Genomic DNA, 72,089 nt, shown 5'->3' with positions numbered 1-72,089 from the left:
GAAGGCGGGAGGGAGTTACCCTCCCGGCCGTATTTATTAAAATATGAAACAAAATTAAAACATTAAAATAACAGTTTCATATCATGTACAATTTTTCATTTATAACATTCCGATGCAGACACGTTTATTGGCTAACCTTAACAAATCTCTAATACAAAGGTTCTCCTAGCCGAGTCTAAACATCCTGCAAATGCATACTTTCTAAATAAAAATTGTACATCCTAACATTACGGGCCAACGGCAAGGTCGTAACCGGTGTCAGATCCCTACTACCAGAACTCCCCCCTCACGGTGTGAGGGGCGGGCGCACAGAGGACTGTACCTCTGTGCCAACTTCCAATTTCCCTTGTCTTAGCGGGGGCCCCTTATTTAACTCGACGCCATCTTAATGGTCGTCCGAGGACTCGTGTGAGGTGTCTAGAAGGTAGCGTGGACCCCCCTCCCACCCCACACTGTTCATCACATCCGCCGTCGCGGATATCCTGGCCCTGGGAAATTCCTAGGAGGGGCATCGAGCCGCCTCCTCCCCTGGGAGGGGCCTATGACCGCCTTCCCTTCGGCGACCCCATACTTAGTGGGTGCCGCCTCCCCGTGTGAGGGGCCAATGGCCGCCTCCCCCCGGGCGCTCCCATCCATAATGGGTGGCGCCCCTCCTCTAGGGACCTTGAAATTACTGCTCACCGATCATGACCTTACCGCCCGACCAAAAATAAATACGACGTTTTATGAACCTATTGAAGAAAGCGAATAAACTTAACATTCTAACATTTATTCAACACATCTTTCAATTAGACTGTGATACTCCGCTCCACTGGGGAAGAAAATGTTATGACGCAAATCATTTCATTGCAGTAAAACATTGACATCTTTAATAACCACTACAACCAGGAGAAAAGGACACTATCAAAGCAAATCAATTTTTATTGTACTACTAACGTTGCCATAAGGGGCTGGTGGGTGGGTCAAAATTGCTCCTTGTTCCATCGAGGGCTCACGTGCAACGAGAGGGTGCAGCTTCCAAGCACAGGAACAAGAGGATGCTTCTTTGGATTGTTGCTCCTTTTATTCCTCTTCGGGAGGGCGTGTACCCTCCTCTGGTACGCCTACGGGGCGTGGCCAACGGTGTAGGTGTCTAGGACAACCCTTCTTGGGCGGGAAAAGGCGCGCCCCGGCTATGCCGCTTCGGGCATACCAGTCGAGACACGCCCCCGCCCAAAATGGTTTCCCGGGGGGATCCGGGCCCCCTACCATACGTTCGGGGGGACCGAGTGGTCGCCCCTTTCCATATGGCGGGGATGCCTGTCACCCCCTCCCAACACAATCCCCAAGGATGGGAAGACGGACGCAGTTCTGAACTTTTGGAAGGCGGGAGGGAGTTACCCTCCCGGCCGTATTTATTAAAATATGAAACAAAATTAAAACATTAAAATAACAGTTTCATATCATGTACAATTTTTCATTTATAACATTCCGATGCAGACACGTTTATTGGCTAACCTTAACAAATCTCTAATACAAAGGTTCTCCTAGCCGAGTCTAAACATCCTGCAAATGCATACTTTCTAAATAAAAATTGTACATCCTAACATTACGGGCCAACGGCAAGGTCGTAACCGGTGTCAGATCCCTACTACCAGAACTCCCCCCTCACGGTGTGAGGGGCGGGCGCACAGAGGACTGTACCTCTGTGCCAACTTCCAATTTCCCTTGTCTTAGCGGGGGCCCCTTATTTAACTCGACTCCATCTTAATGGTCGTCCGAGGACTCGTGTGAGGTGTCTAGAAGGTAGCGTGGACCCCCCTCCCACCCCATACTGTTCATCACATCCGCCGTCGCGGATATCCTGGCCCCGGGAAATTCCTAGGAGGGGCATCGAGCCGCCTCCTCCCCTGGGAGGAGCCTATGACCGCCTTCCCTTCGGCGACCCCATACTTAGTGGGTGCCGCCTCCCCGTGTGAGGGGCCAATGGCCGCCTCCCCCCGGGCGCTCCCATCCATAATGGGTGGCGCCCCTCCTCTAGGGACCTTGAAATTACTGCTCACCGATCATGACCTTACCGCCACAGGCCAGATAGTTGACCGGCTATCCGGCCCCCCCACACTCCTACTAAAGGTCATGCTCACACAAACCCCTTAACCATGCTATGAAGTCTCCTATGAGTAAGACATTCCCCTCCCGGGACAAATGGACCCCATCTTCGAGATACATGTGATCCCCCCGAATACATCCATGCGGAATACTGTGCAACTGTGTCGAACGAAACAACCTACCAAGCTTGTTATTGACTTTCTTTACTGAATGATTCAAAGCTGATACAGAGAGGGCCCCCCGCCACACCTTCCTGGGAATCATGTGTGACCATGCTATCGTGCACCCCGGGATCCTTCTCGCCAACCAGCTAACAGTGGATAGAACCTGCTCGAGGAGTACTCGCCGACCGAGCGTCACCAAATCATTGCCTCCCAGGTGTACTATGATTATAGACGGCGGTGACCTTGTCCGCCCTAACAGTCCCTCGACAAAACATTGAAACTGGTCAATACAGAGCCCGCCCCTTCCGTGGAAGGTCACCCTGCACCCGTATTCCCCAGCTGCGTGAATCATGTCACCTGCTTTGAATACGTCCCCGGCACGCCTCACGTATGAGTGGCCCACGACCCACACCACTCTCTCCTCAGCCGTTGGTCTTTGACCGCTGATCCCCAGGTGTCGGGTCGACTGCACAGTCCGCCCCGCATTGCATGCTCGCAAAACTGTAAACCAAACAAAAGACAAGAAGCGTGAGTGCATGACATTTGGCTTCACAACATGTGCAACCGCACATACCTTTTATAACAGTTCGAGGACCATCGTCCCAATTGTTTTACCATTTCCACACTCTGACCCCTGGCTGTAGCCTCTGTAGCAGCCCCTATCCTAAAGGAATGGGTCCCAAAATCGCCCGGGTCCAAGCCCGCTGCCGCGATTGCCATTGTTAACACCCGCTGAAACTGAAACCTTGTCAGTGGGGTGGCGTCGGTGTGTCTCAGCAAGCTTCCCCCCCATGCTACCGCCCTTTGCGCTAAATATTCCTCAACGCATTGCACCGGGCACATGGGGGACCCTCGCATGCGCTGAACAACGATACTGTCCCCCATCGCACCCTGATCGGTCTTAGACCTGGCTATTGTGATTACCATTGAATCACCCTTAATCAGGATGTGTTCCCGACACAGACCTCCCCCCATATCCTTCTTATTTTTTGCTACTAGCTCGCTCACCCGCATAGCCCCATGGAATGCTAATGCGAAAGCGGCCCGGAATAGCACTGCCTCGGACTGGGAGGAACATGTCGCGGGGAGTACCGACATCAACAGGGACAACCTTTTTAACCCAATCGGGCGCCTTTCGTCTACTCTATGACCCTCGAGGCGTTGCCACCCACGCAGTGCCTTCTTCACCAAAAAGGACGATGTGGGGTCCTTGATGCCATGCGCCTGTGCCATGAATGCAATGGCGGCCCGGTGCCTATTGGCCGTTGCTGCTGATCGGCCTGCCTTGTGGAGTGCTACTAAAAACTTTAGGACATACTCCTCCTGTCCCCAATTATCCCCTCCTGCTGGACCCAAAAATGCACAATAGGAACGAAACGCTCCTTCGTACGCCTTCCTTGTCCTGGGTGCTAGGCTTGCTCCCACGAGGTCCTGTAATCCGGGGCACCGAGCAACCAGAGAGCTTCGGGGAATGGTGCCACCACTAGGTCCGCGGAGGGTAGATAACCCCTGAAGGCCTGCATGTGGGATCGAGAGAGTGCATCAGCCGCCTGGTTCAGCACACCCGGCACGTGCCTCGCCCTAAATTGAACGTTCAGTCTCATGCAAAGTAGTACAATTTCCTTCAGTAATCTTAGTATCCACTTGCAGCGTGCTGCCTGGTTATTCTTTCTGCTTTCTGCTTAATTCAGAGACTCTGTCCCTCACCACCCCTTGTTGTAAATATTTTTGTCCAGCCTGGTTATTTATGCATTCAACTACGGTCATGTTGTCGGACCAAAACACCACTGAGCAGTCACGAAACTCATCCGGCCATGCCTTCAGAGCCACAAAAATGGGGAACAACTCAAGAAACCCAATGTTACCTGTGAGCCCACTGATGTGCCACCACGTCGGCCATGTTTGCGCCGACCATCGATTACCAAAGATGGCGCCAAATCCAACGCTCCCTGCCGAATCGGTCCACAAACCCAGCTCGTCCGAGGATGCTGGTGGCTTGCTCCACACCACTCGACCGTTGAAATCCGCCAGAAATGCCAACCATATGCGCATATCCTGGCGAACCTCTGCAGACAGTCTTGTGCAGTGGTGTCCTTCTTCGAGACCGACCATGGCTTGTGCAATAGAGCGGGAAAAGGGGCGGGCCATTGGCATCACTCTAAGGGCAAAGTTAAGCTGGCCCACTGCTTGTTGCAACTGATGGAGAGTTACTTTTTCTTTGCTAATGCACAATTCTAGAGAGGTCCTGATTTCATTACTTTGTCCCTGGGCAAACGGAAGCATCCCTCCACTGAATCGAGCTCAATTCCAAGAAACTCGAGTGAAGTAGATGGCCCCACCGTCTTCCCTGGTGCCAACGGCACGCCGAACCGCCTCATGAGATTGCAAAATTCCAATAAAGCCTGTGCACATTCCGTGTCCCCGGCTGGCCCCAAGAACAAAAAATCATCTAGGTAATGCATAACCTGTGTATAGCCCGTAGCTCTGGTAAACGCCCATTGCAGAAAACAACTGAATTTTTCAAAATAAGCACAAGAGATGAAGCAACCCGTTGGCATACATCTATCCATGTAGTAGCGCCCTTGAAACACAAAACCTAACAGACGATGATCCTGAGGGTGTACCGGGAGCAACCGGAACGCTGATTCGATATCCGATTTAGCCATCAGCGCTCCGGGCCCCAGGCGATTCAACATGGCGACGGCCTCATCAAAGGATGCGTACCGCACCGAACAAACTCCTCATCGCATCGTTCACCGAAAGACCCCTAGGAGCCGACAAGTTGTGAATTAACCTAAACTCACCCGGGTCCTTCTTGGGGACTACTCCCAACGGTGAACAAACGAAATTAGTGACTGGCGGGTGCCTATATGGGCCAGCAACCCGGCCACGGGCAATCTCCTTTGCAATCTTAGTTTCCACCACCGCCGTATGCTGCTGAACCGACAGTTGGTTTTTACACAGTGATTCCCCCCGAAAATCTCCCACCGGGATGTGGAAACCATACGAGAAGCCGTCCCGCAACACCCCGGCGGAGACATGATCAGGGTATTCATTTAGCCAGGGGATCATTGCCAGGATATCTACGGGGGTAGGTAGCGATACCCCGTGGTCGACATTAGACCTGTTTGGCCCCTCCCCTACCCCCTGTATCACCATTTTTGGCTCTGCACAAAGTCTCGGGGTGTGAAGAGTGTCCGCACCCCGCACACTCATGCCTGAACTTACATGTCCCTTGTGGCCTCGTGCACTTGCCTCTGTTAAAGTTCCAACAAACCCCTTTTCTACCCCCGTTCCCACCACTCCTCGGTTGGTGGTCAACAGCGGGGCCTGTCCGAAAGGGCGCCGCCGATTGATGGCGGGAGGGCGCCGACCCATTCCCGCCAAGCGAAGACGACTTCGTCACGCCCGGCAGGAGCTGCTTCTGCCAAGATATGGAGTCGAGACAATCCCACGTCAGAGATGAATCGTGCTCCTTGGCCTTACGAAACTTACTATCATAACCCAACCATACCTCGCCCTCATATGTTTCATAGAAATCCATTATGCGTGTCTGATAGCAGGCTAATTTAGACAAAACCTCGGGCCTACCTTCCCCCATGATCGCAGTAAACATCGCAAATGCCCTGGCCCAATTTGAGATTGTCTCATCAACCCTGAAACCCGCCATTTTTGCACGCCACACACTCGGGTGCCATAAATCCTTCTGAGGTTTAACATACTCCACCTCGTGATGATCAGTCAGGAGAGAAAACATATTCACATACTTATCAGCCCAAATCAATTCCTTCGTGGCCAGCGGAATATGTTGGACCACCTTTTCCCTTCTTGAAGGTAACACCCCCTCCCTTGCCATTGGCAATGGCTGCTTACCCGAATCAAAAGCTGGTCCCGCTGTTTTCCCAACGCCAGCCGCCGGTCGTTCTGGAGGAACCTGTGGGGGGACAAGAGGGAGATTCGCCTTTGCGGCATCTCGTGATTGCCGCAACTGCTTCATTAGTAACCTGGCCTCCTCGGCCGTGTCTCCTGGCGCCGTAGTACCCTCGGTTCTTTTGCCGAGCCATGCGGCTAACTGGGCGGCCAACTCCGGAGGCATATCCTCCTCGTTAGTGGGCGTAACTACAACAGGGATCGGTTGGCCCGCGTCCGGTATCGGAACCGGGGCCTCCACCGGACTAACCGGGCTTGTCGGGGGTGACTCGGGAACCGGGGCCTCCCCCCCCCTGCCGCCCTATTCCTGGCCCTTTTACCTCTCCCAGCGGGGACTACTCCCGGCAATGCTGGTCCGATGACCTTCTTCGGTCTGCCCGTATTATTCATTGCCGCCATCTGTTTTTTCATGCTCGCCATATCCTTCATTAACATGCGAAGCATCTGTTCAGTCCCTGCCTTCTTTCCGGCCTTCTTGCCAGGCATCGTTGTCGGATATTCGGTCCTTGCTGCTCAACGAGGTCCTGGATCCAAAGGTTCGGAGTCGCTGAAAGAGAAGCACAAAAATTACAAGTTCTCAAAATTGCTCCTTGTTCCGTCGAGGGCTCACGTGCAACGAGAGGGTGCAGCTTCCAAGCACAGGAACAAGAGGATGCTTCTTTGGATTGTTGCTCCTTTTATTCCTCTTCGGGAGGGCGTGTACCCTCCTCTGGTACGCCTACGGGGCGTGGCCAACGGTGTAGGTGTCTAGGACAACCCTTCTTGGGCGGGAAAAGGCGCGCCCCGGCTACGCCGCTTCGGGCATACCAGCCGAGACACGCCCCCCGCCCAAAATGGTTTCCCGGGGGGATCCGGGCCCCCTACCATACGTTCGGGGGGACCGAGTGGTCGCCCCTTTCCATTCTCATAGTACTGGGCTGTGGCTAAAATCTGTGCTGACGTGGAAACAGCCCAAGCACTCTCTGAATCTTTCACTTTATTACATAGTTCAGGAAGCAGATTATGTACAAACTTGTCTACAAACAATCTTTGGCCACCCTTGGTAGCCATATCCTGACCACTATGATCGACGAAAGTCTCTTCAAATCTCGTGAAGAAGTAAGACACATTCTCATCTTTCTTCTGCTTGCATGCAGACAACTTGTCCCAATTCACACGCAATTCAGGCATTAAAGTCTTCATATACTTGATAATTCTACCAGGAAGTTCTGCTATTAAAGGCTCGGGTTTAGAGCCACCAACTTGTCTGGCATCAGCAGTAGCAATATTTGCCCATGTATCACCTAATTCCTGGTCATGATCTGCATGACGAATCTTACTCCATAAAGGCTGTGGAACAACATTTCCAAACAACATGTCTACATCCGCTAAATTCATGATACTTGAACTGGCAGTCTGTGATAACTCCTTATAATACCCTGCAGGATTTTTGCGAGGATCAGGTAATATCTGTTTGAGTGCTAAAACTTTAGATCTTTTCCATGGAACGTGTACCCATACACGCTGGAAATGCGGCGGAATTGCTGGATTCGCATTTGCATCACCTTCCCTCCAGACTGGAGGAACTTCTCTCATGGGGTACTGTCGCGCCTTTTTCCTACCTGGCATGTCATCCTCATACAATTACCTAGAATTGTTCCCCTTACTCCTGTAAGATAACAACATCTCTATGGCTCGTTCAACATCGGCACCTACAATCATGCCTTCATAGAACTTGAAACGCATACGGAATAATTCCTTCATGTTGCGTTCTGGATCATTTGTCTTCAAATCTTCGCAGAGATATACACACATCTCTTCGAATACATATCTCTGTGTGGGTGCTTCCCATTGACGGAAAACTTCCATCACAGACTCAACATCATATTTTACAGTATCAGTAACCCATTTACGTGCTAACTCATTCAGCACTTCTCTTTCGTGATAATCAGGCAGTCGACTTCGCAACTGTCTACGTTCTGCTCTTGGGGTCGTTTTAGGCGACCCAAAGAAAGGTGAGAAAAGACCAGTGACAGTGCTTGTCACTCTCTGTCGAACAGAAGGAGAAACAGGTGGAAAGGCAGAAACGTCAGAAAAACCAGGCTGGTGAAAAGCAGAGGTTGAGGCAATAGCAGAAGGAGTATCAGGAGACATAGTTGGAGCAGTAGGCAAAGTCGTAGGAAAAGCAGATGGAGTATATAGCAAAGACGGCGGCCCTTGAGAGGGCTGCGCCGGAGGAGTAGAGACCAGCTGAAGAGGAGCTGGTGCTTGTGTAAGAACTGGAGTTCGTGCACCGGGCGCGGTATAACAAAGCGTTGCGGGGGTGCAGTAGCATCTTGTGCATAGGGGGGTGGTGAACTCAGTAAGTGGGACATTAAAGGATCCTTCTCAGATGTCCCTTTTGATCCTTGTCCTTCACGTGGCAACATTGGGTAGCATTTATCTACTGCTAACTTCTTGCTTCTAAGCATCTGTTCACTCTCTTGCTCTTCCTCATTATCCCTGTATGCAACGGCAGCTTGTACCATTGACATACCTCTTTTATTTTTCTTTGCTAATTTCATTTCTTTCTGTTTGGCTTCCTTGCGCCATAGGCGAAAAGAGTCAAACATCGCCGGCCAGGCTTTCTTCTTGAACAGTTTGACCTCGAGATTATCTAAGATTTGTGCGTCAAAACTACCATATTGGGGCCATTTTAAAACACCATCTTTTCTGGTGTATTTTATCCATACTTCATTATATGTGATGGGGCCTACTCCGTGCTTTATATAGAGCTCATATGTTGGAGTTCCAATTGGAGGAACCGGACACGAATCCTCTAATCGGGAGTCCTTACTACAACCAAGACAAAACAAGTTTCCAAGTCTGCTAAAACCAGGAATCTTCGCTCACTAGTCTAGCATCAAACTTCAAAGGATTATCGAATACGATATTCTCGTGAATACACGAGTCCCTCGGCTTTGGCGCTTGCAAGTTCCAAATCAAAGCGTATCACAAGGATACCAAAACTAAGAACAAAACTAAGGACTGGGAGGCGCTCCACTTATACTTAACTGAAGTATTGATGATCGATGACGTCACTAGAAGACTCGTCTATCGTTTCGCTCTACCAAGTATCGATGGGTCCAAAACAGGGCGATAGTCAGGGCAGCAGTCCTTCGTAGCCGTCGGGACGCGGGGAACCTCGCAGCAAAGACCTTCGGAACCACGTCGACATACAGGGGTCGCTGAAGTGGCTGGCCGTCCTCTGGAATTTTCACACGAAGCTCCTCACGAACATCTGGCTTGGACCGACACCGCTTGATACCGTCCCGAGTTGGGCGCCAAACTGAGGTACCGGGTTTTTAGGAACCCGGTGGTGCCAGGGGAAAACACCCGAAGACCTTTTGAGTTCTTCCTGTTCTGGACCACAGAAACACAGAGTCTTCTAGGCGATGTCAAGGATCGAGTTTTATTGGCTGCAACCAAGTAACAAGCGTCCTAGAAGTACAACAGCACGGTGTGTATAGTCTCAGGAGACTGTTCGTTTTTACAGAACCAGCCTTGTCCTTTTATACAAAAATATTAGCTGCGGGCAAGAATTCTTTGCTTTACAGTATGGTCATATACATATTTCCAAAACAATGAAAAAGCGAAGTCATGATGGCAAACCCACATTTCGTATGTCCAGTTCATGATGGATTACCCAGCCAGGCCCAGAACTCCCATCAGATATCGACGAAACCCCAATAAATTTGGGCACCTCCTCATCGTAAAACTAGTCATAAACAAGAAACAGGGACAGGTGTGTGTATGATAGAGCATGGTTGGTATGCAGTGAATGGTTTATGACATGTTGTGCTTTGATGCTAATCTAGCTCGGCCAGTGGGTCGGGGACTGCCCTAACAGGTTTGGCTGGAGGCAGGAAGGCAGCTTGCCCAGGTCAGAGAGGAGTCAGGAAAGGTGGACGTGTCCTTTCAGCTCGAATTCGGCCTTGGTCAATTGACTATATGAGGGCAACCACAAGATGGATGCCGCTCACAAAATGGCGCTCGAGGGTTCAAGACATAAAGTGTGATTTAAGGGTGTTCTCGTCATTTAATCGTGACGCAAATGCACAGTTATAATGTCTAAATCATTACCGGTCTGCCGATCCCAAATTCGTCATGGTATGATGATATTTTGTGACACGAGTGTTGGGCTTCTCTATATTATAAAGCAGGGTCCAAAATTTTCAGAATCACAAATTCTTAAAGTCTCGTCTAGAGTGTGATCAGTTAAGGTTAACAGTTTCTGTCTAATGCTCTTCTCTTTGCATTGACAAACAAATTGGTCCCTAATAAGTTGGTCTGTGAAGTTTTCGAACTTACAAACAGATGCAAGACGTCTCAATGCGGAAATATATGTGTCAACATCTTTGCCTTCCGTCTGTTTCCTTTTTAAAAAAGTATGCCATAGAACAATAAGGCTGGGTTGTTTATCGAATCTCTTCCTTCGTTTCAACACAGTTTGGAAGAATTCATCTAAACCATCACTTTCTTCATGAGTTAGTTCAGGTAGGTGTTTGAAGATTGACCTACCTTCAAAACCCAATGAGTGAAGCAAGAAACATTTTTTCCTGTCAGCCGTGTATCTTGTTGCTCCACTAGCTCCTAAATAGGTTTCAAATGCATCGAACCACATCCAAAAAAGAGGGAGGAGGGTTTACTGATTGCATGGTGCACAAGTGGAGAAGTGTGGCTCACTGGTTGTACATCTCCGGTGCCGAACGAGGGGGTTGTTGCCATCGTCCCCCGGACAGCGGTGAGTGCGGCGCCATCTCACCCCTCCCCCCCCACTCCCCATCCTGGAGGCTGGAGCGTGACGAGCGGACTTGAGGCTGCGGTGCCCGCAGCGGGCGGAGGGAACGCACTCAGAGCGCTGCCCTGGATCGAGTGGAGGGGGCCGCGCAAGTGAACCGGCCAGCCGCCTGGGGAACCTGGGGAGCTACCATACCGGGCAGGCGGCGGACTTTGGAGCCGCGGTGGTGTCGGGACCGGAGCGGCCAAGGCCCCTGGTCATAGAGGGGCACAACAACACAACACCCGCAGGCAGCGGGAAGCTCGGAGCGCCCTACATACCGAGGGGGGCTATTTTGGCAGGATATCGCCCGCCAGGGCCACGGCGGAACAAACTGGCGCATGGACTGGAGCGGCGTGGCTGACCCGCGGCCGCATATTGGATCGGGCGCCCAGCTCATCTGGCACCGAGGGGCGCACGCCGCCTTATCCAGGGTGTCATTGCTGACCCGGACGGCAAGAATTCGAGAGGGACCCGGGGCCCTGATGGTGCTTTCCAGCTGTGAACTACCGGTAGTGACCGGAGCCTAAGAGGGTGCCCCAGGGTCACGAAAGACGCGAGGAGGGGGCTGGAACAATCGCTGCTGAGGTGTGTGACGCCCTGCTCTGCGTGGACGCGGTCTCCCCTGGCTGGTGACAACAGTTGCCGGGCCTGCGGCAGGAGCGCTGGGGGTGGCGGGGCTGTTGGCGGTGACCTAGGAGGGGCACCCACCACGGCCAAGATGGCCGCTTCTGGCGGGGTTTTGGAAGCACCCCAAGAACAAGATGGCGCACCCACCCTGGTCCCCGCTGGCGGTACTCGGTCACCACGGGAGGACTCCTCGCCGGAACGACGGTTGAATCGGCGTCTTGATGTTATCCTGGAGGCGATTACCGCGACGAAGGAAACGCTGCACCACGATATAGCGCAAGTGGCGACGGGGCTGGGCCTACTGAAAGCAGACCATGCCAAGCTCTCTGACCGAGTGAAGGAGCACGAACAATTACTACTGGACCTGAAACCTGCTGTAGTGACGGCGGAACACAAGCTGACTGATATTCTTGGGCGTCTGGCGACTCTGGAACGACGGGCGGAGGATGCGGAAAGTTGTAACAGGAGGAATAACGTGAGGGTGGTGGGCCTTCCGGAGAAGATTGAGAAGGGTGATGCAGTGGCATTCATGGAGGACTGGTTTAAAACAGTTGTGGCGCTGGAGGGGCTTTCTACTTTCTTCTCCCTGGAAAGAGCGCATAGGGTCCCGGCCAAGCCGCCCTTGGAGGGCCGACCGCCCCGACCAATGGTGGTAAAACTGCTGCATTACAAGGATCGCGACCTGTTGATACAAAGCACACGATCCCGGGGCCCTTTTCAAGTGGACAATAGCAATGTCACGATCTTTCCGGACTGTACGCAGGAAGTACAGAAAAACAGAGCGTCCTTTCTAGCGGTTAAAAAAGAACTGAGGAAAGAGGGGATTCAGTACTCCCTACTCTTCCCAGCTAAACTGAGGGTTATCCTCGACGATAGGACGCACTTCTTCCAGACTCCGGATGAAGCTTGGTCATGGCTGGAACTCTATCGTGCTGGAATGGACCGCACGCGCACGAGCGAAAGGGACAGGCAGAAACCGATCCGGGTCCGGAAGTCGCAGCGCATTCGCTCGCGGAACAAACTCCAGCGGGCCATGCGAGAAGCCAAGATGGCGGATGGTAAGAAAGGGGCAGTAACTGCGACGGCAAACATTACAGGTTCGCAGCTGGACAGAACGTCGGAGGGGTCGGCCTCGGAGGAGGAAGGAGGAAAATCCGGAGGCGAGGAATCGGAGACGGGGAGTACGAAAGGGCCAGTGGTCACCCCACAGACTTCAGATGGACTGTTAATGAGTAATGTTTTGGCAAATTCAGTCACTTGGGGGCACCTGCTGGGACAGACTCTCCAGACTTTTGGTACCATCAGGTATGGGGCTGTGCAGGCAACATGGGACTGAGGGCGCGGGGTGGGAGCTCTACCTGCTTTGGGTCGGTGCTCTATCACCCTCTTGTGGCCCTTAAGGCCTTCTGTGGTGACGACCACAGATTAGTGTAAGTGTGTGGTTTTGATGGTTTGGAACGGGGCTGAAGCTGGGTTATTAGGTCCTGTCCTGGGAAGTGGGGTTTGGGGTGTTTTGCGGGGGGGTTGGGAAGGGCGACACGACTGCTGCAATGCGGGGTACAACTGTTGGATGCTGATACTGTACAGAAATGTCTATTATGGGGTCGTTACCTAATGTGAAGTGTATTACATGGAATGTCCGCGGACTTCAAACGATGGTGAAACGCCATAAGGTGCATGCATACTTGGTGAGGCGGGGAGTGCAGATAGCAATGCTTCAAGAGACTCATTTGACTAAGAAAGAATGTGGAGCCTTACAGAAGAGGTGGCGGGGTCAGGTGTTTGGCACAACCTATTCAGCATTTGCCAGAGGGTCCCTAATATGGGTACGAGCGGGGACACCGTTCGGAGTCACGGCGCAGCGGGTGGATTCCGAGGGTAGATATGTAGCGGTTGAGGGGCGGCTTTATGGTAGGGAGGTGGTATTGTGCAGTGTGTATGCCCCCAACTCTGATCAGGCCCGCTTTTTTGACGGCTTAACGAGTTCGCTGGCCCATTTTCTGGCTGGCCCAGTCTTATTAGGGGGTGATTTTAACTCGATTACTGATGTGGCACTGGATAGGTCACACCCACCTTTAGTCGACTCCCCAGTGCGCAGGCTGGCAGCTCACAGGAAAGAATGGCAGGAAAAGTGGGGATTGCTTGATGTGTGGCGGGGGCAACATCCTGAGATGAGGGATTACTCCTACTTTTCTGCAATACACGAACTGCATGTTAGATTGGACGCGGTGCTGTGTAGTGGCACGCTGGTGACGATGGTGACTCGTACTGAATACCTGACCAGAACCATATCAGATCATAATCCCTTATTGGTGTCAGTGCAGTGGCAACAGGCCAGGTCGGCGGTCCCATCGTGGCGGCTGAGGCCTGAAACGCTAGAAGATCTGGTGTTCAGTGACACGGTTCAACAGGGCATTGACAGCTACTTTGCGGAGAACAAGGGCTCAGCCTCGTCACGAGCGATAGAGTGGGATGCGATGAAAGTGGTGGTGCGAGGCGTGTGCATGGGTAAATTCTCGAATGCGCGGACGACTGTCCTGAATGATCTGGAGAAAGCGGAAGTGGTGTTAAGGGACTTGGAACAACGGAGGCCGGAACAACCAGAATTGCAGGAGAGGTTGGTGGAGGCTAAAGAGATAGTGGCGACTGAGACTGAAAGGCTGAGGAGCTATGACTACAAGTTGTATAACATCAAGGCGCATGAGGAGCGTGATAAGGTGGGTGCACTCCTTGCCAAGCTTGCTGACCCAGAGCCTACGGGGAGCCCGATCATGAGCATAAGAACGGAGGGGGGGGAGGTAGTGTGCTCGCAGACGGCAGTGCTGGCGTGCTTTCAGTCCTATTACACTGGACTATATGAATGCCACCTGGAGGTGGAGGAAGCAGAGATAGGCAACCACTTGGCCTCGATCCCGCTACCGGTGATGGACAGTGAGGATGCTAAGGACCTGGGAGGTCCCATAACGCTGGCAGAGGTGAGAGTGGCAATTAAACAGATGGCTCGAAATAAAACCCCAGGCGTTGACGATTTACCGATCGAATTCTACGCCAAATTCGTTGACACCCTAGCACCGAAACTATTGGTGGTGTACTCGGAGGCCAAGCAATTGGGCTGCCTGCCTGAGTCGATGAGGGAGGCGCTAGTAGTACCACTGTTGAAGCCAGGCAGGGATGCACTGAGTGTGACGTCCTACCGACCTTTGTCGATGCTGACGGTGGATTATAAGATCCTGAGTCGTATTCTGGCCACCAGGTTGCTGCCGTACATGACCACGCTAGTGCATAGAGACCAAGCGGGGTTTATCCCGACTAGGAATACCTCCATGAATATTCGACGGCTGGTTCGAATTTTGGATGGTGCCGGGACTTCGGATCTTGACTCCGTGGTGTTGGCAGTCGATATCGAAAAAGCTTTCGATAGCCTCGAGTGGGAGTATCTAGATGGGGTGCTGCTGAAATTCGGACTCGGAGATGGATTTCGGAGGTGGACGAGGGTGCTTTACACGTCGGCTAGGGCAAGGGTGCGCCTGGGGCCACTGGTATCTTCGGCCTACCCTGTTTGTAGAGGGACGAGACAGGGCTGCTCATTGTCCCCCCTGCTGTTCGCATTGGCGATGGAGCCGCTGGCGGCGCAGGCGAGGTCAGGCACTATGTACAATGGGATTGCGCAAGGCCCGGAGTCGCATTATATATCGTTATATGCTGACGATTTGCTACTGTACTTAGCAGATCCCGAACGGTCCCTGGAGGGAGCAGTAGAGATGCTGGTAGGATTCGGTCGGTGGTCGGGCCTTAAGGTGAATTGGACTAAGACCTGTATATTCCCACTGCGGGTGGGCACGCCCTGTCCCCCGCTAGTGCGGGAGGTACGATGGGAGCCTTCGGGCTTCCCCTACCTAGGGGTGCGCATTTATCATACGGCGGCAGACCTCTTGGAGGGGAACATAGGGCGGTGCATTCGGGCACTGAGGGGCAGCGTGGCATTCTGGGCCTCTCTCCCTCTGTCGGTGTTGGGCCGAGTGGCACTGTTGAAGATGGTGGCGCTCCCACGGCTGCTCTACTATTTTCGGACTCTGCCGGTGTGGGTCCCACAGCGGGTCTTCAGGGACCTGAAGATGTTGGTGACCGGCTTCCTTTGGGGCCATGGCAGGCGGAGGGTGGCGCTGGAAACCCTAATGAGGCCTAAGATTGAAGGGGGGATGGCAGTCCCTGATTTTGAACTGTACTACCTGGCGGCGCAACTACAGATCCTAACGCAGAATGTGGCCAGAGAGTTCAGGGGTCCTGAGAGTGCCCGTGGTACGGGTATCCAAAGGTACATCCTATCTTATATTGTCATGCAACAGAAATTGGACTCGAGGGATCTCACGGTGGAGGAGAGGACGCTTAAGATGTGCTGGCAAAGGAGTCTGAAAAGAGCGAGGAAAATCCGGTCGTATGCCCCGGAGATACCGCTGGGGATGTTGACCGCGCTACCGCATGGGGGCGACTGGTCCAGGCTCCTGGAGTGGGAGAAGTTGGGGCTACAGATGGTGGGGGATTTATACCTTGATGGCGCGTTGGTCCCCTATCAAACCTTGCAGGAGCAATTTGGCTTGCCAGACGGTACCTTTCTATTGCACGTGGCAGTGGTGGCGGCGATGCAAAAGCATTGGGGAGTAGGGCTTGCGGAACCGGAAGTGACCATGGCGTGCCAATACGTGGTGATGGCTGCGGGCACTGTTAAGGTGGTAACATGCCTCCATACGAGGATGTTGACCGAGGGGCTAACGCCAATGCTGGCTTTGAAGTCGCGGTGGGAGGATAGTTTGGGCAAGCCCATACCGGACGCGGACTGGAGCCAGATCCTGAGGCGGACGTGGAAGGGTACGAGAAATGCGAGATTTCAGCAGGTGCATTTCTTTGTAATACACAGGGCGTACCTGACTCCGGAGAGGATAAAACGATACTTCCAGGTGCTTGACGCGGTGTGCCCACGATGCTTGGTGCCCGAGGCTGACTTGGATCACCTGTTGTGGGGGTGTCCGAAATTGGGGACATACTGGCTGGAGGTGGGGGACATTCTAAATGCGGTGACTGATAGGGAGGTGGACTTTGATATGGCGGCGTGTCTCCTGCACTGGTTCCCTCATACTAAAAAAACGAGAATCACAAGTAAATTTATTGATTTGGGACTCATGTTGGCACAAAGAGAGATAACCTGGCACTGGAAATCTAAGGAAGGCCCGTCGGTGAGGAGGTGGACGAATGAGCTGTTGAAATGGGCGGGCTGCGAAAGCATTATTAGGATGCGGCAGGCTGCTAGGCTTGGCAAGGAGAGCTGTTTGGAAATGGCAAGGGCTTGGGAGATGGTGGTGCAAGCATTGCGTGATTACCTGGTGGAGGGTGAGGAGGAGCTATAGTCCATGAGGATTCCATGTACTAGTAATGATTGCGAATGACTTCTGATGTGTGACGTGCCCCAGTGACAGTACGGATTTGGAATGCCCGCATTAGCAGCAGAAGTAGTAGTAGTAGTTGACGGGGGGAGGGGTGGGGCGTTTTGGGGGAGGTAGCTCAACCTAGCGGGATGGCTCTGACTTAATGGATAGACCGTGGGACTGACCCGGAGGCGGGGAATACCCGAGATGGAAGGTAGGCACGCTGGTTACAACACTGGGAGGATCCGGTCGGTGGAAGCCGGAGGGCTACAGAAGGCATTGTGTTGGCTGGGGTACGAGCGGTTAGCGTAAATCCCATGAGAATTCTGATTTCGCTGGGTGGTGCTTGGGGGGGGGGGGGGGGGGGGGGGGGTTAGGGGGGTAAAAGCAGATACTGAGAGGTGAAGCTGATCGGACACCGGGAAATGGAGTACACGGTGGCATCTTCCTGGAAGGACAGACCTGACTCGCCGCCCAGCCTCCGGGATGTGGGCTGAATGGCTGTGTACGATATGTATATCATTGTTAAGGTTGGGACGATGGGAGTGTACTGATTGGCAAGTACCGAAGTCTTGTTTCTAATTCTGCAATAAAAATACATTTAAAAAAAAAAAAAGTGTGGCTCACTGGTTAGAGGAGGCAGACCTGGAAGCAGAGGTCATTTCGGGACCAGGGTTCAATTCCCGGCTCGGCGGGGTCTTGAGTCCTAAAATGTCCATGGACTCGACAATTCTCCCTCCGGTGCCTACTCGATTCACGGGTTCACACTCTGCGACTCTGGGCAATAGCTTGCTTAATCTCCACAACGGCCCCTCGTGGCGGGATGCCTGGCTTTCACCTTGCGGATACCTTGCCGGGGTTATCTCACAGGGGAATACCAGGACAGCTTTTATAAATAGCAAAATGTATACATACCCAGTTCCTCGCACAGAACAACAACAAAAAAAGCCAAAAAGAATAGTGACACATGATTCCAGTTTGAGCAAAACTAATTGATGTATTCGGAAAGTGTGTGCATCACTGTGGAATTAAATGGATGCACATAGGAGTACGCATCACCGAGTGAAAAGCACCATGTGGTTTTCATTTTGAAAGCAAGAGGGCGTGCGCAAAGAAAGTAGGTCCAATACGAAAACGTAGAAAGGTGTGCGCATCACCGCGTGATTCACAACTTTACCAGACATGTTTCTATTAAGTGAAACGCAAGCTACAGAGTAGCTAATGGCAGTGGAACACACAGAATATGCATCAAAATGGCTGTTCCAGCGTGGAGAAGTCACTTGGTGTAGTGTGACCAACGTGAAGCATTGTGCGTCACTGAAGCGCAGATCCCAAGACCAAAGCAGACGCGATGATGGACGGGACGAACTCCGTGTGCATTCCAATGTTGCCAAGGGAAGCACAAGCAGTGAGTAGCCGTTATGGAATTATTTAAAAATAAATGATATTTAAAATAGTCCCCAAAGCAAACGTTAAGAGCATTCCAAGCGCAAAATAGTAGAAACACTACCAAACGGGGCTGAGCCTACAGCCCTGGGGCAAATGAAGTATGTGGAAGACAGTCAATGAAGGAACAGTGCATATGCCCTACCAGTTAGCTGAATCTGCTCGATGAAGACAGCTTATGGTTTGCGATGTAGCAAATCAAATAGGAAGATGACGCGTAGGGTCGAGTCTTCCTCTAGAGAATTCTTTACAGAAAAGCAGACTTGAAGAGTTGTGCTCCAGAGCGTTCTCCTCTTCAACATATAAATTTCCTCGGAGGAAGTACTGCACGCAGGATTCGTCAGATTGTTACCATGTAATTCATGAATCGTCGCCAAAATATTTGTAGTAATTGAGGCGGAGGCAAGGCTGATTCACAAGAGGTTTAATGAATTACGCGGTTGTGGAGCACAAGAGAAAAGCTCCACCAGGCTCAGCAGTTAAGGCCAACAGTGATACTAAATTCCAAGTGGTAGGCAACAGCAACTACCTAGCAACATCAACATTCTGATGCAGCAGAATGCATGTACTCAATAGTACAGGATGGTAAAGTATGACCGCACGTATGAGAATAACGCAGCCACTCCCAGTACCGAGGAAAAATCCACAAAAGCAAACAAAACCAAATAGATTTCTTTTTAAAGCACTCAGTCAGCTAGGACAGACCATGTATCAGGGATAGTACAGACAAGAAATTGAAAGTCGAGGTGCATCCTTTTTGGCTCTGCCTGTGAACTCGTAGTCACGTTATGGGTTTGGGGGTCCCACCTGTTCCTCGTGATTACTCAGTTAGTCTCATTATCCATTGCTCTTCACCAATTTCCCATAAACAGAAGCCCTATCAGTAATTAAAAACCCCTTAACCAGACTTAGTAATGACAATATTGAGCCAGAATTGCCCTTACACACAATTTTTTTCTTCAATACTTACTTTTACAAATTCAAGTAATTGCTAAGGGATTTAGATTTGCTTCAAATTTAGCAAATGTTTGTCGACTCCTGTTGTGTAGGGTGACCAGATTCTCAAAACAAAAAACGGGGACAGGTCATAGACATAGAAGTAGGACTAAGGTTTGCAGTAACCATCAACATAAAAGTAGGACTATTTGACAGCTGTCATAGACATAGAAAAAGGACTACAATGACAGCTCGTTCCACAGACTGAGATGAAGCATTACAGACGACAAATCAGAGGTCTTTTATCGGCAGTAACCATTAATTTCATTTAAACACACTTTGCCTCACCATTTGCTATAGTTGGTGACCACCCTTGCCTTGAAATTCCAAGCATGTTTTCTGATAAAATTGAATTGATTTTAAAACAAAAATGTTTTAAAGAAAGTAGTTAACCCCTCCTGTGCTCATGACGAGCTCAGCCCGTCATGAGCCACGCCGCTCCGGTGCTCATGACGAGCTCAGCTCGCCATGACCCCGCACGTTAAATGGAACACTCGCATGCTGGGCTGATTCCCCTGCTGTGCTGAGCGTTCCAATGGAACAGGCGTGGTCATGACGAGCTCAGCTCGTCATAAGCACCGGAGTGCCGTGGTTCATGATGAGCTGAGCTCGTCAGGAGCACCGAGGCGCTGTGCGTGCCCCCCCCCCAGCACAGTGGGGGAATCCTGCCAGCAGCAAAGGGGTTAAAGGAGTGGAGCTCTGGACATTCCTGTCAAGTACGATGAGACAGACCTATTGTAGATGACAAGTGCTTATCATTTTTAGAGTGGCCTCTGGGTGCACACAACGAGCCCTGATATTTGTTTTTAAGCTCAATGCTAGGGTACTTTTATCAGTTAACTTAAACAGGTAACTGTATTCTGCACTATCAAACAACTTCTCAACCTCTAAACAGAGAACTATCATAGAGAAGTTGGACTGTTCTCATACCCTTATTGGGGACTGCACTAACCTAGTATTATTGCTGTTGGTTCTGACCTTAATGTATCCGGATTGATAAGGTGAAATAAGACAGAGCTATACTGCGGCCAATCAGGACTCTAAGTTCGAAGTAAAAAGTTTGACATCACAATGAAGGAGAGCTTTTGACCTGTGTGAATCAAACTTACTGAAGCCCGACAAGGGTTTCTGTAAGAGAATCTAAAACTTCAGTCAAGTGAGGCTCTGAGTGGGAAAGCTGACTGCTGGTAAAAAGTCTTCTTAGGCAAGCCATCTGATTGCAGTCTATATATGTATGAGAAGCAGCCTGAAAAGACTCCCAATGTGATTGGTCCAGCAAATCAATCCTTTCAGTCCCATCTCTTACTTTCATCAAGTGGCTGCATGCCTGTTTCTTGCAGATATTGTTGGATAAATGCCTGCTATGCCCTGCTTCTAGTAATAGCTTTGCTGGGTTGCAAAGGCCCTACCAACTATGATTGCTGTTCTTTTTCTGCTCCACCCGTGGCAAAAGTGTACGTTAGTGGGTAGTACCACTGCATATGCCATCATCCTGATTATTAGGTCTCTTTCATGCGATTTTGGTGAAAAGTGACAGCAAAATGTCCACTCTTGTGCTAGTTTGAAGCCCATACGAAATTTAGAAATCTAAACATCTAAACTCTTGTCACCAAACAGCAACGAATGCCTTGGCACATATTGCAACACGTTAATTTATAGGACAGCAAACCTAACAGTGCTTCTTAGACGTACCTACAGTAGTTTTATTCATGTGACAAAGTTTTAAAATGCAGGCTTTACATTGCTTATAGTGGGGCAGGCGAGACACAAAGAGCAAGGAAATGGGTAAGAATATTTGAGCCCGTATACTGAAACCTAGCAACTCATTGATCAGGTTTCAGCCCATCTTACACCGAAACAAAGGTAAACCAATCCGATGTGCTACAAGGGCATATAAACGTAAGTCTGATCCTATTTAAAAAAAATACTATAAGAGAGAACTTACTCTGCTGGGGTTTATCGCTTTTAAATTTACTGGTCAAGCCACAATTGGGCCCTGACTGTGATGGCAGTTATGCTCGTGTGTCAGGCCTCGGACAAGGTGGTTTGCTGTGTGGAAAGGGATTAAAATACTCATGTTGCGGGCTGGCAGGGCAAGTCTCGTTGTATGGCTACAGATGATCCTGGCTCCAGGCTGAGGCATCTCTGATGTGGAGGCAGGGTCCCGTCGACGGTGCTGGTACGGCTGGGCTGGGGAAGCGTCACAAAGCTTCAGCTGGATTTTGTTTTGGTCGGAGACTGTCCGAACCTCGCTCGCTTTAAGGCAGAGCAGGGCCACACTGACTGGAGGTAAAATCAGGGTCATCCTGGTCACAGGTGGTTCTAACCAGCTGCAGTGCGATGACTGCCATGATGACGTAGGTGGCGCTGCGACGTGGACAAAGAGAAGAGAAATCCTGAGAGAAAATGTCTCTCTTCAAAGGATTTCCCTTCCTGCTACCGCGCACACCTCAGTGACGTCACAGTCACACGTAGTGCATGCAAACAGAGCATGCTCGCAACCGGGACAGTTAAAAACTGGGACATTTCTCTGTTTGTCCCCGACACTGTTCTAAAACAGGGACATTTGACTAACTTGGCGGATAGTGTCGGGACACGGGGACACTTCGCCAAAAACGGGGACCGTCCGGGTAAAACCGGGACGTCTGGTCACCCTACTGTTGTGGTGCCTTTTAATGGTATATTAAGAATGTGGCAATGCTGCATGGAACATGTATTTGTAATTTTAAAAGGCTCTAAAATTCACTATATTCATTAGTCCAGTGGCTCATTAATCGCAGTTCTCATTTAGAGCATACATGCCAACATTTCAGGAGAGCAAAGTGGGAGATTTAAAAAAAAAACGGGAGAATGGGGCTTTGAATTGGGTTAGTGTCATATATGGGCTTTGGAAGTGTGTTGCTGTAGGATCGGACATTTGAAACGTAAATGCACGTTTTTTTCTTACCTTTCAGAAGCCTAGAGCGCAATGGCAGGCAGAGAGGGTGATGCAAGTGTTGGGCACTGGCCTGGCAGGTTGTTGGCAGTGCATGCACCCCCACCCCCTTGTGGCAGCCTGGGCTGAAACAACCCCTCCCCCCCCTCCCCGCCGCCAAGTACTTCGCAGGTCTTTAACAGACGATTCCCTTGTTAATGCCGCTTTGGTGGTTTTTCACCCCTTCTAGAGCCCCTGCATCTCCACCCTTTGCTGGAAGAATTAGCACTTTACACAATACCAAGCCCTGCCAGCTGAAACCCCAGAGGAATCAGGTTTTTGCTTGTAGGAATCGGGAGGCGGGAGACTAGCCTTCAAATCGGTAGTCTCACGCCTGAATCAGGAGTGTTGGCATGTCTGATTTAGAGTCACTTTCAAACACCGTTCTTTGGACCTGGTACATAGTGTATTCCACGCTTTTCTTGAAATTACTGGAGAACTCTTGTAACCCCTGATATGTGGAACTTGGCATGGCTGAAGTAGCTGCTAACATCCTCCATTCCAGATACACAGTTTAACTGGGCGACCCCTCTGGGGTTTCCAGGTAAAGTCCCACACTGTGGGGCCAAGCACTGTCTGTAATGATGTTCCAGTCCCCACAAAGCACAGAGAGACTTAAAGGTTAACTCCAGTATTTATTAACCGTTTTACAAAACAATTCCTATTTCCCACAGAGCGCCGAGCGTATCACTGCCTGGGGCTCCGGTCGCTTCTCCTAAAAGTCCTCGCGCGCTTTTGCCCAGCCTCCTCTGCGCATGCGCGCGTCTCACGCACTAGCTACTGCGCAGCGCGCCATCGCGCTGTCTGCAGTAGACTAGAGCGCAACACCACATATCTCCCCCTTCTCAAACCAACAACAACAACAGCAGGGGTTCTACCTCAATAGTCACTCATATCATAGTCTTTGAAACGGGGAGGCAGAATGACTGCCCTCCCGGTGCGGGTGCGTCTTACCAGGTCGGCTTCTTCACTTTTGACCTCCTCAGGGAGGCTCCTAGTGTCCACCTGGTTACTGTCCTCCATGTCCCCCGCCGGGGCTCCGTTACTTTTTGATTCTTCCACTGTCTGCGCTCCTGCATTCTTTTCATTGTCCTTCGTCATCTGATGTTCCTCCTGAGTATCTGTTCTCATCTGTATGTCATCTTCTCCTCCGGGTTGTTGCTCCTCTACCTTGATCGCCGGCCATTGCATGATCCTGTTGACTCTTGCCATGCGGTCTTGGGACCACACTCTCCCATCGCTGAGTAAGGCCGCTCTACCAAACGCTTCGCACACTTGTAATGGTTTGCTGTACTTGCTTTCGCCCTTCTTCTGAAGAGTTGGTAGTTTGACTCTGACCCACTCCCCTTTTTCCAGCCGGACTTCCTTGGTGTTGCGTCGCTTGTTGTAGTGTGCAGCGTACACTTTTTGAGCTTTTTCCAAGTTGTGCTGCACCACGGCTGAAGACCATTTACTAGTCACAGTTTTCTCTCTCCACACTACATTGTCTCTAGTGAAGGGGAACCGGCCTCTCAAGATCTGAAAAGGGCTGTACCCTAGCGCCGTCGGAGTAATCCTGTAGGCCCATAACATGCTTTGGACTTCAGTTTCCCACTCTTTACCTTGCATTATTGCCGCTTGTATTTACCCCATCAGCACACGGTTGAACCGCTCCACTTGTCCATTACACGCTGGGTGATAGACTGCTGTGTGCTTGGACTTTATTCCATTTCTCTTCATGTACCTGATCCATTTTTCCGAGGTGAACTGTGGGCCATTGTCGCTCAATATAGTCTTAGGTATTCCTTCCCTCAAGAACAATGAAGTGAGGAATTTTAGCACCTTGTCTGTGTCCATGGATTCCTGCACATCTATCTCGGGCCATTTCGAGTATTTGTCAATGACCACACACAAGTATTTGCTTATGCCTCTGTCGTCGAGAACCGGTCCTAGGATATCCACTGCTATGTCTTCCCACGGGTTTTGGGGACGGTCAAATTCTCCCAGCGCAGGTCTCAAAGGTCTCAGTATTTTATCAGCACCTTGGCATTGGACACATTCTCTCACTTGCCTTTCTATCCGACTGTCCATGCCAGGCCACCAGTACATTTGTTTCACCCTGACTTTCGTCTTCACAATGCCAAGGTGTCCCTCGTGAAGTTGTTTCAATAGTGCCGGGATTATGGCTTCCGGCGGTACCACTCTTTCTCCTCGGTACAAGAATATTCCGGAATCGCTCAACGACAACTCTTCTCGAACCTCATAGTACTTCCTCAAGTCCGCCTTGAGTTTCCGCTTGTCTGGCCATCCGGAGGTGAGATATTGTTTGACTTCCACAATCTCACTATCATTCGCGTACGCCTCTGCCCATTCCTGTTTGCTTATCGTCGTCTCCCTGTCAACTATGTCCGCTACCATCTCTTCTGTATCTTGTGGGGTCACTGGGGCGTCTTCCATGGCGGAGGCTCTGCTTAGGTAGTCCGCTACCCTATTCTGTGTCCTTGGCAGGTACTCTACATCGTACGTGTAATCCAATAGCTTGAGCGTCATCTTAGCAATTTGCGGTGTAGCTGTGTCGTGGCCGCACGATGTCAGGACCTTGACAATGGTTTGTGATCAGTTTGTAGCTTGAACCTGGAGCCCCAGATAAATTGCCGGAACTTTCCCATTGCCCATGTCACCGCCAGCATCTCTTTTTCGATGACGCTGTATTTCTGTTCAGTGGGGGACAGAGCTCGAGATGCAAAGCTGATAGTCTCTACAGTGCCATTCTCTCTTACTTGAGCGAGTACCGCTCCCAATCCTTTGTCGCTGGCATCTGTAGTCAATATGGAACTTCCAGACGGATCATAGCCTTGTAAGGGTACTGCCTCGCTGATGTCTTTCTTCAATCCATCGAACTCGCTTTGTGCTTCTGCATCCCATTCAAACATTGTTTTGTCTCTGATGAGCTGGTGGAGTTTATGAGTCTTGGAGGCAAAGTGTCTTACAAATTTGCTGTAGTATTCGGCCATCCCAAGGAATGACCGAATTTCCTCCTTGTTGCACGGGGCCTTGGCTTCATTGATGGCTCTCACATTCTGTCGTTTGGGTGATATGCCTTGGCTCCCGATCTCGTGCCCTAGACAAGTGACTGATGACATCCCTATTTTGCATTTGCTCCACTCCGCTGTGAGGCCTTTTTCTTGCAGCACTGTGAGCACTCTGGACAGTTTGCTGTCATGATCTTTCTGGGTAGTTCCCATTATCAGGATGTCGTCCTGGAAATACTGGACTCCTGGCAGATCTTTGAACAGACGGTGCATTAATTTTTGGAATACGGCGGCCGCCGGGGCTAGTCCAAAGGGCATGCGGCGAAACTGATAGCACCCAAAGGGCGTGATGAACGAGGTGTACTTTCTGCTCGTTGGGTGCAAGTCGATCTGATGATACGCCGATGTAAGGTCAATGGTGGAAAACCATGACACTCCCTTTGTTCTCGCCAGCATTTCTTCAATTCTTGGCAGGGGAAACTTTTCCACAATTAGGCATTTGTTGAGTTCCCGAAGGTCCACGCATAGACGGACATTTCCATTGGGTTTCCTGGCCACGACTAAGGGGGCCAACCATTCAGAACTGTCGATCGGCTCGATGATCCCTTGTTGCTCTAGCCTTTGGAGCTCCATCTGTACTGCTTCTTTGATGGCGATGGGGATGTTTCTGACTTTGTGAGACACTGGGCGGGCACCTTCCTTGAGTAGTATCTTATGGACGAATTTTTCTAACTTCCCCACTGTGCCCCCGAATACTTTGGGGTAGGCTTGCTTTAGTTCATCTCGTTGGAGTGATTGGCTATCTTCTGTGAGGAGGATCTGCTCCTTGCCACCAGGATACAACTTAATTCCCAGGTCACCTGCATCTCTCCAGCCAAGTACAAAGGGCCCCCTCTCCGCCACGTATAGCTTGCAGGTGGCTGATCTACCTCTGAACTCGAACTTCAGTGCACGGAAACCTACTATGGGGATTGCGTTGTTAGTGTACGAGATGGGGCGGATGTCAGGCGGGTGTAGCATTGGCCCCAATACGGGTACAAAGTCCTCTTCCCACACGGATCACTGCACAATTGTCCACGGGGATCCTGAGTCGATGGCTATGTGCACCTTTACCCCTCCGATGAGCATGTCCGTGCGCAGCTTGTCTGAGCGTTTGCCTGTCACATCTAGCACTTGGTCATCCACACACAAGACCAGATCGTCATCCTCTTGGTCTTCTTCCGTTAAGTCTTCCGATGGGGTGGGCTCGATACACCTCACCATGGCCTTTTTCCCTTTCTTGCGGCACACTTTTTCAAAATGGCCGACCAGGCCACAGAACGAGCATCTGGCGCGAAACGCCGGGCACCGCTTGTCCTGGGCCGAGTGAGCCGTGCTTCCACACCTGTAGCATGAAAATCTGTGGTCCGGGGGCTGTCTTCCAGGTTCTGTTTGCTTCTCTGTCCACCTTGACTCTAGCTTCCGAGCGCTGGCGGGCCCTTTTTTCTTGTATGCCACTGAGGCCTCATCGATTTTGTTGACCATCTGTTTCTGCGCGCTTTCTCTTTTGGCTGCGTCTGCGCAACACTTGGATAGCTCCGCCTTTTTCACCATGGCTATGACATCCTTGAGCAAGGCTTCACCCTGAGCCCATAGTTTGTCCTGGACCGACTTGTTTGTCGTGTGCATGACTATTTGATCCTTGATGTACTCATCTTGAAGTTGTCCGTATTTGCATGTGATTGCAAGGCGGCGCAGGGCTGCGACGTAGTCATCTATCGACTCTCCTACCTCCTGTTTCCTTTGTTGGAAGTTGTACCGATCAATGGATACACATACTGCTGGACGATAGTGGTCGTCAAGATCTTCTAGAGCGTTCTTGAAAACATCCACTTCCGTGGCGAGCCGTTCTTTGGGTACAATGTTCGCAAACACACGCACGCCCTCCGGGCCCAGGTTGTGTAGTAATAGTCTTTTCTTCCGGGCACTAGGGTAAGGTTCACCGTTCTCGTCTTCCAAGGCTTCCACGTAGTTCTTAAAGTACTCCCTCCAGTCCTCCCACTTCATCATGGGTTCACCCGGTCTGGGCAGGAAGGGAATGGGGGCAGTCAGTGATGTAGCCTGGTTGGCCATTCTTAGCTCTACTCTGGGACCCCTTGCTTGGTTCCTCGGGCTGCCTGGGGTACTAGGGGATCCTTCCCCACCTGAGACTTCTCCTCTGCCCCTGGGACTGCCCGGTGCGCTGTTGGCCACTCCCTGCGTGGGGCTGGGGGGGGGGGGCTGTCCTGCCAGGGTCCTGGCACAGGCCCCTCTGCCCTCTGAGACCACACTGACCTTCACAGTAGCCCTGGGTATTGTTCATAGACTGTGGTCCGGTGCCACGCGTCTGCCCTGTGTCCTGGGTTTCAGCTGCTGCCACGCTCTGTGGATAAGAGCACCACCTCGATGATCAGGTCGTCTCTGACTTGCCCTTGGATCTGGTGCCCTGGACGCCGATCTCCTGTGCTGTGAAGTGGAGACAGTGGGGTGCTCCCAGTCCTCGTCGCCACTGTAATGATGTTCCAGTCCCCACAAAGCACAGAGAGACTTAAAGGTTAACTCCAGTATTTATTAACCGTTTTACAAAACAATTCCTATTTCCCACAGAGCGCCGAGCGTATCACTGCCTGGGGCTCCGGTCGCTTCTCCTAAAAGTCCTCGCGCGCTTTTGCCCAGCCTCCTCTGCGCATGCGCGCGTCTCACGCACTAGCTACTGCGCAGCGCGTCATCGCGCTGTCTGCAGTAGACTAGAGCGCAACACCACACTGTCCTGTCCATACACAACCAAACCTCTCCCTGTGTTCTTTTTCTCCCTTCCACTAAGACCTGCAACTGCAAAACCCACACACAACCCACATGAGAACCTGGCAGCTCTTCACATAGACACACCGAAGTCATGGAAATACCAGACAGTCAAAGTAAAGACCTGTCAGCTCATCTATATAAATATAAACGCTACTTTCAAGACCCTGCAGGCTCCGGCTGAAATAAACAGCAGCACTTGATGCTGAAGTGTATTTTCCATGCAGTGTCTCGTTCTGGTTAGATCTTTCCCCCTGAGAAACACAGAGGAGAGTGTGAGAGACGATGAAAAACTCGAGACGAAAAATATACTTTCAATTTTGTGTTTTTTTTTAAATTTGTTTGTTTATTTCAGTTTATTTTAAACTTCTCAGGTTTATGTCTCTCAGTTTAGTCCATTGTCTCTTTCAGTTACTCTGATCGGCAGGCTCGTGATTTCCTTTTCCGGGTCAGCGGGGGCAGAGACAGCACCAGCAGTGAATGCCGTCACTTCCGGCCTTTTCCTAGGCTCCAGCAGCTGTAGGGGCGGAAGGATCCTCGGCCTGTGCGGTGACCTTCGCCCTCTGACCCTGGACGTCACGCCCGGCCTCGGATTGTCATCTTCACCGTCCCAGGCCGAGGGGGAGAGGGCTCTGAGCAGGTGTCTGCGCAGGTAGAGTCTTCAATCCACCCCCGCTTCAGACAACCTGAACTCTGCACCCCCCCCCCCTTTCAAGGCATGACCCCCCGGGCTGCGGATCCTTCACCTCTGACCTCGCACCTCTCCCTCCTCTCCTGTGCAGCCTCTCCCCTACCACCTCTCCTGTGCAGCCTCTCCCCTACCACCTCTCCTGTGCAGCCTCTCCCCTTCCCTCCCCTCCTGTGCAGCCTCTCCCCCCTCCCACCTCTCCTGTGCAGCCTCACCCCCTCCCACCTCTCCTGTGCAGCCTCACCCCCTCCCACCTCTCCTGTGCAGCCTCTCCCCCCTCCCACCTCTCCTGTGCAGCCTCTCCCCTCCCACCTCTCATGTGCAGCCTCTCCCCTCTCCTGTGCAGCCTCTCCCCCTCCCACCTCTCCTGTGCAGCCTCTCCCCTTCCCTCCTCTCCTGTGCAGCCTCTCCCCTTCCCTCCTCTCCTGTGCAGCCTCTCCCGTGCCCACCTCTCCTGTGCAGCCTCTCCCATCTCTCCTCTCCTGTGCAGCCTCTCCCCCTCCCACCTCTCCTGTATAGCCTCTCCCCTCCCACCTCTTCTGTGCAGCCCCTCCCCTTCCCACCGCTCCCCTTCCCCCACTGTGCAGCCTCTCCCCTCCCTCCCCTCTCCTGTGCAGCCTCTCCTCTCCTCACCTCTCCTGTGCAGCCTCTCCTCTCCCCACCTCTCCTGTGCAGCCTCTCTCCTCCCCTGTGCAGCCTCTCTCCTCCCCTGTGCAGCCTCTCTCCTCCCCTGTGCAGCCTCTCTCCTCCCCTGTGCAGCCTCTCTCCTCCCCTGTGCAGCCTCTCTCCTCCCCTGTGCAGCCTCTCTCCTCCCCTGTGCAGCCTCTCTCCCTCCCTGTGCAGCCTCTCTCCCTCCCTGTGCAGCCTCTCTCCCTCCCTGTGCAGCCTCTCTCCTCCCCTGTGCAGCCTCTCTCCTCCCCTGTGCAGCCTCTCTCCTCCCCTGTGCAGCCTCTCCCCTCCCCTCCCCTCCTCCCCTGTGCAGCCTCTCTCCTCCCCTGTGCAGCCTCTCCCCTCCCCACCTTTCCTGTGCAGCCCCTCCCCTCCCACCTCTCCTGTGCAGCGTCTCCCCCTCCCACCTCTCATGTGCAGCGCCTCCCCCTCGCACCTCTCCTGTGCAGCGTCTCCCCCTCCCACCTCTCCCGTGCAGCGCCTCCCCCTCCCACCTCTCCTCTTCCTCTCCCCTCCCCCACCTCTCCTGTGCAGCCTCTCCCCTTCCCACCTCTCCTGTGCAGCCTCTCTCCTCCCCCACCTCTCCTGTGCAGCCTCTCCCCTTCCCACCTCTCCTGTGCAGCCTCTCCCCTCCCCCACCTCTCCTGTGCAGCCTCTCCCCTTCCCACCTCTCCTGTGCAGCCTCTCCCCTCCCCCACCTCTCCTGTGCAGCCTCGCCTCTTCACCTCTTGCCCTCCTCTTATTTCCACGTTGTACCTTAATCCACGTTACGTTGCAGTAGAACTGGTAGTAGTAGAACATTTGCTGGGTTTCCAGAAGGAATGTTGTTATTAGAGGTGGAGTCTGTTTTGCCGAGTGAAGGGTCTGGTTGAAATAACTGTACCAGGGCTGTGAGAATAAATCATCTTTGGAGTATTTCTCCGGACACTGCTCATTACTTTCCCTCTAACTATGGTGGTGCCAAAGCAGTGCTTTAAACTGTGCGGTACTGCGTACCGGCACTTTATTTTGAGAGGAGAGTACCTGCACATGTCAAAAATGACGTGAACTTTTAATTGAAAAGTGCCGGCACGTCTCCGAAAGTTTCAGGTACAGGCATTTGTATTTGTCCCATTTCAAGCACTGTGCCAAAGGGAGCTGAGACAGCCAGAGGCACCTGGCACTGACTGGGCCCAACTAATTGACAGCCAGCACGCCTGTATGAGTGAGTCTGTGTGCCACCCAGTAGTGTTGCAAGCACAATATGCCAACCTGTGACGTTAAGAAAACCACGAAACTGTAGAAATTAGTGATTCTGTGTGATGCATTTAAGTTACAGACAAATGAGGTATGCCAGGGTTCAAGGAAAGAGGAAGGTATGGGGTTCAAATGATCGGGGTTCTGACCCTGGCCCCCTCCAAGTTATAAAATCGTCCATCAGAAAGACACCCTTACTCTCTTCACCCTTTACCTGGATGTCCTGTGGCGAAGCTGTTGGAACAGTGAGGAGGGGATTGAGGCGAGGAAGGACAGTACAAAGGATGGGAGTTGCTAGAACACACTGGACAATGTATTCAGTTTGGGCCTCAGAAACAAGGGTTTGGAGGGAAGAGAGGGGACGAGCCAAGAAGCTATTACCTGTCGAGACTCCTAAATCATTGAGTAGAAATGAAACAGTACAAATGCAATCGCACTTTAGAAAACAGCGGACTACACTTCCAACTCAACCTCCTGCAACAACAAGCTGCAGTATTCAAGGAGGTTTTCAGGCTCATATTGCTTTTGAATGTGGCCCTCTTTAATGATTGATGTCTGGTAGCCCGAAACTGCTTTACCAGTGCAACATACTGGGCTTTGAGGGCTGCAGAGGAAATCTCAGATTGGCTGCAGAGGCACCTAACCTTGGATACTTTTACAAGAAGTGAGAGAGTTAAAACGTATACTGTGTGTGTTAAAATAGTTAAAATGATATTTTTTGACATGTCCTGTGATGTTGATTGAACGAGTGCATACTTGGCGACCAGTTTCACTATTTTTAACTGTTGCTTTAATTACTCAGTATTTTCTTATGATTCTCCATTGACAAAACTAAAAAAACCTTGGAAGCACGATCTAGTTCTGCACATTGAAAACACCTCTTATCGATCATTTTGATCTTTCCAATTATTGGCCTTAGTTGCTTCTTCCTCTGACCTCTACATTTTAATAGAAAGTATTTAACAAATAGCTTATGAATTATCTTGAAAACAGTTATCTCAGTGACTCTTTCCAGTTTAGAGTTTCCTTATGTATGCAGGGCCAGTTTTGATCAGAGAAATATAAATAAGAAACCGGAGGGCCTCATCCTCTACATATCAATAACATAAGACTGAACCTATAGACACAAGAAAGATGGCGTATTTGATCATCTAGAACGTACTACATGTTCTGTTAACACAAGTGTTCGGCTGAACAACACAATCTTTAAGGCTCAGGGTCCTACTCCCTCCATATCATTTTTGAAAATAATTTTCAGTTTATCTGCAAGTGTTCGGCTGAACAACACAATCTTTAAGGCTCAGGGTTCTACTCCCTCAGTATCGTCTTTGAAAACAATTTTCAGTGTATCTGCAAAGATCTCCAACAACTTTCAATGGGACACAAAAAGTAGATAAAGAATCTTGTTCCAGATTATACACCTACAGAATAAAAGTCGAGTGCTCTGACTGGAGAATCTGAAATCGAAAAAGCATTTAATAAAAGCTACATAGACGAATTATCAATTTAAATATTTTCAACATTTTCGTTACACACTGTTATGTCTTGTAATTTGTGAATGACGGGCACCTGAAGAAGGCCACCGGCCGAAACGCGCTTAGTGCTCTATTCCACCCCTTTGCCTACCTCAGTATTACATCGACCAAAATATTCCCTGTGTTTTTTCACATTTTTTCCCTTTCTCTGTATTTGTCATGTATTTATATGCACCTTTTTGTAGTATGCCAATGATTATATAAAAAAGGATCTTTTGTAATATGCCAATAATTGTTAAAAAGGATAAAAAACAGTATGTAAAAAACGATCTAATGGCTAGCAAAAGTAGCAGAGGCTGCTGAAATGAGATAAACCAGCATACCAACCGGTAAGACCTCAGACAAGCGAGTGTGACGCCACAGCCAGACAGAGAGGAAGACAACAAAAGTTGGTGGAGCCAAAGGTCTGTGGACTTGGCAACCGGGACTTGGGCTGCAGAGAAAGCTCTGGGAATTGTCTCCTGCTGTTTAATGACAGCGCTGTAGGTATTTAAATATCCCCCGTTAGTATTTCTACAGACGAAGAACACGTCTTTAGAAATGCATTTGGAAGCGCAGCAGCGTCACCATCAGCCGCACGTCAGAGGCTCCAGTGAAGTATTTACTGAATGCAGTGGAATCCTTTGTAGTGCGCGCTGATTGTAGAGGGAACCATGATAGCAATCTGAAACCGTGGCAGCTATGCCTCATCCCGCGACACACCCACACATGGCAGGCGACACAGTACTGTGTCCCGACACAGAGTTTGGAAAGCTCTGTGCTAGAGCCTCATATTTTTTAATATTAATGTGTCTACTTCCCGATTTAGTTAGGACCTTTTTGTTTTTAAATAATCTCATACACGGACAGCCCACAGATAATTTTGTCCTCTACTGACAACTCTTCTGTCATCTAAGCCGGCTTTCGGTCTTGGATCTTGTATTGTGCCATGAATAGAAACCAATCACTTGAAACTAAACTGTGACAAGACTGAGGTCCTGCTGTACGGTAAACACTTTTCTAGCTGGTCTCCAGCCTAGTCCCTGCTGATTTTTGGTCATGTCCCTCGTCCATGTTCTTGACTAGAAAACGCGGAGTTGTAAATCCTTCCTTGACCACTCAGGTTAATAAAGATACAGTATGCTGCTTCTCTATCCTTAGAATGCTGCAGGAAACGTTTATCTGGATACCAGTTTGGAAATCTGTTAACTATGGACCATCAACATGACATCTAGACTACTGCAGCATTACTGTGGAATGCCAGAATACCACATTAGCAAACTCCAATCGATTCAAAACTCTGCAGCAAGACTCATTCTGAAATTACTGTAATATTTCTCAACATTTGAAGGACCTCACTCTTTGTTCATCCTTGAACGATTTTTTCCTAGAGAAAATTGCAAAGATCAAACCCAACATCGCTTCAATATCTGCGACTCCCCCTTCCCCCGCTCCCCCCCACCTTCTTCCTTTCTTTGCCAGTTCCCCCACATCTCTCTGGATTCCTTCCTCGAGCTTCTCCAGAAAGTGAAGTCAGGTTCCCCGGCTGACTGTGTTCCAGCTCGCATTCTGAGAGAGCTCTTCACTCACTGCCCCGATCCCCCCCCCTTTCCCTTCTTAATGCTTCTATTTCCTCTGGCCTAGTACCGAAATCTTTCAAATCTGCCATAGTCTTCCCTATCCTAAAAAAGCCCGGCTTAGACCCCTCCCTTCCATCCAACTTCAGACCCATCTCCCTTCTTCCATACCTCGGGAAGATCTTAGAGAGCTATATCACTACATGCCTCTCCACCTTCATCGAGGAAAACCATCTTTTGGCCTCACACCAAGCGGGATTCCGCCCAGCCCACTCCACTGAGTCAGTGGTCCTGTCCGTTCTAGACGAACTTAAGAGCAAGGCTGATTCAAATCAACCTCAAGCCTTGGTGCTCCTCGATCTGTCCGCTGCGTTTGACACGGTTGACCACTCCATTCTTCTCGACCGTGTCAGCACAGCGGGCGTTTGGGGCCCTGCCCTCTCTTGGCTCACCTCTTTTCTTACAGAACGGACTCAGGCGGTCCATCTTTCTGGTTTTACTGCCCCCTCCCGCTTGGTCCCTTGCGGGGTCCCCCAAGGTTCCTCCTTGTCCCCCCTCCTCTTCAATCTTTACATTCACCCCCTCATTCTCTCTCTTCTTGACATGGGGTCTCCGTGTATAATTATGCGGACGACCTCCAGTTAGTATTTGATCTTTCCTCTCCTTTAGACTCCCTAGCTAAATTCCATTCTACCCTAGCTTTCATTTCTGAGTGGATGAACTACTACCAACTCAAACTTAATCTGGACAAGACGGAGCTGGCCCTGACTGGCCCTTCCAACTCCCCTTGGTCTGCTGCCTTTTGGCCCTCCACCTTTGGCCCCCTGCCCATACCAGCGGCATCTGCTAAGACCCTGGGCATTAAAGTCAGTCGGGACCTCTCCATGCATGCCCAGATCAGTTCAGTTGTGTCCTCTTGTTTCCTTTCGCTCCGGATCATTCGGAAAGTGTCTCTTTTTCTTTTCCTCTGATGCTCTTAAACTTATCATTTTATCAATGATTCTTTCTCGTCTCGATTACGGGAACAGCCTCTACGTGGGCATTCCAGCCTACGAACTACGCCACCTTCAGGCTATTCAGAATCAGGCCGCCCGTCTTATCCTTCACCTTCCCAAATCCCTCCACATCACTCCTGTTCTGAAATCCCTTCACTGGCTCCCCATCCGCCAGAGAGCCCTTTTCAAGATGGGTTGTCTGGCCTTCATGGCTCGTGCCCGCACTGCCCCGGCTTTCATGAATTCCCTCATCAGCCCCTACACTCCGAACCGTACCCTCCGCTCCTCCATTCAAGCCCTTCTCAGTGTTCCGCGTTTCCGCAGATCCAAGACTGGAGGCACTCGATTCTCTGTACTAGCCCCTTGTTTTTGGAATAGTCTCCCACTGTCCATCAGATCAATTCCAGTCTACCTACAATTCCGCAAGGCCCTTAAGACCTTCCTGTTTTCTCAAGTGTACTCCTGCTGATTTCCTCTCAGTAGAAATCCACTCCTCTCAGCCTTTCATTTCAGCGCCAGGAAGCCGCTTGGTCGCAGTGCGCTCTATCAAGAACTTTTAACTTCAACTTAACTTCAACTCACTATAAACAGTTTTTCTCTTATGAACATTCTGTGCTTTCCACACTAACTCTGAACACCTTAGCAAATGATTTAAACTTCACCAACCCAAGAGATCTCTCTGTTCTTCCAATCTCTTGCCGACTCTTGAACAATTGTTTGTTAATCAAAAAACATATTAAAACTTTGCTTTCTCAGCAGAGTCTATCACTTATGTTTCAGAAGCCCTCCCTTTTTAGCAATATCTTCTCTCCCATCAGGACACCTTTTCTGGGATATTTTTTTGCGCTCTATAAAAGTTTGACTTTGAAAGGCAGAACGTCTGCAAACAACGATTATTTACATTCATGCAATCAAAATGATGCATTCATTCTTTAAATGATGTCTTTATCACTCTTTCCTGAACAGTGCTTTTGAGTTTAATCGCAAAAATATGTCAGTTTATGGCATTTCATTCTCCTAAGATGACATTTTCTGGCATCTGCACCATAAATAGCAACACACTACATGCAAATACAAAATATACATTTTCACATGGTTGTCCTATTCTTTCTTAACTAGCTCTTGTCATTTTTTAAGAACCTTTTTGTACATTTTGGTGGTATAGTGGTGACACAATTTAGTACCTTTATACAATTAGTTCAGCATGGAGATACAGCAAGGGGTAGTATGTGTCGTATACCTACTGTACATACAATCACGACTGAGAGGTACAAAATCCATACACACGTATTAACATTAAAATACGAGTATCATTCAATTCTTGGCAATTCCAGGAGCAGCTTGGTCTTAAAATTAGTAATCTGTAAGAACCAGTTCATTACCATTCTGTATATGTCTCTCAGCATAATCTCCATGCATTTGTGACATCGACCCACATTCTTGTCAAGGAACCCAGGTGTTTTTTTTAACCTACTCACTCTGTCCTGGATTACTACAGGAAGAGTTTTTGTGATTCTGTTGACATTAGTTCTAACAGCCACAAAGACATTGGTTGAGATCTAGGTAATTTCATGGGGTGTGTGGTTGTAACTCTTTTGACTACTAACATATGTGTTAAAACAACCTCCTAATGTGATCAAAAGATATTCTGACTCTTCCCACTGTTAGTGAATAATAAAATTAACCCCTTCCATGCTCATGACGAGCTCAGCTCGTCATGCAGTACACTGCTCATGTGCTCATGACGAGCTGAGCTCGTCATAAACAAGGGGATTCAAGGGAGTTCAGCACCCAGGGAGAATTCCTGTAGCATTGAAGGTGTTAAGGGTTCTATCTCATTCATGATCTATGTTATTCCTTTGACTTGGAATGAAACTTCCCTCCAAAATATTTTGAAAGAATTGCAGGCTAATAAAATGAGTCATTGTACCACATCCAGTAGAAGCCCTCTAACATTTTTGCAAGGACTCAAATATTGTCTTCAGCTGTGTAGGTGTTGGGTATCTTCAGGTAGGGATCTTGCATTAATTGTCCTTGTATTGGGCATCTGCAAAGGCGGCCAGTGTTTTATAAAATTAGTATTAGTATGTTGTGTACAGATGGTTTAAAATTCAGTTACATGTTCAGGTTTTCTAATATTGAGTTTTTTTCTACTATCACCTTTTTTCTGAAGGGTAGATAATTTGTTTTTGCTGATACATTTGTTTAGTTTTTAATTCTGATGAGTATTGCATTGTAATATTTATATAGCGCTTGCTACTGCTATGTTGGGCGCTGAAGTGCTTGCCTAGGTGGGTAGCACACTTCACCATGTAAGGTGTGTGGTTGGTAGTTCGCTGTTTTTGTTTGTTTTGATCCTATGTGGGAAGTTATGTGTGTTGTGCGAGAGGACTACTAAGCTGCGGTTATTGTGAACTGGGATACAACGCTGAGAAGTGTGATAGATGAACAAGTGTGAGGGATGGGCACGCAGTTTGTGGTTTTCAGTAAGCGGGTAGCTTTGAGCATCTCTTCAGGCCTTTTTATGGTATTTGTTCTGTTTATTGCCACTTACGTGGATAATGCTCTAGGTTGCCCACTCTGAGATACTGAGATGGTGTGGAGCAGGCATAAGTTAAAGGGAGAAGTGGTGGAGAGCTCTTCTGGGATGGGCTTTGTTAATATCATTCCATATGACATTGTCATTGTTAGATGTCAAGAAGCAGTTGTAATGTGTAGCTAGTTAGGACCTGCAATGATGGACTAGATTGAAGTTCTTCCTGTGTTAGATCTATTCAGGTATTTATTGCCTGCTCAGTTGGTGATTGGTAGTTTGTTGTCGGGAACTGGTACAGTACTGGGTGTTGGGTGTCCGTCCCTAGCAGCTTCGTCTTATGTTAATGTAAGAGTATCAAGCAGTGAAAGAGAATCATTATGCAGCCTGTTGGAACTACAATTGACTGCCCTACCATGTTTGCAGATATCGAGAGATTGCCCACGGGCAGCTACTACGAGAAGGTCAAGGTGCCCCCAGACGCTGCTACTGCGGGGAGCCTTGCTGCGGGAGCATTGTTGACCTTTGTTGTCCCGATTACTTTGAACCTATGGCCGGGCTTGACTCCGCCCCCTTGCTGCTGAAACGACCGGCCGGGCTTTGCTCCGCCGGTCTCTGGAGAGACTACATCCCCCAGGATCCTTTGGGGCCCACGACATTACAGAGCGCGCCAGGAGGCGCATAAAGGCGCATCAGGGGCCGAGTCCTTGGTGCCCCCAGGCGCTGCTACTGCGGGAAGCCTTGCTGCGGGGGGCTTTGTTGACCTTTGTTGTCCCGGTTACTTTGAACCTACGGCCGGGCTTGACTCCGCCGCCTTGCTGCTGAAACGACCAGCCAGTCTTTGCTCCGCCGGTCTCTGGAGAGACTACGTCCCCCATGATCCTTTGGGGCCCACGACACTACAGAGCGCGCCAGGAGGCGCATAAAGGCGCGTCAGGTCCCGCGAGGACGCGCGCGGGAGAAGCCCGGTACAAGGGCGGGACCATCTAAGGCCATCATAGGCCAGAGGAGGCCGGGTCGGGGCACCCCCCTTGGTTCTGCACCAAGAAATGATGAATACTGCCTAACTTTTATAAGCAATCACGCTATGACTTGCAAGGGGGGCACTAGAACACTTTCCTCCCAGAGTGACTTCCTTAGGGGAACAATGGACTACTATATTAAGAACGCATTATTGCCCATTGCAAGCAATTTAGAGAGAATGGAACGATCCCCACCCATGGTTAGCTCTCTCAATATGGGTTCACCACCACAGACCGCTGTTACAGCCCCAGCCATATCATTACTGGAAGAATTAAACAGTTTGTGTAAATCCTCTTATGCCCCAATGGATGTGGAATTAGAAAAAGTGCAAATTATAGCTCCTATCTCCCCTATAGCAACGACTAGTCCTGGGCCTAGCTGTACATCCCAACTAACACAAATTCTACAGGGTACTCCCCTTATGTCACGACCAATAGCACATCCATTATCCGCAGTTTCCACCAAGGCGCTCTCTGTCAAAAGGAAGAGAGGTGGGGTCAAACAAATGGGTAGTCAGACCAAGCTACAAAAACTAAACCCAAATCCCTTGTTACCCAATACTCCTAGCACTGCTAAACAGAAAGCATCTACCCAGGCTTCTTTACTGGCCTCGCTTGAAAACATGATGACTAGCTTAGGGGACAGGCTCTTGGGTATTGAGGAAGCTATAAAGGCTAATACGCTAGTTATAAAAACTATGGGAGGATCCGTACAACCACAGTGCTCTGCCCCCACGAAAACATCTAATACCTTCACACAAACCGAGACCACCCGCAACCAATTAGTTGCACCACAAATGAGAACCTTAAATATTCCAAAAACCGCCATAACGCCACAGAGCTCTTACCCTAGAGCTGGGCCGAATAAAGAAACGTCATTTCAAAAAAGAATAGCGGCCAATCATGTCAACATACCACATAAAACCAACCACCTACATTTGCCACCTGAGGCTGCTCCTATCGTGTGCGTCCTCTCAGGAATACCAGAACTCCCTAAGGGGAAACAGGAAAGACAGCAGGACCTAAGAAACAAGGTAGTGTTCTGGTTAACCAAAAATAGACCTCTGCCCCCCCAATATAGATGGTACTATATTAAGCGTTAGAAGGGTGGGCTGACATTGTGGGTGATTTGGTACTTGTAAAATTTAGCAATAACCATGTCGTCCCATACCTCCAACCCTGGCAGCCACAAATAGGTGATGGCCCTATATCCATCTGGAGTCTAAGTCAATTCTACCCTAGATCATTATATGCCCCGTTGCAACTCAAAAAAACAGAGAGCAACTACTGGACGGCCAGAAGTGGTCCTGTACTGAGTGGCCACTTCACCCCTTTGTTTAATTAATTTGTTCCTTCTTTCTGTTGCTTATTGATTAGCTGATTAATTCTATTGATTTAATCTTTTTTTTAACAGATGTTAGTTTTTATGATATGAAATGTATTGATGTATTGGTGTGTATTTGTGCACTGTTGTCGCTTTTATGATTTTTAACATTGAATCGAATAAAGCTGATCAATGAAAAATGACTGTCCTGCTGCAGTGTAGGTGGATCAGTGAATTAAAATCAATTTTAATATTGTGGTGCTTACTAGTGTCCTTTAACCCCTTGCGTGCTGATGACAGAACGGTTCCGTCATCAGCATCGGTTGAGCTGTGCTGATGACGGAACCATTCCGTCATGACTCTGCCCGCGCAAGGCGGAGTCAGCACAGGCGGAAAATACGCCCCGCACGCAAGGGGTTAAAAGCCTGAATAACTGAGTGTTGTCTTAGAGTTTTCCAAGTGCCTATTCAATTAGTGAATAGTTTGGTTGTAGAGTACTGAAAGGCACAGAGTAATTTTTATGAGAAAACTGATCTGTTAAATTCTACAGGGCATCCACAATAGCAAGTTGACACATTTACCTTTGTAGTTGATTTCAGAGTTATTCTTAAACTTGATATTCAGAGTAGCTGGGTCTGCGAGAACAAGACATGGACCCTTTATAAATATCTAGCAGGTGATAGCGAGACCGAAGCTTTGAGTTAAAAGTAGTTTTGAGGAAATTGTTGTGAGCACTCGCCCAACAGTATTTGTCTCTGTTATAAATCATGATGCCAAGGAAACCAAAACCAGACAGTCTTCAAGCAATTTTGAATTTTTTCAAGGATATTAGAATATTGAAATGTGGGTCACTCCATTGAATACAATGGACTGTTCCGAGCTTCTATAGGCCTGTAAAAGCCCGCAAAGCAACATTCCAGTATTGTTTTACAAAGGCATCACGGAACCCGAGGGGATTTAAGCCCCATCTGGCTCAAAGAGGCCTTTCTTTTATTTGTTAGAACATTTTGCCCTCTATTGACAGAATGTTCTAATAACCATATAGCCCTTCGTAACTGGGCTATACTGTAGTGTAGTTCCTATTTTCCCAATAGGCCCTGCGCATTGGAATAACACAAACAGTAGTATCGACGTAGAAGTGCGGATCTTCCAGGCCCCTACTGACTATGCTAAACTTAATTGGGTTTGTTACCAACTAGCTCAGAGGTCACTGGAAACTTTCTTGACTGAATAGGAAGTGATCAGCTTCCCTGGCACAGACAAGAAGGGATTCAGTTTTCCAACAACCGTGCAACATGACAACTTTGCTCCTCAGATCAAGAGTCAATCTCTAGGGTCGTGTGAAACAATAGACAGTTATTTTACTCAGTCCGGTTGGTGCAGTTTACTTTCACAATATGTAGAGAACAGAGAGACGGGCGTTTGTCAATAAAGAGTTAACATTTATTGAACAGTCTTTCTTCTCGTACAAGAGAAATGAATTGCCACAATGCAAGACTTGTTATTATAAAAAGTACGTACAGTAAGATAAGTATTGCAAAGTAATACTGTAAAAGCATTGATATGGTTTCTTAGCCATACAATGGTTTAAAAGGAATAAAACATATATACATTCATATATACATTAGGCTAAAATACTCAACTGGTGCTTCTAACTACGCCTACCCCAGTGTACCTGACCTAAGCCTAATACTTGGGAGGGGAGTAAGTAAGTAGCTTTAAGTTAAGTTGGTTTTGCCAAGGTTTGCTTCAAGAATTCTCTCTCAAGGGTTTAGTCAACACCATACCTCTGGAATAGAATGATGGAGGTCTGGTATCTCCCTCAGGGCTCGATATCCCAGTCACCCGCAAGGGTAGACTAGAAACGCTGGAGCTGGATTTCTCGGCAGGAGAAAGGCAGCGTCTCGTCTTCAGCCCGTCGAGGAGGAGAAGGAGGGGGACAGCGTCCGCGGGCAGCTTGCACCTGCTGGGCTCTTGCAGGGGGACGGCTGTTCAGCTCCTAAGTTCACCACACCATTGTTCGCTAGTTAGCAGCGATAGCAGTAGCAATAGCAGCTATGATATCTTCAGCATAAAAGCAGCTTCAGGCGACGGGCAACAGGGGACTTGCTTAAGGCCACGTTGGTAGTATTTATACCTGAAAGGTGCCTTGTTTGACGTAAGTTTGCTGGACATAAGACGTCAATAAAAGATGTCACTAGGAAGTGATCGTCTGTCAGTGCTCATTAGAGTTCCATTACTAATCAAAACACAGCAAGCGGGGATTTCCAGGTTTGCTGAGTTTTTATCTTGTTGAAGAACTCGGAGTGTTAATCTAGGAATCTCAGATAGTGACTTCTGCTCTGTCATTGCACTAATTGGTTGCAAAGGAAGTGGCAGAGAAAGCTATTCTGGAATGTGGCTCTGTTCGTGTGAGGCCAGAGATGAGTTTCTGAATATTGCACTTGAACGGTTATGCCAATATAGGGAATAAATGGATTTATAGCCGAATAGGGGCATAAGGTCACAGTATCGATCGGGGTCCTAGATTAGCACGCAACACCCACTCCACGAATTCATGTCCATCAAATTACTAAAACTAGAGCAATAAGATGCATGTGTAACATTGCCCACCCCAAAATACATAAATGCATTCGAAATAGGCATATATTGTAATACGTGAAATTTTAGGTATTGTACATTTTTGAAGCATAGAAATCATTCAAAAATTATAGCATATGAAATCAATGAACGATTATGCAAAAAGAATTACACATGAAATATCTCTGAAACAGAAGAAGGGCGAGATAAATCATCACATATAAATGCATTGCAGTAAAATGTGCTAGAGGCTGGTGTAAGTTATTATGTCTCTAGATGTGTGTAGAAATAGAAGTTTGAAGCTTCTGTTCTCTAAGAATAGTTTTTACTTTAAGCTAACAATTTTTCGTGCCAAAAAGGGTGAATATTAAAAAGTGTTCAATTCAAAAGAATTATTGCTTGAACGGGGGAATAGAGTTCCAACGCTTATAGCAGTTTTTGTTGTTCAAAACTGAAGGCCGAATTCAGAGTTCATGGGAATGCTGTGTGTCGGAATGTTTCTCCAAAATTATTATTTCTGTTCGGGTAAGAACATCATATCAGACAGGCTCTCAAAGAATTGGTCTACAAAATCAGGTGACAGTTCGACCAAATTCGATAGTGCTGTTACTTGGCAGGTGTGAGAATGATTGCTGTCATCATAGTCGGGATCAGCAATGCTCACAGAAGGTCGTACCTGGGTGATGTTGCTTTTGTCACTTGCTCCACTGTTACCACCTAGTCATAGCACAGGAGTCTCAATGAATGCCGTCATCAGGATTGGTAGCCGCTGGGGACAACACAATGTGTGAGCCGTTATCGGACTGAGCAAAGTATCGACGTCCATTGGTACTGCTGATGGAAGTGAAAGACAGATGTCCAACACGCACTCATCTCCGCATAGCATACATCGAAGTACCGGTAAGATACAGTTCTGCCATATAGGTCTGAATGAAAGGAACCAGGTCATGTTTAGATCTCTCAGCCTGGCCAATCCAAGGACTCTAGTTATTCTGTCCCGGTAGCGAATTGCTAGGATTGTCTCTTCCATTCCCACAGGAGTCATGTCTGAGCTTTGGCTTGCCATAACGAAGCAGGAGGGTCAAAAATAAAATCCCTGCTACAAGTCCCAAAAATAGGGGTATGCCGCCAAAAACAGAGTGGACAAAATTAGGAACGATTCCCAGAATTGCTTGAAATGGTGTTAGCAGTCCCGTAAAAATCGTCTTAAATATGCCTGGGATGCCTGTGGCACTAGACATGTTAAGGAGTTGGCTAAGCATTTCTACGAAATGCACGGGGCAATTTGTTGATAAAAGGTCATGAACCTCTGTAGCTGTCCTTGCAACTAGAAGATCATACGTCTCTTTTGATGACGTTATGGGCACTGTTGTCTGCAAAAGCACAGACTTCATTTTGCTTAAAGTATCAATTCGTATAGAATAGAGATTCAGACGAGGCCAGATGGGAGTCTCTGTGTCTACAGGCCCGCTCGGGAACAATGCTTGCATACAGCATTTGACCATGGATGTTACGCTCACTAGATAACTTTTCCCTGGCACAAGGCCACAACATCTGTGATCCGTTCTAAGAATGTAACTCCCATTCGCAAGTTGCATAAAGAAGGGCTCTATCTGAGTTGCAGGTGTGACAAGCTGGTGGCATGAAAGGTTGTTAGAATTTCCTTCACAAGCTCCGTGTAAATTAATACCCTGGCACAAAAGTATACAGCTTAGTGAACGTTTACAGTTTTCACCACTAAGAAATACATTTTTGTCGCTGTCACTATAGCATGAATGTGTGTATGGTAATTTCCATTCTGATTTTACATATCCTTTACCCAATCGTTCATACTGGCCAGTAGGTATGTATTCAAGGCACTTTTTAAATCGGAAAGTTGTTATCGGAATAGTGCTAATTCCGTGTATTATCCATTCAATGACAGGACTTTCTGACATTGTCAATGGTAATCTCTCAAGTTTTTCGATGCTCAGGATTGTATAGTCTGCTCCTTTCTGTGCCAAACTGATTTGTTTATCAGTAAGGTTAAAAATGGAAAATAATGACGTTGTGTTGATTAAACGCCAAGGCACATAGCCTGAACGAAGATTTTGCAGCGTCCAGCCTAATTGTACAATAGAACGTAATTGAGATTGGCCATGCTGTAACATTAGCAAGTCTCTGTCTATTATGTCAAAGGCAGAAGATACAATATTGTCCAACGAATATATTCTGGAGGACAGAGTCATTAACCCATTGTCCACTACAGAAAGTGATTTTTCCAAATTAATACGATCAATTTCTCGTATTTTTTCAGCTGTTTCAATTTGTGTGACTCTCCAAGCCTCGTTGTACGCAGCATAGATGTTGGCCGCTATGAAACGCTTTTGGCGCTGTTTGCGTGGTCCAAGAATGAAATCGCGCAAATCAGCACCATCTTTTAGTAAAGACAAGTGTTGCTTAATTTCAGCCAGTGTGGATGTTCCTAGCCATTCGAGGCAGAGTTTCCCTACACTGTATGTTGTTACTATCCCTGGATGTTGTCTCTGGCAGTATCTAGGGTCTTGTTTGGTCATTTTTAACCCCTGTGTTTTGTTCAGGAATCTATCTTGACAGTTGTTTGTGTCTGTAGGCCAGATTAACCACTTTTTCCAATCAGGATGTGTTCTGTTAAAATGTAAAATTTGTGACACGTCTATCTCAATATCTGTAGTTGCATTATCAGTTATTGGCTTTGGAATAGACGGTTTGTTAAGGTCTTTGATCTTAGCTAGGCCAAGACACGATGTTTGGTTAATTGTGTCATTTAAAAACATCATTTGTTCTGGTATCATGCAGGTTCTGAATAGTGCTTCAAGGCCTTGTACCTGCCTATCTTTTGTACCCCAAATGGTTTTAGTTTTAATGTTATTTTTCCAATAATCAAAACCAAATATCATCATTTTGTCATAAAATGCTTCTGAATATATTAATTTAGTGTTTGTCAGCATTGTTTTCATTCCTGTTTTATCTAACAGTTTGTAATAAAACGTTTCTGCATCACTGGTGTTAAACCCTGAGAAGTACTTGAATTTCTCAAAGAATGCTTTAGAACTGCTTTTAGGCGGTGTAGCACAATGTTCCCATTGATTATACTTAAAAACATTTCTAGGCTGTGCAGATTTATGCAAATAATGATCGCCATAATGTGTAAAACAGAATAACTGCTCATAACTAGATGAACCTTGTAAATAATCATGTTCTGTGAATCTAGCTGACATTACTAAATCAGACATCATGTCATTAATACAGTTAAAGTCCCAATCATCAGAGAATGTACTAGGTTTTACAAAGTCACTTAAGGAAACCTTCAGTTGATGAAGATACTTCAGGACCTCGACCGGACCATAGATCTCATAGTCAGTTTTCTCCCATACTACCCCACCAGGTATTGGAATTGCTGTGACATTTACTGTTGACAGTTCTCTTTTCTTCACATGGGATGATCTGTGTGGTTTGAGGACTAGGTTGATGTTCTGACTTGCTGTGTCCATTGTACTATATTTTCCCTCAATGAATTTTCCCAAACAAAGTACCATGATGAGCCAAAGCAGGAGGAAAAATACACCTAGACCGAACCAGAACTCTAACCAAGGTGAAATAAGGTAGATTTCCTTTAGTTGATGAAAGAGTTCCGTTGCTTTTTCTTTAAAAGTCATTTTTGTTTCTGGCATCACTTCGGGGTCGTTTTGATCTTCAGAGAAGTTGTCGAAGTTGATGAAATAACCAGAGGCAGTTCTGTCAATTGTTGGGATTGTTCTTTCAATCTGTCTCTCGGTAGCATTTTCTGATGCCACATTATTGTAGACTGGTGTTTCTTGACGAACTGTTTCCATCTGTTTCTCAAGAGGCACGAGTTCCATGGCATTATTGCATAGTCCTTCTCTGTGCACTGCAGGCTGATCGAATGTGATTAGTCTTTCAGTTTGAACCTCTTGGATTGTTGCAAGTTTGGGTATTCTGTTGTTTCTTGGGAGTCCACTGGGCCTACTATTGATTATAGGCCACATGGTTGTGGTTTTACCAGGTCGATAGATACGACTCTGTTCCCTTTTTACCAGCAAGGGGCGGTAGTACTACTGATCTTGTTCTGGTGACTGCCAAGACAGGTACTGCTTTTCTGTAAGAAGGCCCAAATTCCTTCTTCACCGCGATTTTTTCTCGGACTAGATCCCCAATCTTTGGAATCCAGACAGGCCTTGCTGGGGCTGTTGCTTGTGGTGCCTCGTCAGTGGTATCTGGCTGTTGCTTTAACTTTATGTTGCTTAAGGATTTTCTTGTTTCATTCAGTTCCTGTAAGACAGCCAAACGATCTTTGATGTCAAAGTCTGTTGTTTTCTTATCTTGTACCACTGACACCTGACTATCTAAGTCCTGAATTCTCATTCTAATTCCGAACACAAGTTCGTATGGGCTGAAACCTTTTAGAGATTTTCTTGGCAAATTGTTAAGACTGGTCTGGACACTTATTAAATGTTTGACCCACCCAGCGCCTGAACCTAATACCTTCGCTGTTATAGATCGCTTTATGTCCCGGTTTTTTCTTTCTACCACACTATTCCCTTATTCTCTTCAAATTGCGGGGCGAAATAGTATTTCACATCTTCCGCTCCTAGAGAATCTATACACTGTATCCATTTCGGATCCAGTGACACTGTAGGCAGGTTTACTGGGCTGAATAGCGCTTCGAAGGCGGATTCCGCTGTGAGGATATTAATCCTTTTGCCGTGTGCTAGTTCTCGTTCATTTGCTAATGCAATTTGCACTGCTTTCACAGTTCTTTCTGTGTGACTGAATGCTTTTTCTGCTTGTGTGCGCAAGTGAGATTTAATTGAAATTGGTACCTTTTCTCCCTCATTAGAGGTTAGGTACGTGAATCCGCATCCTCCTGGGATGACTCGGATTACAAGATCGCGTGTGTTGTCACGTGTATCTAATTTTGTTTTAGCTAACATGTCTGTTTGCAGTGATCTCAAAATTTCTGTGTGTTTTTAAGTCCAATTGATTTGTTTAAAATCAGGTTTAATTAGTTCGTAGAGAGGTTTAACCCTCTCTGCGTAATTTAGAATATAAGTTCTTCCGAAATTCAGAAAACCTAGTATGGATTGTAAATTCTTCAGCGTTTTTGGAGCTTGGAGTACAGCGCACTTCTCTAAGAAGTTGTCCGCTAGGCTTTTTCCTTCACTTGATAACTCGTACCCTAAGAATAGTACTGTCAGATGGGCAATTCGAGACTTTTTGAAGTTGAATTTGTAACCCTCTGCTGCGAACCCAAGTATAATGGTGTTCACTCTTTTCAAGTGAGTATCCAAGTCGTCGTCTGTGAGATAAATATCATCTACGTAAGATAATGCCTCATCATCATATATTTGTAGTAACTCTGTTACCCTAGCTGAGAATAGTCCTGGGCTGTTCTTGAACCCCTGTGGGAGTCGACAGAATTTTTTCTGCGACCCAAATTCTGAGAAAGCGGTCAAATATCTGCTTTCTGGTGCAATGTTTTGACAAAAGAAACCATTAGATATGTCTAATGTTGTTTTATATTTTTTCCTAACTATGTTATTCATTAGGGCTGCACTATGCGAGTTTTGTACTGCAAATGTTTTGCAACATGCATTAAGGTGTCTGTAGTCCAAAACTAGACGATATGAATTGTCTGGCTTGGAGACAGGAAACAAAGGATTGTTCATTTGAGAGGTGCATGTTTCAATCACCCCCTGATATTCAAGTTGATCTAAGATCTCCCTGACTTGTTTTTTAGCTTCTTGCTTAATGGGATACTGCCGTTGGGCAGTTGGTTCATTTTTTAATTGGATTTTGTGAGGAGGTGAGTCCTCATCCCATCCTACATGATTCTTATATAATGCCGGTGCCTGGGCCACTGGCCATTTCCTTGCATATGTATATTTTTCGTGAATCGGAATGTGATTCGAGAAGGCAGGCATAATCATTTCTTCGCCACGAGGGCACTCCCTGACAATCTCTGGGGGCCAATCTTTTTCAGCTAACAGAATATCATAGCCTTTTGAGAGTTTATCCCAAAATAGACCCTTTATTTTCCTAGTCTTATCACCCTCTATACGCAATGTTATTTCGTATATTTTATGGGGCTCGCTAAGTCTGGTGTCGGCAGTTTCAACCTGAATGTATTCATTCGTGTCCACTGTCTCCAGATGACTCATCAAGATCTTGCGGGCTATACTGATTTCTGCTGCACTGTCCAACATTGTCAATGCCCACTCCCCGTTTTTCAACTGTGTCCTCAGTATTTTCGGCATGGTTGATTACTCTAATACTGGCTACCTTCTTTTTTGGAAATTGAGATTTTTTACTCTGAGCAGGTTCCTTGTCTTTGGACTTGGTGTGCTCTCCTGGGTCTGACCGTCCACTTCTTTCCGATTTCTGCGAAAAAGATCGAGAGGGACGTGTATCAATACTTTGATATCTATCAGGTTTTTTCAGATTATCCCTATTTCTAAGGTTTCTCTATTTTGTAATAGTAAAACTCTTTTGTTCTAGCGTTTGCCGCTGGAAAGTTTATCCATGAATAGAATACCTCTGTCTGCCGATATTCGTGAGCCTCTATCACGAAAATTACTGTACCACCTTGTGGTGTCAGTCCGTTTTCTATAAGTTTTAACGTTATAGATTTTCTTAAGTTGACCGGGATGATAATTGCATCCGGGTCGGTGTCTTCGGGACCCTGCTGAGTCGCATCTGCTGCGGCCCCAGTGGTTCCGTTTTCTCCTGGCATTGTATAAATGCAAGGTTTGCAGAGTAGGTCTCCAAGGAGACAAAGATTAGGTGCACAATATTTTGGAACACTGTATCCTTCAACGTTGAATAAACCAGAGCTTTACATAGGAATCTCTTCCTACTGAGTTCGGGCGGATTTTAACCTTTCACCCACTCCAGACGTCTATTGGAGTATTTACGGGAGAAAGGGGTCTGTGTGAAATATACTCTAACGTCTTGCGTTAGTTTATCGCCTTACCAAACGTTGGGCGCCATGTAGCGTAGTTCCTATTTTCCCAATAGGCCCTGCGCATTGGAATAACACAAACAGTAGTATCGACGTAGAAGTGCGGATCTTCCAGGCCCCTACTGACTATGCTAAACTTAATTGGGTTTGTTACCAACTAGCTCAGAGGTCACTGGAAACTTTCTTGACTGAATAGGAAGTGATCAGCTTCCCTGGCACAGACAAGAAGGGATTCAGTTTTCCAACAACCGTGCAACATGACAACTTTGCTCCTCAGATCAAGAGTCAATCTCTAGGGTCATGTGAAACAATAGACAGTTATTTTACTCAGTCAGGTTGGTGCGGTTTACTTTCACAATATGTAGAGAACAGAGAGACGGGCGTTTGTCAATAAAGAGTTAACATTTATTGAACAGTCTTTCTTCTCGTACAAGAGAAATGTATTGCCACAATTGCAAGACTTGTTATTATAAAAAGTACGTACAGTAAGATAAGTATTGCGAAGTAATACTGTAAAAGCATTGATATGGTTTCTTAGCCATACAATGGTTTAAAAGGAATAAAACATATATACATTCATATATACATTAGGCTAAAATACTCAACTGGTGCTTCTAACTACGCCTACCCCAGTGTACCTGACCTAAGCCTAATACTTGGGAGGGGAGTAAGTAAGTAGCTTTAAGTTAAGTTGGTTTTGCCAAGGTTTGCTTCAAGAATTCTCTCTCAAGGGTTTAGTCAACACCATACCTCTGGAATAGAATGATGGAGGTCTGGTATCTCCCTCAGGGCTCGATATCCCAGTCACCCGCAAGGGTAGACTAGAAACGCTGGAGCTGGATTTCTCGGCAGGAGAAAGGCAGCGTCTCGTCTTCAGCGCGTCGAGGAGGAGAAGGAGGGGGGACAGCGTCCGCGGGCAGCTTGCATCTGCTGGGCTCTTGCAGGGGGGCGGCTGTTCAGCTCCTAAGTTCACCACACCATCGTTCGCTAGTTAGCAGCGATAGCAGTAGCGATAGCAGCTATGATATCTTCAGCATAACAGCAGCTTCAGGCGACGGGCAACAGGGGACTTGCTTTAGGCCACGTTGGTAGTATTTATACCTGAAAGGTGCCTTGTTTGACGTAAGTTTGCTGGACATAAGACGTCCATAAAAGATGTCACTAGGAAGTGATCGTCTATCAGTGCTCATTAGAGTTCCATTACTAATCAAAACACAGCAAGCGGGGATTTCCAGGTTTGCTGAGTTTTTATCTTGTTGAAGAACTCGGAGTGTTAATCTAGGAATCTCAGATAGTGACTTCTGCTCTGTCATTGCACTAATTGGTTGCAAAGGAAGTGGCAGAGAAAGCTATTCTGGAATGTGGCTCTGTTCGTGTGAGGCCAGAGATGAGTTACTGAATATTGCACTTGAACGGTTATGCCAATATAGGGAATAAATGGATTTATAGCCGAATAGGGGCATAAGGTCACAGTATCGATCAGGGTCCTAGATTAGCACGCAACAATACTGGCTGTTAAAGTCCAGCTTCTTTGTTAAAAGCCCTCGCTTTCTTGTCGGGCCTTTAACGCTGGAGCGGGCCTTTAATAGCAGGTATGGCCCACTACAGCAGGCTATAATGCAAAATGATTTTTTTATTTACATTTTTTTTAGCAAATTGTCGAAGGAGTTATTCCCAAAGATTGTAACCATAATGACAGTGCACTGAATATGTATACAATTTGAGGAAGTAAGTTCAACTTTATATTGTTAATCCATACAGCACTATCTAAATCTACCTCTTTTTTCAATGTTGAGGAGCTTTCTGTAATCAGCTTGCATTTTTGGTTGGAATAATATCCAAGTATTTAGTCACTTTTTCTTCCTGCTTAAAGGGACGGTGTTTGTAATAAGATGTATTACCCATATTTGACATGGGTATCAACTTAGAACTGCAATATCACCCTTCTCTTAACATTCAACACCAGCCATTAGTTAATATGCTTCTATGTACAAAAACGTGAGTATATGCGATGTCCAGTTTTTCCCATAAAGCAGCCACATTTAGTGCGCAACTAGACATTTTCAGCATCACATATGATTTATTTTCTTTTTATTGATTGGTCAGTTACATGTCGGTTTCTGGCATGATTTAAGAGATTTGCTTGGAGCCTTGGTTAAGTTATGTGCTATGCTTAGAGGCGGGGTTGAGTTAGGAGCTATGCTTAGAGGCGGGGTTGAGTTGGGAGCTATGCTTAGAGGCGGGGTTGAGTTAGCAGCTTTGCTTAGAGGCTCGGTTGAGTTAACAGCTATGCTTCGAGGCGGGGTTGAGTTAGCAGCACTCCTTAGAGGCTGGGTTGAGTTAGCAGCTATGCTTAGAGAAAGGGTTGAGTTAGGAGCTTTTCTTAGAGGCTGGGTGAGTTAGGAGCTATGCTTAGAGGCTAAGTTGAGTTAGGAGCTATGCTTAGAGGCTGGGTTGAGTTAGGAGCTGTGCCTAGAGGCTGGGTTGAGTTGAGTGCTATGCTGGAGGACTGGTTCATGGAGCTAATTATTGCAACTTCAATTTTGTACCTAAACCTTTATTGGCACAGCTCCTCATTAATTCAAAGGAACAATATGTCCCAATGTTTTCGGTCAATTAAGTGGCCCAATTAAACAACTGTTATACCAGCAGTGACATTATATTGTTAACATAAAGCCCTTCGCTGAGCAAGAAACAGAGAAGCGCAATATTCAATCAATCAATCAATCAAAACATTTGTATAGCGCGCTACTCACCCGGAAGCGTCTCAAGGCGCTGGGAGAGAGGGGTCGTTACTGCTCGAAAAGCCAGGTCTTGAGTTGCTTCCTGAAGTAGAGATGGCCCTGGGTTAGCCGAAGGTGGATGGGGAGGGAGTTCCATGTCTTGGCTGCCAAGTAGGAGAAGGATCTTCCTCCGGCGGTGGCTCTGTGGATGCGTGGAATGGCGGCGAGGGCGAGGCTGGTCGATTGTAGCTGGCGGGTGGGCGTGTAGAAGGTCAGGCGGTTGTTGAGGTACTTGGGGCCCATGTCGTGGAGGGCCTTGTGTGCGTGGGTGAGGAGTCTGAACGTGATCCTCTTGCTGACAGAGAGCCAGTGCAGGTCTCTCAGGTGCCCGGATATGTGGCTGTGTCAGGGGATGTTCAGAATGAGTCGGGCGGAGGTGTTCTGGATGCGTTGGAGTCTTTTCTGAAGTTTGGCTGTGGTTCCGGCGTAGAGGGTGTTTCCGTAGTCCAGATGGCTGGTGACGAGTGCCTGGGTGACCGTCTTCCTGGTTTCGGTGGGGATCCATCGGAAGATCTTTCGGAGCATGCGCAGGGTGTTGAAGCACGATTATGAGACGGCGTTGACTTGTCTGGTCATCGAGAGGGAGGAGTCCAGGATGAAGCCCAGGTTGCGTGCGTGGTCCGTTGGCTTGGGAGTGGTGCCCAGGGTGGGGGTCCACCAGGAGTCGTCCCAGGCGGAGGGCGATGATCCCAGGATGAGGACTTCCGTCTTGTCTGAGTTCAGTTTCAAGCGGCTGTTCTTCATCCACTCAGCGACGTCTTTCATCCCTTCGTGTAGGCTGGTTCTGGCGGCGGCGGGGTCGTTGGTTAGGGAGAGGATTAGCTGGGTGTCGTCGGCATAGGAGATGATGTTGAGGTTGTGTTGGCGTGCGATGGCTGCGAGCGGGCTCATGTAGACGTTGAAAAGGTGGGGCTGAGAGATGATCCCTGTGGTACGCCGCAGATGCCTTCCGTGGCCTTGGATCTGAACGGGGGGAGGCGGACTCTCTGGGTTCTTCCGGCGAGGAACAAGATGATCCACTCCAGTGCCTTCTCTTGGATTCCGATGTTGCTGAGGCGCTGCACTAGGGTGTGGTGGCAGACAGTGTAGAACGCTGTGGAGAGGTCCAGGAAGATGAGGGCCGCTGTCTCTCCGTTGTCAAGCAGGGATCTGATGTCGTCAGTGGCTGCGATGAGGGCGGTCTCGGTGCTGTGGTTGGCTCGGAAACCGGACTGCGAGTGATCGAGGGATCTGTTCGTCTCGAGGAAGGCGGCCAGCTGTCTGTTGCCGGTCTTCTCGATGACTTTGGCAGGAAAAGGGAGGAGCGAGATGGCGCGGAAGTTCTTGAGGTCGGTGGGGTCCGCTGTTGGTTTCTTCAGGAGGGCGCTGAGCTCGGCGTGTCGCCAGATTTCCGGGAAGGTGGCAATGTTGAAAGAGGTGTTAATGATGTCCCGTAGTTGGGGTGCGATGATGGAGTCGGCTTTGTTGAAGACGTGGTGGGGGCTGGGGTCGGTTGGAGATCCGGAGTGGATGGTGTTCATCGTGCGGGTGGTGTCTTCGGTGCTGATCGGGGTCCAGGCACAGAGGGTGGTGGTGTGGGGGGCGTTGGTTCGGTGGTTGGGTGCATGGTTGGTGCGCCGAAGCTGTTGTGTATTTTGGCGATCTTGCGGTGGAAGAACGAGGCGAGTGAGTCGCAGAGGTCTTGCGAGGGAGTGATATCGTTGTTTCCGGTGCTGGGGTTGGAGAGCTCTTTGACGATGCTGAAGAGTTCCTTGCTGTTATGGGCGTTGTTGTCCAGTCGTTCTTTGAATGCTGTCTTCTTGGTGGTGCGGATCAGCTGGTGGTGTTTGCCGGTGGCGTGCTTGAGGGCAGTCATGTTGTCTGTGGTCTGGTCGTTGCGCCAGGCTTTCTCGAGGGTGCGGCAGTTCCTCTTGGAGTTCTTAAGTTCTTCGGTAAAACAAGGGGCTTTCTTGCTGCCGTGTCTGCTGGGAGGGGTCTTCAGTGGTGCGAGGTCGTCTGCGCGGTTGGTGATCCACTGTGTGAGGTTGCTGGCTGCTATGTTTGGGTCCATTATGCTGGCGGGAGGGTTCTGGCTGAGGGAGGTGGTGAGCTGGTCGGCGGTGATCTTGTTCCAGCTCCTGCGAGGAACCTGTTGCGGGTGGTGGTGGGACGTGGTTCTTCTGAAGCTGAAGTGGACGCAGCTGTGATCCATCCAATGGAGTCCGGTGGAGTGGCTGAAGGTGATGTACTAGCTGGAGGAGAAGACTGAGTCCAGCGTGTGGCCGGCGTAATGGGTGGGGGTGTTCACCAGTTGCTTGAGACCGAGGTTGGCGAGGTTGTCCAGCAGGGTGGTGGTGTTGCTGTCCTTGTTGTTCTCCAGGTGGAAGTTGAGTTCCCCTAGGAGGATGTAGCGGAGCGGAGGGCGTGCGGGATGATGAAGTCGGCGATGTCTTTGCTGAATTGGGTGCGTGGTCCCGGGGGTCTGTAGATGAGGGTGCCTCTGAGGGCGGTCTTGGGGTCGGTGTGTATCTGGAAGTGGAGGTATTCGGCGGCGATGAACGTGTCGTCGGTGCTGGTCGTGATGCGGATGGTGTTCTTGTGTACGATGGCGATGCCTCCTCCAGTCTGGTTGACGCGGTTCCTCCGGGTGATCTTGTATCCGTCCGGGATGGCGATGGTGATGTCGGGTGCTGAGGAGGCGTTCATCCAGGTTTCCGCGAGGAAGGCGACGTCTGATAATGTTGTGTCGAGCAGGTTCCAGAGTTCAACTGCGTGTCTGTGGACGGAGCGGGTGTTGAGCAGGATGCACTTGAGGTGGTTGCTGTTGGTGCTTGGCTTGGTGGGTGAGGTGCAGGTCCGGAGGCAGGTGAATTTGCTGGCGTGGCAGGTGAAAGGTCCGTGAGTGCGTTTCGGGGTGGCTCGGTAGCAGGCGGGGGTTCGGCCGGTGTTGAGTGTGGCGGCGTCGTAGGTCCGTCGTTTGGTCTGGCGTCGACGAGAGCCAGGGGTCCTGACGCTGGAGCGGCCAGGTGCAGACCGGCTTGCCTTTGGCGTGTCCTCGGCGAACAATCGGCGCGCGTTCGCGTGCACTCCGGCATAAATGGCGAAGTGGGAGGGAGGAGCAGCTGGGAGGTGGGAGCAGGGCGGCGAATGGGAAGGGAGACAGAAAGCAAAAGGGGCGGGGCCGCGCGGGAGCGGGGAGAGGGCGGGAAACGCGGCAGGGGCAGGACACAGAAAACAAAATATAGTCACTGCTCACCACCGCGTGCACTCCGCCATAAATGGCCAAGTGGGAGGGAGGAGCAGCTGGGAGGCGGGAGCGGGGCGGCGAATGGGAAGGGAGAGAGAAAGCAAAAGTGGCGGGGACGCAGGGGAGCAGCGGCGGGGAGAGGGTGGAAAACGCTGCAGGGGCAGGACATAGAAAACAAAATATAGAGGCAAAATACAGACAATAAAAACGCAGCAAATACAGAGGCATAATACAGACAATAGAAACGCAGCAAAATACAAAGGCACAATAGAACATAGCTAAGGACCAGGAACTCAGCTGCAGGGCAGCGGGGAGACTCGGCAGGAGCGGGGGCAGCCTGGGCTCACTCACGGGGAGTGTGCGCGGTGCATGGAGCGACCGGCCCAGAACAGGGTCAAGGGTCACTGCTCACCACCGCGCGCACTCCGCTATAAATGGCCAAGTGGGAGGGAGGAGCAGCTGGGAGGCGGGAGCGGGCGGCGAATGGGAAGGAAGACAGAAAGCAAAAGGGGTGGGCTGCAGGGGAGCAGCGGCGGTGAGCGGGGAGAGGGCGGGAAACGCGGCAGGGGCAGGACACAGAAAACAAAATATAGAGGCAAAATACAGACAATAAAAACGCAGCAAATACAGATGCAAAATACAGACAATAGAAACGCAGCAAAATACAGAGGCACAATAGAAAATAGCTGAGGACCAGGAACTCAGCTGCAGGGCAGCGGCGAGACTCGGCAGGAGCGGGGGCAGCCTGGGCTCACTCACGGGGAGTGTGCGCGGTGCATGGAGCGACCGGCCCAGAACAGGGTCAAGGGTCACTGCTCACCACCGCGCGCACTCCGCCATAAATGGCCAAGTGGGAGGGAGGAGCAGCTGGGAGGCGGGAGCGGGGCGGCGAATGGGAAGGAAGACAGAAAGCAAAAGGGGTGGGCCGCAGGGGAGCAGCGGCGGTGAGCGGGGAGAGGGCGGGAAATGCAGCAGGGGCAGGACACAGAAAACAAAATATAGAGGCAAAATACAGACAATAAAAACGCAGCAAATACAGATGCAAAATACAGACAATAGAAACGCAGCAAAATACAGAGGCACAATAGAAAATAGCTAAGGACCAGGAACTCAGCTGCAGGGCAGCGGCGAGACTCGGCAGGAGCGGGTGCAGCAAGGGGTCACTCACGGGGGGTGTGCGCGGTGCGTGGAGCGACCGGCCCAGAACAGGGTCAAGGGTCATCAATATTGTCTGTATAAGTCAGTCCTCAAACAAAGCTTTTGCCTGTTACCTCTCAGTTGCCATTCTTAAAATCCCCTCAGATTAGGATTATCCCCAAAATATGAAAAAATGTAATGTTTCCTATTTTCTAAGCATTTATAACTGTGGTTTAAAACAAATCACGCCCCCCCTGGAAAGATCCAGTGCGAAAAGGGGATAGAGTCATAATCTTAAATTCGACTACTGTAATATTTGCCACCAATTGCTGACCTGTCTCTACCTTCCTATGGTGGTGCATGGAGGAGTCTCCTTTTGTCTCCTCTGACCCACTAGCCCATGTATATTAGAGCAGCTAGGTGGTGTTGGAGTCCAGGACAAGGATTCCTCCAGTGACGTGGTGTCCTAATAGCATCTCTATGGCCTAAGTCATTTTAGGGGGGTTGGGGGAGGGATGGAGTTCATTTTCTGCCCTTGGATGGTGGATTCTCTGACCAGTAATTCTAGTACTTGCAGGTAGAGTCCCCTATTGGCTAGTAAGCTATATTCTCTCCTATAATCGGACACCCTACTCGGATATTGGCGTTAAAGTCTTAGGCACACATTGTGAGTGATGTCATTTATTTTTTTGGGTCCAAATACAGTAACAACAAGGTGATGGATGGGATGCTTGAATGAATCTCAGCCACTGGCAATCGCTTGGGTCACTTCCCAATCCATAATGTTTTTTGGCCACTATGCCAACTCACCCAGCCTTGTGGAAATCAGTCTTAACCCTACTCCTTATGGGAACAGTCCAGCCAGAACTGCCAGGTCAGGTCCCCCCTGAACCAGAATTGGAGCAGGGGCAAGACTGATTTGCACATAGCTGGGTACAAACTGAGGTGGGATGAAGTGCAACATAATGATGAATTGGGGTGCCCCCTGAGGGATTTCCAGTGGCTGATATTCATTCAAGCATTCTATCCATCACTGTTTTGTATATTTATTTCTTTTCCAGGAGCATTAACTGTGGGAAGATACCACTGCGGGCAATTACAAAAAGCTTGGCGTCTCTGGAACTAATAATTGCAGGCCTTGAGACAAACGCCCCATGGTCACCACAGAGTTGCCCCAGGGGAAACCGCTGCAGGGACAGGGGTAAGGGTTGCAAACAGAAACACAATCCCGTTCCCACCTCACGGCTGAAGCACCATGGGGAGCATGCAATGCTCCATCGGGTCTAATCCTACTTATCCTTGGCATTCACTGAGTATAGCGCCCTACCAACCTGCCCAAAGAGATTTACTGCTTTCTCTGAGTAGCTGACATTTTTTTTGTGATTTTGTCATCAGAACTATGGGGAACCTCAAGGAAAGTATCAAATATTTCCAGATCGGCGTGTTGATCTCCATCCCCAGGTCAGATTTCATAATTACCGAATTTGATTGTGGGAATACTGAAAGGTCAGAATCTTTTACAATGGCCCTTTTAGAGTCTGCAGCAGGGAATGTCCTATAGCCATGCACCCTTTACTCATTCACTGTAGTAATCGCGCTTCTAAAGGAAATTAGATGTTCCATGTGAATCACAATTTTTAGTTAAACATTTTTGTAAGATATTACGTCCAGTAACTGCCATAATTCACTATAGCTATTCTATGTCAGTTTTAAATGCGCTGAATGGACCAGGAAGCTAGCAGGTGCTTTGTACTCCACACTAGGCAGCTATAATATTCACAAAAACAATAGAAAACAGTAAGAATTGGAAAATTAAGAGGTTTGATTCAACACAACATTTGGCGTTAACTGTGTACAGTGGCGTGTTTAGGTATTCTAAATTTTGTGTGGTGACCTGTAAGCTCCTAATTTCTGTTGATCTACCAGTGAATGTATATACTTTATTTTAAAATATAAAGGTTTTATTTTTTAAATTGAGGCACTCTCCCGGCTCAGCAAGGCATCAATTACGCATTTAATTTGTTTACGCCCATTGATGTATTGGAGGCGCTTGAGGACCACTCCCAAGCTGGTGAAATATACTGATAGCCTAAGGGATGTCATGAAGGCTGACTGATTGACCTCAATCCCTTGGCTTTCACATATGAAGTCAGCCTTGTATTCATTAGGCTTTCATGATCTGTGGAATCAACCTAATACATCTGTTTTTCCATCCAAAGATGAGCTCAAAATGAACTCCTGGTCACTTGTAGATGACAAGGTCGTTCAGAAGTCAGCTATTGCTACGCTGACAAGCAACTATAAGGACATCAAGATATGGTGGGGGTAGGAACTATTCTGGGATGCAATAACGGTCCCACTGAATAGGAAACTTTATTTCCAGTTTTGTATAGGCACCATGCCTCTTAGGAAATTTGCCCTACTTTGGAAGGGTGAAGGAGGAAGCTCCTGCCCTTCGGGTGACCATCGGATGGAAATTATTTCACACGTTATGTTTGCCAGTCGAGGCTACTCATCCACCCCTCAAAAATGGTTTGCACCGATATGCAGGTCACTAGGTGCACAGAACATCCAAGATGCCCTCCGTATAATCAGATCAGATTCTTCCTTACCACTGGTCATCTCTGTTGCAAAATATTTGGGTGCAATGTAGGTGCTACATAAGAAAGCCCTAGGTCGAATACTCTTCTAACGATCCAACTCTTAGTTTTGTTTTTCTTATACGTGCCCTATCTGTGTTATTTTTTTAATACTCCATATTTGTATGATATGTTTTATTTATATATATATATATATATATATATATATATATATATATATATATATATATCCGTTCACAATTGTATATAGATATATCTTTTTTTATCATTTTTGAAAACATGTTTTTTTAATTATGTCTTTTCTTGTATCCTGTTGTGTGATGAATTGCTCTTTTATGGCCCTGGTGGCCGAAATTAAGAGTTTGAACTGAACGCATTAATAGATATTTTAAAAGTCCAATATTTCTTAATCACTTACACCAAACATTTACAAGGGTACTCTGCAGCAAGAGGGCCAGTTACATAATCAATCTCTGTCATGTTTTAGAGGGTAATATATCTGAGGTACACAGCACATTATGCCATATTATGCATCCTCTTTCCAGTTCCTCATTTAGTTTAGTACCCATTTTTGTGCGCTACATGTGAATTTTTGGATGGATACTCCAATGAGCTGTGGATCTGAGTGTTCTCACCAGTGTATGGCTGATCTTGGCTCAGTACACCAAGTTTATGTCTTATCTTTCGCTTGCTAGGTATTTTAATCAAGCCCAGCAAACCGTACCTATTAAAAGATTCAACCATCCACTTAATACCTTGATTCGGGTGACTGTTGTTTCCCAGTAGACACCAGCAGTTGACACCAAGAACTACCCACTTTGAATGCCAAACCATTTGTGTGCTATCTTCAAGCAAGTAAACTCACCATTATCAAATATATGTTCAGATTCTGGGCTTCTGTTTGTACCTGGTCGATCATAGTTAGTAACACTCTAAAATATATTGTTCTTCCTTACAGTGCCTTGGGATTAAAGGGGCAATATCTGGTTGCTCTCTTAGATGATGATGAATGTACTGATCTAAATTGTGAAATGATCCCAACTAAATTTTATTTAGTCTCTGGATGTTGTCTTTTGTTTTGAGAATGATTATTTCCTAACATATACATGTGTTGAAGTAGAAACATATTTATTAAATTGACTTGCTCTGCTTTATGACTTGAGCTACACTTCACTGACACAGCCCAACTAGGTGAAAACCTTTCTGGGGCTGATTCTGTGTCTATTGAGAGGAAACCTGGCCTGTTAGTTCAGATAAGATGTTACTATTGGTGCAAAACAATGCTGATTTGCAAAAGGATGGTTTCTTTCTCAAGTGGCACAGCGATCAAAACAATTAACTGAGTTGTGGGCCAGCGAAATTAACAGTGGCAGCGACATCAGAGACAACGTGTATATGTACTAAACGATTTGTAGTTATGGCGTAACCCATACACTTAGTGATTACTATTTTCTTTACACCCACAGAAACCAGATTCATGAATACATAAGAGGGAAAATCATGAAGAAAAATCCTTGTTCTGGAAATTAATCCTAAATTCATGAAGAGCCAGAAATGATGGTAAACAGCAAACAGAAGCAGGAAAAGAACAATCCAAGTGTTTCAAGAGGCTGAGGACCCCCATGCTACTAGATCTATAAGATCTGAATAAAATAAAGTTGCAAAATTAGCACTGGTCCGACACATTAAGACATACCAGGTAACACCCTTCGGCTGATAACAACCATTCTGTGTTGTTAGTTTATCGTAAATGCTATTTTTGGCTCTACCATACAAACCACCAAAATGAGAAGACCTTTAATGGCCACTTGAATATGACAAGAGTGTTCATCAACCATCACAACTAAGAGTCCACTCGGGAGCAAAGAGAAACGAAAAACCTTACCTGTGCAGTGCTTGTTAGAAGGATTTTAATCACTCAACAATGCTACCCTGTTATCAGCAAACCACACTATCAAAAGCCATTCAGTTGGAATGATTGTGAAAAGAATTTTAATGAGTAATCTGTTCACAAGCTTTATTACAAGACTCCTACAGGAGATAAATCAAACATATGCAGTCAATGTGGAATGATCTTTACCCACTCATCACACCTATAGAGAAATTACCAGACAACATAGGAAAAACATCATGCGCCTGTAATTAATATGGAAAAAGCTTAATTGGTCATCAAATCTAAATAGCCACCAGTGAGCACATGGGAAAAACCATACAAATGCAGTGAATGTGGAAAGAGCTTTATTTACTCATCAAAGCTAAAGATCTATGAGAATCACACTTATTGGGGAAACCTCTGACACATGTGGCGAATGCAGAAATAGATTTATTGAGATTGCAAAAGTAAAGTGCCATAAGTGAATTCAGGTTACACAATTCCATACACATGCAGTGAATGTGGAAAGAGCATCATTGAGTCTAACTCTTAAAGCCATCAGCGAACACACACAGGGCAACACCATTTAAATGCTGTGAATGTGGGCAGAGATTTACTCATTCTACAGGCTGAAAGAGCCACCAGCGAGCTCGCACTATAGAAAAACTACATACGTGCAGTAAATGCAATAAGAGCTTTTCTCGCTAATTAACATTAAAATAGCTCCAACGAGCACACATGGAAGAGATACTATATATTTGCATTGACTGTGGAAAGAGCTTTAGTAGCCCAAACAAGCTAAAGTTGCACCAGCAAATACATGCTAAGGAAAAACAATACGTATGTAGTGAATGTGGAAAGAGCTTTATTCATTCTTCACACCTAAAGAGCCATCAACTAATACATACAGGAGAAAAGCCGTTCAGCTGCACTGAATGTGGAAAGAGATTTAATCACTCATCACATCTAAAGACCCATAAACTAATACACTCAGGAGAAAAACCATACTCTTGCCCTGAATGTGGAAAATGCTTTAATCAGTCAAAAACCTTACAATACCACCAAAGAATACACTCTGGTGAGAAACCATATAGTTGCACCGATTGTGGTAGGAGCTTTATTGATTCATTTAGTTTAAAGTTACATCAGCGAACACACACAGGTGAAAAACCATACAAATGCAGTGATTGTGGAAAGTGCTTTACTCGAGCAACAAACCTAAAGACTCATCGGCGAACACATACAGGAGAAAAACCCTACTCATGCAGTGAATGTGGAAAGAGTTTTGCTTCCTTCTCAAATGTAAAATACCACGAACTAACCCACTCAGGAGAAAAACCATACAGCTGCATTGAATGTGGAAAGAGCTTTAATCAATCAACAACCTTAAAAAAGCACCAACGAATGCACACAGGTGAAAAACTGCACAGTTGCAGTGAATGTGGAAAGAGCTTTATTAAGTCATTCAATCTAAAATTACATAGCCGAATACATACAGGGGAAAAACCATACACATGCAGTGACTGTGGAAAGAGTTTTCTTCACTCAGGAAATCTAAAGATCCATCAGCGAACACATACAGGGGAAAAACCATACACATGTAGTGAATGTGGAAAGACATTTATGCAGTCAGGAACCCTAAAGATCCATCAACATACACACAAAGAAGAAAAACCATAGAGAAGTTGTAAATGTGGAAAGTGCTTTAGTGAATCGGCACATCTAAAGATCGATCAGAGAACACACAGGACAAAAATCATACAACAGCAGTGAAAGTGGAAAGAACTTTATTAAATCAGTGAAGTTAAATAAACATTCAGCAAATGCAGACTGGAGAAGAACCATATCTTACAGTTTGAATGTGACAAAATCTTTATTGACTCCTCAAAATTAAAGATCTCGAAGTGTTTGGCCAGTGAAGAGACCAAGCAGCATATGTCCCTCCTGAGATCCATGCTTTGGGCCCTCCGATTCCACCTTAATTGGCTAGCTGTTGGCCATACCTCGCCCCCCCCCTTCCAGGCTCCCTGAAACAGGACTGAGCAGAGGCGTTTGCTGAGTACTTATTGCATATGGTCATTCAAGGAGTGGAGGGGACGGCTATTCACCCTGAGCGATGGCTGGTGGTGGTCATTTTGAGGCACCAGCAGAGTGCTGCCTGGGCCGCTGTGACCATGTGTAGGCAGCTGGGGGTCAACCACTAACCTCCCTTCCTTGTTGTTGTGGGAGCTGCAATGCTATGTGTGGCCGAGGGCCCGGCCGCGTGGAGACTTTCTGGCTGGGTGTATGCAGTGGCCCTGCGAGGAGACTGGCTCTGCAGCAGCCCAGGGTCCAATACGGGCCCAGCTGCTTGTGCTCTTTGAAGTTCTGTAGCCTTCCGAGGGCCGCTGCCTGGTGAGACAAGCCCCCAGGACGAGTTGCCCTTCCTCATTAGATGCTGTGGCAAAGGGGGGAGTGGCGGCCCGGGGGTCTCATCAGGCATACACTGCTTGCACTGACCATGGACTTCCAGCTCCTGAGACCTGCTAGGTGGGCGTGCTGCCCATTTCTGATCACCTCTGTGCTTCCCCTGGAATCTGGCTGTTGCCACGAAGGTGCAGGATGAGTGGCGGCTCGGAAGTTGTGTCTGGCCTAGGCTGCCTACATTGCTGGGCGCGGATTGATTTGATGGGGCTGCCAGGTTGGCGTGAATGGACCATGGAGACGCTTGGTGACCTGCCGTGTAGCCCTGTGTGGCTTAGGGTGGTGTTAGGCCCCCCTCTTAAGGTGGGTCCCAATATACGACAGGCCCTTTGGTGCAGCGCTGCAGGGCAGTGTGAAAGTTGTGCTTGACTGTGGAGAGTATCCCCAGACAGACTAGTGCTCCCTGGCACCCTTGATGGAAGAGTTGTGACACTTATGGGGTTCACTTAGTGTTGATTTCCATGCAGGGTTGGATACATCTTTTTCCTCTTTCCAACCATTCTGGACCCGTGTTTCCTCTTCTGGCCGTGACTGACCTCTCTATTGGTTTTCCATATTGGTACGTACCCTACGTCTATTTGAGACCCCTCTGGTCCACTCCACAAGTGTAGCAGTGCCATGTGCCCGAGTTAGGCTAGTAGGAAAAAGTGCCACGGTTCTTTCCTAAAATTGCCTTCACTTTGTCACATTGACGTTTGACAGGCATTTGCATGTGTGCCACTTGAGTTCGTTTCTTGGAAACACCAACCTTGTTAACACAAGGAACTTTGTGAGAACACTATCACACTGTCTTGGCATTGCGTACAAGGCCCTCACGTGTATGGTATAAATGTTTGTTTTTACGCCCCAATGGCGACACAGCTATTTGGGGAATACAAACAATGGCAATCTGATCACAATCCTTGCCCAAGGTAGGATGCCTTTTTTTATATATAACCGTACGATTCTGAGCAGAATCAGCGGCAACACTTCAGTTGAATTCAAGGGGTCACTACGTACTGAGGTTTTCGCCCAGCAGCTGACTGACCTCTCCATAAGGGGTGTCCAGTTCATGACCAAGACTGGGTCCTACACCCTTACCCACCAGGTAAAGGGGTTAGATCATCTAGAAGGGGGTTTCTTGGCAGAACATATGTTCACACCCTGGACACATAGGTTAGGGTTTGCATCGTAAGAGTACTGTACATTGTTATATTTTTGCATATGCATGCATATATTAGTTGTTTCATGTAAGATGGTGGAACTCCTTGTTTTATTCAGTGTCTTGACAAATGTTCCCTCTAATATTGTTTTTCCTTTGGACGGCAATGAAGGTCCTCTGTACACCACACCCATGTGCACCCCTGTGCGCCTGCCCCTCCCTTGTGTTGATTGCCCACCTGCTCTTCTCCTGCCGTAGGCGAGTGTGTAAATTTTAAAAATATATTTCATATTAAGTTCATTTATTTTTCTTATTTAGTGGATCATGCCCCCCCCCACACCCCAATTTTTTTGCTGAGTTATATTTTTTTATCTCTGTGGAAGGGAAACCCCACATCTCCCCTTTTTTAATTACCTTCACCACCCCATAACCTTACTTACTCCTGAACCCTAAAAGCCCTAAGCCCTAAAAAGACCCTTAGCACCCATACCAACCCCTAACTCCTATAAATTACCTTAAGACTCTTAAGCTTACCCACTCCTAATCATAAAAATGGCCTTACCACACTACACCCCTAAAACACCCTTGCCACTCTATACCCTTTTCCACCCCATACCCTATAAATACCCTTGCCATTCTAAGCCCAAACCACCCCTTCTCCCAAAAATACCCATAACACTATATATATATATAACACTATATATCTATATATCTATATATCTATATATATATATATATATATATATATATATATTTGTGTATATATATGTATTTATATGTGTGTGTGTATATATAATTACCTTAACTACACTTGCCTTGTGTGGGAAAAGCATTTATGTGGTAAATGATGCATGGTTTCCCTCTGTTATGCCCCCCTCCAACCTCCTGTCGGCTAAAAAAGCATTAAACAAAGCCAAATACCACTTGCATACCCAAGATTTATTTGGATTTGTCAATGCTTTTTTTTTTAGATATACTGCATATGCTATGCAACATGGCATAAAAAGGAAAAAAAGTGCTATGGCGAAGTCCATGCTGGCTGCGTAATAGCACTTTATTTACTTTAGTTTAAGCCTGTGCCGCTGTGCAGCATATCTAATGAATGAATGAATGAATAGCGATTTGTAATGCGCAACTTAGCCCAGGGGCATCAAGGCATCAAAACATTGACAAAGCCAGTAGAACTTGCATAGGTGAAACTATTGGCTTTGCCAATGCGAGTTACTGTAGCCATGCATGTGCCTTCAGGTTTGGCCAGGGCAGCAAGTTGCCTCAATTAGTGATTGAGACAGCTTAAAAAAGTGTCCCACATTTGCAAAATAGGGCAGGTTTGAATGTGTACAGAAAAACTGTTTGTGCTTTCAATGTTTGGAACATGCCACGTATTTGTGTTTACTGCAGGTTGTGCTTGTGATAATATCAGGGAAATCAACAGTAAAAACAGTCCCACCAGCCCATAAAACAGGCCACAAACAGCTAAAAACAAAGGCCTGTAAGACCAGCCTTTGTACTCTATATACCATTGAACCTGTGCCTCCCTTGCAGCCTGTTCACATGTTAATGCATTTAACACCTCATCATGTCTTTTCAAACAAAGGGACAGAGCAAAAGGGCTTGTTCGGTGTTAAATGCATTAGCATATTCAATGTATTTATTTGAGAGCAGCCTTATCACACTGCCAGCCTAAGAAGTCCCTTCAGAATACTGATGGGACCCCAGCAGGATCTCGTTTTAACTGGAATCCCCTTTTGAAGCGCGCGCATGAAGAGAAAACTTCCTTCCATGCTGCTGCATTCTTTTTTTTAAATGAGCAGCTGGGGAAGTCTTTCTCTCCGTGCCTGTAATCCGCTGTGCGCTCTTGCAGAGGATCTGGGCACTGTGAATGTGCAGGCGCGCACCTTACTGGGAACATAAGTCTTGACATGTATACCTTTCCTCTGTTTCTCTCTGTTTCAGGTGCTGGAATAAGGATACTGAAGTTTTTTCAGCGGCTCAGACTGGGAAGATACTTTAAGTGTGTTCCTAGTAAACAAGGACATTTCGTTGCACGGGGCATGCAATGCGTCTGTGGCGAACCTGTCTCGCTACTTGAAAGAGTCTCTAATGGCCATGATACGTCTGACTTTCAGATTACTCTTGAATATGAGTTACCTGATGATTAACGCTCAAGGTTGCTGTGGGAGGAAACCAGGACTTGCTTATGTGGTGACCGTGTCTTCCATTGTTGTACACCAGTCCTGTTTTTGCCTGCCCATGTAGTTAGGAAGGAAGCTCTGTGACCATCAATTAATCTTAGCAACATTTGTAGGTACAGGCTCTTCTATGTATCATCTTACCACAATATTTTAGGGAGTAAGTCCATAGTATTTTAGGCATGTCTATTACAACTGGAATTAAAGGGTTTTTCAGGAGCTTTGGCTCTGGGTTGGTCAGCACCTTCCAGACGGTGTTTGGAGTTATTCCATCATTTATCCACTCCGTTCTCTGAAGTATCTTTGAAGATTTTCCGCTGGTACTGCTTCTGGTTGCAGGGATATTGCTTTTAATATTTTTGCTCTGCAATGTATGTCCCAGTCCAAAATCAAATCGAGCTGCCACTGTCTCACATTTTGTTGTGCCGTGAACGTATGGTGTATTTTTTTGGTGCACCTTGGCTTCGAGAACTGGATGAACACTAGTTCCTGTCTTTTCAGCCTGTATGGCTTCATTGAGTACAGCCTGTGTTCGGCTGCCTCTTATGCACTTACAAGTGCGCCCTGGACTTGTGCTTGGCGTTGCAATTGGTTGAATCTTACACCTTTGAGGAAAGTAAAAAACTTAGGTGTTTTTGGTTGATGACAAGCTTAACTTTGGCGATCAGATTAATGCAGTGTCATCTGCCATCTTCTATGGGCTTAAAATGATCCAGAAAATTCTCCCCTTTCTGCCGGTTGACAGTCAGCGGACAGTGGTCACAGCACTTATCCTGTCTAGGCTCAATTATTGTAATGGCCTTTATCTGAGCCTGCAGGAACGCTTTATGAACAAACTCAAACTGCTGCAAAATGCGGCAGCAATATTGCTTTCGGGCACAACTAAATTTGCATCCATCTCCAAGGAAATTAAAAAAACTCCACAGGCTGCCTGTCTGGAAACGGGTGCGCTTTAAAGCCTTTGCGCCGTTTTCAAGGCTCTCCAAGGCACAGGTCCAGTCTATCTGAAACAGCATCTACAGTGCTACTTGCCTAAAAGAACCCTGCATTCCATGGAAGCCAACTTGGTGATAGTACCACCTACAAAAAAAGCCTCCTGGGGTGGAAGAAGCTTTATTGTGTGCGCTGCAAAAGCCTGTGGTACAAAAGGGGGTGGTGATGGACGGAGCATCTGAATCAATCAAACACTCACACCCAGTCAAAAGATCTGGGTTTAATCCATCACCGTTCTTTAGCCCACTCTGCCACCCCAGTTCAGACATGGCTATATGCAAATCAGTCTGACCCTGTGCCTCATGGGAACAGTCCAGCCCGAACTGCCAAGCCATGTCTTCCCTGGACCGGAAACAAGCTTCCGAGGACGGGTTTCTGGCATTCCAGCCTTCTTCAGACCGGCTTGCTTGAATCCGGCTATGGCCTTCCTTTTTTCCTGAGAAACACCACAGATCTCCTGTCATTTAGGAAGGGAAGCTTTTTAACCTATAATTGCTGTCTACCACTTTTTACCCAGGGGATATATAGCTAGTGCCAGGACACCTCTGGGTAACCGTTGCGCTATACAAGTTCCTATAACATACCATAACAAGTGGACCCATTAAATGTCCATTTGTGCAGCAGTCCCCTGAGGATTCCATTGATCCTGGTCGTGTTCTATTATCATCCCTGGGTTGCCTCTGCGCCTAGTGGTTTGGATCTAGGCTTTGTCTCACCGGAACATCAAGTGACTTATATCCTCTCCCAGCGTCTGCTGTGGGTGATGGATGGAAACATATTTTGTCTATCAATCTGCTCGAGGATGTGAGTCTGGGATCATAGTCTGCGGATGCTGGGAAAAAGCAGTGTTTCATGTGCCATGCAGAACATGTAAACATTCGGCTGTCCGTGTGGTGGGAACTTTTTATTCGTCCTGTGTTTAACTGCTAAATTCAATTTAAATTGACTTATATTTGTTATTACTTTTATATGTTTTAAACAGTTATAGGCTTTCTTTGTGCTGTGGGCATCCAAATAGCATGATTGCCTGATTTATTGTTATTTTAAAAGCTATATTATTCTGTTTTATCGTATAACAATTTTTAGCATTTTCCATTATATGAGCTGATGCATTTTTAGCGACTTCATTAGTTTCTTTGAGATGGCCTCTTAGCCGACCTATGTATGAGGAATGGGTGTCATGTACCTGAGTTAGACCTGGTAGGTAATAGTGATATTTTACATGTACACGGTTCTTTCCTAAAGTTGTTTTCACTTTGTCACATCGACTTTTGACACACATTTGCATTCATGACACTACGGTTAGTTTCTTGGAAACGCCGACCTTGCTAACACGAACTTTGTGAGAACACTATCATGCTGCCTTGGCATTGTATAATCAGAGAAGACACTTATGCTGACTTCGAGGAGTCCCTACATGCTGAATCTTTCACCCAGCAGCTAACTGACATCTCAGTGAGGGGTGTCCAGTTCATGACCAAGACGGGGGACTCATTCACATCCTTGAACCGTAGGTTAGGGTTTGCATCGTAGGAGTATGCTAGATTGGTATATTGTTGCATATGCATGCATATATAAGTTGTCTCCGCAAGATGGTGAAACTCTTAGTTTTATTCACTGTCTTGACACTTATTATAACTTTTGTCTGCTTTTGTCTGTTCGTCATTACAGTACATATTTTCTGTACAAGAATCACCGCGGTTCAATAAATATTGGAAAACGTCTCTTTATGTATTCTTTGTATATTTACCTGAGCGAAAGAGCACGACTGACTGAGCGAAAGTTTCTAGGCCTGTTATCACGATTCGTTAGGGGGACAGGGTTGTCATGTTCAGTAGTTGCCAGAACCGTTCGCTTCCTGTCTAGGTTTAGTAGAACTGATGGTGGCACTGTCCACGGGACAGGATAGATGATGAACTTCTCATCGAACCCTTGCTGCACTGCTGGTGCTAACCCGTAAGGTTCGCAACTTTTTTTTAACTTTATATGTGACTTTTAGGTCACATATAAAGTTTTTAAAAAGTTGCGAACCTTACAGGTTAGCACCAGCAGTGCAGCAAGGGTTCGATGAGAATTTCATCATCTATCCTGTTATTTTGTTTACGAGGGGAGTAGCTTCCCCTTCCCTCCCTGCACGCCAAGAAGAAACTACTTAAACGTTAAAATTTAAAGTTGATTACGAAAAAGCCCTGAGTGCACAGTACAACCCCCTCCGACTACTGTCCAGGGGACAACATATCCTGCAGGGGTGCTTTGAATCAGTCTGGCACCATCCTAGGTTTGTCGTCCTCAAATGCACAGTAACTACTGATTAGTGGAAACTACACAAAAGCAGACTACAACAGAAGCCTCCGCTTCCTGTGCGAGCGACCTTCGGAGGTGGTGTGTCGGGGTGGTGGTTCCACAATGGCAGCACATAGAACCAAGCAGCAGCATTCCTCCTCTCTTCTATCTGCAATATGCTCCAAACGCCTTATCCACCTTGTTTGGCCAGGGTTGCTTCTCAAAGCCATCTGTTAGCATTGTGCGTGATCCCGGATCCACACGCTCCTGCAACTAAAGAAGACATCCAGCTCCCGCTTGCGGAATGTCGGAAGGATCTCTTTACAAGGTGCCAGAGGCACGGGCAGAATTTACAGGGGACTATGTACAGGGCCAGGGGACCACTGCCAGGAATATGCACTTGGCGGAATTGGCATTAGAACACATGACAACTAGGAACTTCATAGAACTGGCATTAGAACTCACTCTAACCAGAAGCAACATACATGAGGCATCGGATATTCATGAGGGAAGAAATGACAAGGCAAATAACACATCAGAGGCACCTTCAGAGGTGCAACACATAATAACTCTCAGGAATCACCTTAACATTAGCTCATAACTTTCAACAGGCCAACTGGCCTTTCGGGGGCTAGGACGCCGAATGTCGCAATGTCAGGACAGGCTGCAGGTAGCCAACAATAAACCTAAACGTGGCAGCTGCCCACGAAGTGCTGGGCAGCTGTAGATGATGGGGCCAACGTGGGAGCCTCGGAGGCTCTGAACAACTGAGCCTCGTGGGCTTCTCAATATAACTGAGGGGCCTGGAGCCTCTCTGGGCTCGACAACGATGCTGGGGCCGAGCCTTGCAGGCTCGGAAGGACAAATGACAATGGTGGAGCCTCTAAGGGCTCAAGAAACAACTAGGCCGCCTGGGAGCCTCTATGGCTCATGAATGAACGGGAGGGGGTTGCTGGAGTCCCTCTCGGGGGACTCTCGATGAAGATCGGCCCCACTGAGCCTCTCGGGCTCTTTAGAACACTAGGGTCGCCTGGAGCCTCTCGGGCTCGAAGAACAAACAGGCGCTAGAGCCTCTCTGGGCTCGAGAGCAGTTGGTGGTAGGTGGAGTCCCTCTCGGGGGACTCTGCATCAGGGGAGGCCCCCCAGGCCTCCGAATACTCAGGCGCTCGCACTGGAGGGGAGGGCAGCGGTAATGTGCCCCGACGCCCCTCCTCTCTTCTCTCTGCAGCACTCACCGGGTCTGGGGACGCGCCGGTCTCCTCGTCTCTGCTGGCCTCCTCTCGCTCTCTGGGGCTCTCCCTCGCTCTCGGGAGCCGGGGGGGGGGGGTGGTCGGCAGCTTCTCGACGGCAATGCAGGAGCACTGAGTGGGCTCCCGCCGCTCCCTGCTTCCTCGGGCTCTGTGGGCGGGACTCAGCAATCTCCTCGGGCCGGCAGCCAATCAAGGCGCGGCCCGGGGACGGACGTCACCAGGGAATCCCGGGCCGGCAGCCAATCGCGGCGCGGCCCCGGGGAAGGCGTCATCAGGAGTCCCGGGCCGGCAGCCAATCCCAGCGCGGCCCGGGGGACACATCACGAGGGGTCCCGGGCCAGCGGCGGTGAACTCGGGGGGAAGAGTAAACAATCGGGACGGAAGCAAGGTGGGCACTCGCTGGGGGTCTAGGAACCTCCGGGTGACGGGACAAATACCGGGTGGGCACCGGTTTGACGAATAAATCGCTCTCAGCGGGAATGAAGCGCTCCCAAGCGCTAGAGGGCAAGAACTAGCGCTCAGGCGCTAGGTCAGAGAAACAGCACTCCAAAGCTCTGGGGGCCAAAGGAAAGCGCTAGGCACGTAGAAAACGGCAAAGTCCTTCAGGGGTCCAGGACCTCAGTAGTGCAGGGGCTGGGCAGGGCCCAGGGAGGCAAGCCGTCCCCTGAGCCCAAGCAGCAGCATGCCCCTGGTAGATTCGAATTGAGAACAAGAACGTTTTAGAAGAGGTCAC

The 72,089-nt window shown here is 48.0% G+C and overlaps 1 protein-coding gene across 1 annotated transcript; it reads left to right on the top strand.

The window, feature by feature from the left end:
* Nucleotides 1–28,771: 28,771 nt before the first annotated feature.
* Nucleotides 28,772–64,927, top strand: LOC147700401 (uncharacterized). The gene is made up of 2 exons (XM_086935769.1): nucleotides 28,772–28,929; nucleotides 60,628–64,927. The coding sequence occupies exon 2, from the start codon at nucleotides 61,773–61,775 to the stop codon at nucleotides 62,712–62,714; it is 942 nt and encodes a 313-aa protein (XP_086791895.1). The 5' UTR covers nucleotides 28,772–28,929; nucleotides 60,628–61,772; the 3' UTR covers nucleotides 62,715–64,927.
* The last annotated feature ends 7,162 nt before the right edge of the window (nucleotides 64,928–72,089 follow it).

The sequence above is a fragment of the Lissotriton vulgaris genome, chromosome 8 (assembly GCF_964263255.1).
Source record: "Lissotriton vulgaris chromosome 8, aLisVul1.2, whole genome shotgun sequence".
Classification (NCBI taxonomy): Eukaryota; Metazoa; Chordata; class Amphibia; order Caudata; family Salamandridae; genus Lissotriton; species Lissotriton vulgaris.
This window is presented reverse-complemented; position numbering and strand designations above follow the sequence as displayed.

Coding starts and splice junctions, on each gene's coding strand:
- LOC147700401 (XM_086935769.1), top strand. CDS start 61,773: ATGGAAGAGATACTATATATTTGCATTGACTGTGGAAAGAGCTTTAGT.